The sequence below is a fragment of the Astatotilapia calliptera genome, chromosome 2 (genome assembly GCF_964374335.1).
Source record: "Astatotilapia calliptera chromosome 2, fAstCal68.1, whole genome shotgun sequence".
NCBI classification, from domain to species: Eukaryota; Metazoa; Chordata; class Actinopteri; order Cichliformes; family Cichlidae; genus Astatotilapia; species Astatotilapia calliptera.
Window position 1 is genome coordinate 11,163,031 of NC_137423.1, and position 61,454 is coordinate 11,224,484.

General features: G+C 41.3%; 3 protein-coding genes across 6 annotated transcripts; 1 reads left to right on the plus strand and 2 right to left on the minus strand.

The window, feature by feature from the left end:
• Positions 1-17,668: 17,668 nt before the first annotated feature.
• Positions 17,669-26,824, minus strand: b4galt7 (xylosylprotein beta 1,4-galactosyltransferase, polypeptide 7 (galactosyltransferase I)). Its single transcript, XM_026184674.2, has 6 exons — positions 26,289-26,824; positions 23,198-23,536; positions 20,617-20,842; positions 19,989-20,072; positions 19,512-19,616; positions 17,669-18,447 (listed from the first exon to the last, which is right to left on the minus strand). Exons 1-6 carry the CDS (start codon positions 26,339-26,341, stop codon positions 18,292-18,294), a joined length of 963 nt encoding a protein of 320 aa, XP_026040459.1. The 5' UTR covers positions 26,342-26,824; the 3' UTR covers positions 17,669-18,291.
• A 1,790-nt stretch (positions 26,825-28,614) lies between these two features.
• On the minus strand, positions 28,615-32,939 carry tmed9 (transmembrane p24 trafficking protein 9). The gene is made up of 5 exons (XM_026184687.2): positions 32,745-32,939; positions 31,882-31,982; positions 31,143-31,268; positions 30,888-31,034; positions 28,615-30,019 (listed from the first exon to the last, which is right to left on the minus strand). Exons 1-5 carry the CDS (start codon positions 32,932-32,934, stop codon positions 29,870-29,872), a joined length of 714 nt encoding a protein of 237 aa, XP_026040472.1. The 5' UTR covers positions 32,935-32,939; the 3' UTR covers positions 28,615-29,869.
• Positions 32,940-33,250: 311 nt separating this feature from the next.
• tmem216 (transmembrane protein 216) lies at positions 33,251-36,087 on the plus strand. 4 transcript variants are annotated; one of them, XM_026184724.2, is made up of 6 exons: positions 33,251-33,369; positions 34,458-34,471; positions 34,558-34,651; positions 35,267-35,359; positions 35,653-35,870; positions 35,948-36,087. In XM_026184724.2, exons 1-5 carry the CDS (start codon positions 33,360-33,362, stop codon positions 35,856-35,858), a joined length of 417 nt encoding a protein of 138 aa, XP_026040509.1. In that variant the 5' UTR covers positions 33,251-33,359; the 3' UTR covers positions 35,859-35,870; positions 35,948-36,087. The 4 variants fall into 4 exon arrangements, with proteins under 4 accessions (XP_026040509.1, XP_026040505.1, XP_080161572.1 ...); XM_026184720.2 differs by having other exon boundaries at positions 33,264-33,369; positions 35,653-35,854; XM_080305446.1 differs by lacking the exon at positions 34,458-34,471 and having other exon boundaries at positions 33,295-33,369; positions 34,579-34,651.
• Positions 36,088-61,454: the final 25,367 nt, after the last annotated feature.

The window sequence follows — 61,454 nt, forward strand, 5'->3', positions numbered from 1 at the left end:
AATATCTCCTGTAAATCTTGGCCCTCTGTTTTTTTCACTGATTAAACCACATCGGTGGTTATTTGTCTTCATAATGTAGAACAAAGCTTCTAAACAGGTGACTCTTTGACTTCTGCAGCTTTGCAGACATGTGGCTACAGCGGTGACAGCTCTCCTGTCGTTGCATGAATCTAAATGTGAGCATTTCATCAGGAGGCAACCCGCGGACTTAAGCCAGGCCTGCAATTAAAATTCTTCATCCTGCTGACGGACAGGCCTGTAAAGAGAAGTCACACCCCGCTTCATTGTGATCCAGTTTCACACACAGCCCGCTGGGTCGAGTCCAGAACAAACGAGGCGTGGGCTGTTAGTGTTTACATACCGCACAGATTCATGATTGGCAGTTGGCACAGAGCTTCCTCTGCTCACTGAGTGACACATGCACTCTGTTGTAACCGTTAATAGCAGAAAGAATGTGTTTCACAGCACTGACAAAGAGGAAACGTGAAACCTTCAGCTGTGCTCAACGTGGATTCTGACGCACAAATGCACGCCGTTTACATGTCCTCAACCTGCTGCCATCGCTGATAGATGCTAAGCGGCAATGCTTAAAGCCAACAGCAGACTGCTCTGGATTGCTAATGAACGGTGGCTACAGATGGGTAAAAAGTCCAAACCCATCTACCACGATACCGGCAAGTCAGGAAAGTGAGGTCACAGGCTCTCCAATACACGCCACAATCTTGAAACGGTTTAGAGGGTCAGCAGCACTCCTCAGAATGGAGGATGTCTTGATTGAAGGTCCAGATGAAGCAGAACGGCCCTCAAACAGAGGACAACTGGTCAGGCACGTAAAATGTCTGGTTAGTACTAGAGATGGCACGATACCACTTTTTTATGTCCGATACCGATACCGATATCATAAATTTGGATATCTGCCGATACCGATATGAATCCGATATAGTGTTTTTTAATCAACAAAACTGTTTTTTTTTTTTTATATCTTGCTGCATTTTGTATAAATTCATACTCAAGTTTAAAACAACAACTACACTAAAGCTATTCTGTTATTTCATAGTTCAGCAATACTGATCAATCTAATAAACTTAAACCTACACCATCCTCCCTATTCTGGTATTTTAAAGAGTACTTAGCGTAAATATTAAGCAACCTAACTAATAGGGTTCCAACTCCCAGCAACAACAAAAATAAATAAATAAAAAATAGGGAACCACCCCTCACGCTCCACCTCATGATGCTTAATCGACGTAATCAACCTTAATTTGACGCAGTGTGAAAAAAAATGCACAGAAATCAATTATTTTTCAAGAAATATTAAATAGATTCAACATCTTTCTTCAACAAAATTGCAGACTGCACAGATGGTACCTTCCCAAAGGAAAAAGTACTATAGCTTACTAGGGTATATATATATATATTAGTTACTATATACAGTAATGGACTTCTATTCATTTTACATCAAATTAAAACTTTGGGTGTCAGATAATTATTTATTAAAAGCTAGACATTTTAAATGAGAATAAGAAAGAAAAGTATGTCTTTGTGCCCCCTTTTCCCTGTTAATGCCCTATCGGCCCCCCTGGCTAAACTTTGCTAGATCCGCCCCTGCACAGTTACCAGCGTCAGCTACGTAGAAAAAGATCCTCGAGTAGAAAGTAATATTAAATACATTCTAACAACAGCTGATCAAGCTTAAACGTGCTGCTGTTGTTTATCCACTGGTTTCCTCTTTCTGGTGCAAAGTGGGCCAAAAACAAAAAAGAGAGACGTACTCGCACAGAAAAGCCGATCAGCTGATCATTAAGCAGTTTCATGATTGAAGTAGCTGCAAGAAGAGGCAGTCGTTTGTTAAGCTTAACGCAGGAATGCTTTACAAACATTCAGAGATGGACTTACACACTTGCTTTACTTCTCTCGGGATAACTTTGTCGGAGATGAAATGCCAGGTTGCTAGCGACGCTCCAAATGCTATCCAGACCACCGACAGGTCCCGCATGCCACAGCCGCTCTATCACGTGATGCATACTGCTCCGACGCGCTAACGTTCTGAGGTGAGTTACGGCGTGTTGCAAGTTTTGTGAGGTGCTTTCGTGATATTTAATGGATCGGATTACATTTTTTATTTTTCTCCGATATCCGATCCAGTAATTTAGGTCAGTATCGGACCGATACCGATACGTAATATCGGATCGGTCCATCTCTAGTTCGTACACCATCATTATTAGCCATGACCTCAACCAAAAGAAAAAAAGAGGACTCCTCTGGAAAAAGTGTAGCTTGTGATCGTCAGACAAAACCCTTGAAGTTCAGGGTTAGGGTGTTAGGCAGAGCGATATTTTGAAGACTCGCAGTTTCACTAACGCCATTTTGGTTTCAAAAACTCAAAGGGACAGGTGCCAATGAGCACATCATGGAAAATCCTCCTTTTTGACTCACACTGACCAAAAACGGTCAACATTTTCTACAATGGCTTCATTTTTCTGACTTCAAAGCTGCGTCCATGTTCTTTTGAGCAGCATTCATTTCAAATCAATTTTATTTACATAGCAAAAAATCACAACAGTCAACATGGTCACCTCAAGGCGCTCTATATGCTAAGGTAAATGGACTGATTCTTATACAGCACTTTTCTGCTCTCCCAGAGCACTCTATTCAACATGCCACATTTACCCATTCACACAAGCACTGTTTCTGTGCTTTTGAAGTGCTTTTCTACCAAAAGCTGGCTGGTAATTACCTTCAACTAAATGCTGATAAAACAGAAGTCATTGTCTTTGCTCCTGAGAAATTTGTTCCCCTCGTGGTTAAAAATCTAGGCCCTCTTGCTTCTTATATTAAATCATCCATTAGGAACCTTGATGTTACATTTGATCCAGCTCTGACGCTGCACACATACGTTCAGTTCAATCTTTGGTTCGCTCTTGTTTTTACCATTTAAGAAATATCGCTAAGCTGAGTCCCATTGTGTCACGTTCCAAAGTGGAAATGATTATTCATGCTTTTGCTTCATCTCGCTTAGACTATTGTAATTCCTTGTTTACTTGCTTAAGTAATGCCTCCCTGGAACGACTGCAGGGTGTTCAGAATGCTGCTGCTAGGCTTCTGACAAAGCATCACAAATACTCCCATGCCACTCCCCTGCTGATTCAGCTGCATTGGCTCCCTGTCAAGTTCAGGGTCCAATTTAAGATCATAATCATGACTTATAGGGCCCTGCACGGTGTAGCTCCAACTTACTTAAGTGATCTTCTTCTTTCCTATCACCCCAGCAGGTCCCTGAGGTCTTGTGACCAGGGGTTGCTGGTTGTCCCGCATACACGGTTAAAAACAAAAGGTGACAGAGCGTTTGTATCAGTGGCTCCCAGACTCTGGAACTCGATCCTTTTGAGTTTGAGATCTGTGGACTCAGTCATGTTTTATCTGTTTAAACTCGCTTTTGGTTGATTTTGTTTTGTTTTAGATTTTAATGTCTGTTTCTGCCTTTGTAAAGCACTTTGTGATTTCATCTTGATGGTGCTATATAAATAAAATTTTACTTTTTTACTTTATTCACACACACTCATACTCTGATGGGTGCATCGGAGAGCAACTTGGGGTTCTTGTCCAAAGATATTTGGTATGCAGACTAGGGGGAGCCAGGGATTGAACCACCAACAGTAATAATAATGATAATAACTTCTTCTCCATCATACTGGACGTGATACAACTACCAGCGTGGGGTCATGTTAACAATCCATTAAAATCTGACTTCATGATTTTTTGTCAGAAAATAACCAAAAAAGCTAATATCTGACCTTTGACCCATGACCTTGAAACATTACATATTAAAACTGTGTGTTTTATTTTATTAATCATTTTTGATTTGAGGAGAATTGGCTGAAAAGTGTTGCACAGCTCTATGCCCTTATATATATTACTCGATATGGTGTTTTTTCAGGGTCAACTTTGACCTTGGTTGCTAAGAATGAGGGTCAAGGTCAAATGGTTAAGCAAGCTAGGTACTTATGTCCCTAGTTTGAAGACAATTCATACAAAATTGTGAGTATATATAAAGTTTCTATGGATTTTCACATTAGATGTACCCGTGAGCCAATTTTTTTTTACCAAAATTAAATCAGCTCAGCTGTTATTGGTATCAACTATCAGACAAACATTTTAACATGATATCTAGAAAACTGTGTAGACTGCTGACAGACAAACAGACAATTGGCTGACGAGACAGATGATGAGCTGCCCTCGAGGAGGTTTGTGGTCCTCGAGAGCTTTGTTTTGGAAACGCTTGTAGGGAAGTTTGCAGTTTTCCACTGAATTTCTGGAAGCAGTTTTCAGGTTTTCCCAAATAAAGCATGAAGTAAATTTTGTGATTTATGGTCATTATTAGAGTCAGAAAAGAGGATTATCCAGGGTGTTTAAACGCAGACAAGCTGCCTCACTGTAACACCGTTACACCAAATACAACAAACACGATGTAAAAATCACAAACTTTGCAGTTTTTTAATGAAATTTAAGATTTTTTTTTGTGAAACTCATTGTTTTATTGTCCTTTCTGCTGTTTGATGCAACACTTTTTCACAGCTTACCTCAAGCTTCCAGTAGCACTCAATCTATCTTATACGTCACCCATCCACCCTGACAGGTTTACCTGTGCAGGTGTGTTGAGTAGTTTAGTAATCCTTGTGTCATTTACACCATTTACTGAATCACTGACTCAGATATGTTTTGCCACATTGTGTCACGTCCAAGAAACCGCATTCGTGGCAGCAGCTGCTGAACGTCGCTGTCACTCAGGTATGTTTATAGATGGCATTTGTGTCAGATGAGTTTTAATGGATGTCTTAAAGAGTAATTTATGGCTACTTGTCACGACCAGTTTACAAATGCCAAAGCTCCCTCCCTCCTTGTGAGAAAGAAAATGCCTTTTGCTGTAATCACCGATTCATCTCGCTGCTAAAATACCTGTTATTATCCCCGACAGGTATGAAGGCCTACAACCCTCCGCTCACACACGTCAGGTAATTTCCACACGTCCATCTCTCACAAGAGAAAAAAGCAAACATACCACCGTGCTGTGCTAGCTCGAAGACTGCCGTCTCAAAATTTACTACCAGTCTTCTTCTGTCTGCTTTAAATATATCATTATTTTCACATTTCCTTCCTGCGGGGGTCTGAGCCGCTCCGCTCTGAGGAAAGCGGTGCAGCCAGGAGGATCCACATGCTTATCATATGCTTCATGCATGCAGCAACAATAAAAAACAAAACACAAATAAAGCACAGACTGTACTTACTTCCCATAATAACAATGACGAATAATGACATCTGATAATTACCCTGCCTTCATGTGTTTCGGATGGTTTCCAGAGCTGGAATTCGTTCCTCTTTGTTTTTAGGTTCAGAAGCCAGAAAGTGAAAAGAATATGATGTTATCAAAACAAAATGTTTTACTGAATACAGCATAAAACTTTTATCCACAGCAAAGAAAATATTTAAAACCAGTTCATCCTTTTGCTGTGCTACAGCTGTGTTTTTTTTGGAGCGGTTTAAATGGGACGAACTAATGTTCTCATAAACTTATAATTGATGTATTAAAATTACATTAAAATTACATGGAAGCCAGTTTGCAATGTTTGCTAATGTTCGGCTTTGATAAACGGTTTGATTACATCCTCACATCATATAAGAGTTTATTCAACTTTATCCAACATCCACTTCAAAGAACGCTCATGAACAGCAGCTAACAGAGGCTAACAGCAGCATAAGCAACAGATCAACATGTCCTCTACATGTCCTCTCTATTTTCACGGACCGGCCTTTAAGGTGTGGCGGATGAATACAACAAAATAAAAGGATATGACCAAGACAAAAACGGGTATTTTGTAAATATAATAACAAACGCGAAATTCACTGTGTAATTGTGTAACTTGCGTCCTCCTGAAGTGCGCCAACAACATTAAGAGTAACATCCTCCTCTCTGCCCCTTTTAAGGCTCTCTGGTCGCTATGGTAACGCGTAAATATTTCTTTCAAAATAAGATACACAAGTATAACATGGGACCCAGGGAAACAGAGTTAACGATAAAAACCCTGAAAACCATAAATTTCATAGCCGAGCCTCAACTCTCACGGCCCGGTACCAAACAACTCATGGACCATTGTCGGCCCGTGACCCGGGGGTTGGGGACTGCTGCTCTACAACTCACTTCAGTGTCACTGTCGCTGGTCAGATTTGAGCTTCTCAGAGTCATCAACTCCTTTCACAAGGTTTTCCAGCCTCCTGCAGAGTAAATAAAGGTTTATGCTTTCGCCCGGCATAGACAGCTGAGGTAAACAGCAGATGCTGGTTGGATGTGGCGATTATGGGGTACAGCACAAGTTTAGTGTTTTGATGTCTCTTGGCTGACTAAAACTTATCTGTCCTATAACTGAAACCGTAGCTAGGATTATGCACTTGAATTGGGAGGAACAAAAAAACTAAACTCAGTTGACTGCATTCTGCAATCTACTGATATCTAGTGGTGAGAATTTACAAAGTGTAACTTTATAAGCTCGAGGATTAACTTACAAATCTTCACTTTATCTCATAATATGTCTGAGAGTGACAGCAGTAAGTCTGAGTTGGACCATGAATGTTTTTCTTTCACTTAAACGGAGTACGGGACAAAACCGAAGAGGTATTTGGCTCGGTTGAGACTAGTACGAACACCTTCAATGAGGCATCTTTAATTTATCTAAGCTGTAATCGCGGCCTTTGTTATCATTTCTGTTTGGTTTAGTGAGGTCAGTCAGCACAAAGCGCTCACCTGAAGTTTGTGGTGTGCTCCGATTTTCTGAGTGGCTGATGATGGAGAGAAGTTTAAAGTGTGGGAGGTGGGAAAGGGGAGGAGGGGTCAGTCCTTATCTGATCCAGACCACTTTAGGAAGACACCTGTGGCATCCTGGACGATATATTACCACCTAAGTAGCTTCAACCTCCCCACCCTCCCCCTCAGGTTCAGCGCTGGAGGTGGGCAGAGTCGTCAGACAGCTGCAGGCAGGAAGTGAAGACGACGGGTGGGAACGTCTTTTATTTATGGAGCGCTGAGTTTAACGAGGAGGAGTGCCAGACGGCGAAGGTGATCCGGTTCAAAGCGAGGAATGATGGGATGACAGGAAGTAAAAACAACCACTCAAATTTAATTAAGACAGCGACTAATCTCGTCCATCAGCTCGCTCGGTCTCATGGCTGAATCCATCCATCATTTATTCACAATACGGGACAGACAGTTAAATGAAAGCAACAAAATCAAGAGTACTTCAAAGACATTCACATTAGAGAAGTGTTACAATTCAATCAGGTGCAATAACATAAGAGTCACTGAGTGTTTATGACACTGATTTAGTCTGTAACTTAAGACACAAACGTGAGGTGTTGTTTCAGAGGATAAAGAAACCTGTTACGGGAATTAAAGTGAGTGTCACAGTGAAAAGCAAGTAACCCTCCTTTAAACGCTCAGGTTTAGAAGATGTCTGGAGGAGATGGCCGAGGAGAGCTGGGCCAGTTTCTGATGTGATGTTTCACAGCTTGATGTGAGGGGAGAGTGTGCAAATGAATATAACCCACAAGCTCATTGTCTCGTGCACCTCGTATACATGTGTAAACGTCTTTGATCGCCCTGTTCTGTCTGGATGTTTTTAAATGTTATGCAAAAAAATTAGAATTATTATTAATTACTTTGAAAATACTAAGGTTTTATGTATCAGTATACTGTTATTTATTGAACAAAAACCAAAGAGACGGGCAGAAACTGCACACCTTTATGGCTTCCACAGGAGTTACCGGGTGTCAAAGTTCGGACCTCAGCCGGACTCTGTGACGCTGTGACGGGATTTATCATGTTGTTCAAGTCATTTTATATTGAATCCAGTTGGTTCAGACATTAACTAACACACAAAAAGCATAACAAAAATTTTAACATCTTTAAAAAGTGTCTGAATGTGAAAACCGCAGAGATATAAAAAACAAAATAAACGTATTTATACGCTGCATATTTTCTCACTAGTGTGATGAACTGAACTGATTTTCTCACATTTGGGCTGAAACTGGGATCCTTTTGGTGTTTACGGCTCAGTTAAAGGGTTGGTCAATGTGAGCTGTGGGTCAAAGGTCATAAATTGAAATAAAAGGAAAAAAAATAACCAGTGAGAGCAGGCAGGGTTAGCTAAAAACCTTACTGTTTTTGTCCAGACGTCCACGGACAAAAAGAAACACGGCGGGCTGGCAAACAAACCACGGCGAGGAGGGAGGCCTTTAGCAGCTAATTGTGTTCACTGGGGAGCTGTTATGACCTCAGTTAAAAGCTGTAAACTCCCACAACCCTAAGGGGCTGGAAACATACGCTGTTACAGGAAGAGCCCAGGGGCAATGAGGAGGACTCACCTGGATGCACACACCTGAGCGAGAACACACACAAATGTAGAAATGAGAAGAAACAGATGAATGTCCCTTAGAAACACACACACACACCTGGAGACAAAGGGAGTGTTTCTCACTTACACACACACACACACACACACACACACACACACACACACACACACCTGAGCAGGCCCCCTCATCACGACCTGTCATCACTTGAGGTGTGGATGGAATAAACATCCTGGGCTCGTCCAGCAGGTAATGTCAGCACATCAAAGAGAAACTGTGACAGCTCTCAGATCAGCTCCAGTACACAACTGAGGCTCGAATCATCCAGATTAACTGCAGATTATCAGGATAAACTAATCCTGTTAACTCACATCCAGCTCACCTTTCTCCTCTGCCTCTGATTGGCTATCTTGAATTAAGTTATCTTGCTGTTAAAGTCATTTGCTTCATGTTTGATTGACAGACTGTTAATGAAACAGACTAATATGAGGTAGGTATGTTGGAAACCCTCCCAGCTGGGGCAGATTTATTTTTTTGTCTGTTGGCTTGGAAGCAGTTTCCCGGTTCCCGGAACAAAACGTTGGTGCGGTTTGTCTGGTCTGCTCGCTCAATAAAACAAGTATGTGAAATTTCAAAAATCTACAAGAACACACCAACCTTCTGAAGTGTAGCTTCAATCATTAGCACCAGCAGCACCGCTGCAAGTGCATGAATAAACATCTGTAATCCAGCAGCATGGATGAAGAGATTAAAGGTTTATTAATATTTCAGTGACGGCTGTGAGCGGCGGTTGGCGACACGGAGAAAGAGATGATCCGGATTCGGCCTGCAGGAGACAACAAAGGAAAATCTCTCAGATCTTTGATTCCACCGAACACTCAGACGTCTGCCGACATGTCCGCTCTGATGCCAGCTACATATCGAAGCGTCCTTTTGTAACACCGAGGCGTGCAGGCCATTTGCACGGCGGGCAGGGTGAGGGCCGAGGTCGTGCTGAGACACATCGTCCGGCAGCGTCCCCGTAAACACCCCGCTGAGCCCTCTGATCCGCCCGCTGCATTTTTCACATGAATATATGAGGTGCTACTTTATAATCGAGTCACATCTATGATTTGAAACCAGACGGTTTTTGCAGGAGAGAAGAAGAACTTCAGTGACAACAGCGGACAAATAAATTCGGTTAAAAATGACGAAGGCACTAAAACGGGGGCAGAGTGACCAGGTGGAATAAATGTTTGGGCCTGTTACCTGTGACTCCTGCTGACGTGGTTGGACGACATTCCTGTTTAAGTACATTAAGACGTTACGTTGGGCCTTGTCAGGCACTTTCATCTTGGATGGGTCAAGTCGTCTGTCGGCAGCTTAAAACAAAGCGCACGGCAGTTCCTGTCGCTCTGCGCTTCCTCACAGGTGACGAGCGACGGGGAGCGCCACATCTTCTGACACTAATGAGCAGTTTGTGATTCTTCACAGTTAAACAGATGAGAGCATGACAAAGCAAAAGTGCTTCATTAAAACTGTTGTATAGTTAAAAAAAAACATCTCCTCGGTGTGAAAAGTTATGACCTGAACCTTTATCCAAGGATTAAAACAGCTTTCTAATGTTCTCTGTAAACTGAAGAGGAGCCGGGCCAATCAGAGGTTTGTGTGAGGGGTCAGGAGAACAAAAACAGGACTCGGTGGTTCCTTTGTGCCACTTCGTGGAGGCTTGGGTCCTCTGAAGTGTCGCTGGTTGAATATGAGAGATCGTGAGATGATTAATCGAGACCGTTTGTTGAAGTTGTGCAAATTTTCAGAGATATTCTAGACGACAGGCTGGTCGGCATACAGCACACCAGCGTTACCGCAGACGTGATGAGACAGCCGTCTGAAAGCTTTATGATTTAAACATAAAGACCCTTTTCAGTCTGTAATTGTGAAAATTCCTGTAAATCAAAGCTGAGATGTAAACGGGGACTCCCTGGAACCCCCTCGAGAGACCCCGGAGGGGGTCACCAGCCTCAGATAGAGAACCGGTGTTATCCTCGCCCAGGCCGTCACTCATTGCCTGGAACCTCCTGCGGTCGTCTCCTAAACGGTAATTTACGCGCTGTTGTGGAGGACAAATTGCTGCAGGAGCTGCACCATTAGCTAAACTGCATTCACACGACGTGTTTTCACCTGCAGCGCAGCTATGCCAAAAATGTCTTAACTCAGCGCCGTGCCGCCGCCAGCCACAGACACGGGCGTTATCGGAAGGAGGCGAGCGTGGATTATAAGTTGCGCGAGCTCTCACACTGATAAACAGCTTTGTATTTAGGTTTTCACACAGGAAGTACCTTTCAGTACTTATTCGTAACGGGAACGGAGGGAAAAACCTGCAGAAAACAATTAAACGAAACTCTGATTAATCAGAAGCAAGAGAAGAAGAAACCCAGACGTGACGCACGGCGTACTCTGGGTCAGTTATGCTGAAACACGTTTATTACGTTTTTGTGGATGAAGGCAGTGAGCTTTGGCCTCGACACGAGCGTCAGAAAAAACCATGCCAACAGGGGCGTCCGCACAGGACGCTAGCAGACATTGAGGCTCCGACTGCACAAGGTACCCTGTGATGTATTTAACGCCCTCTCATATGTCAACAGTATCGTTCGCGTTCATTGGTCGTCGCTTCAATTGCTTCCAAGTTGAGAGAAGCTGAACTCGGGGCGCGCCCTGCGGTTATTTTGCCCGTCACTCGCCATCTCTTCCTTTGTGGACTCCTTATGAAGTTATTTCTTTCTCCGTGGCGTCAGCTGACGACCCAAACGTATATGAACGACTTCACGTTTTACTCAGTGTGACCCGAAAAGAGCAACTGAGACCATAAACAGCCGTCGCCCCCTGCTGGCCATTAGAAAGAATGCAGGTTTAAGGCGCTTCGTCATTGGCTTCACGTTTCAGACCCAAAAGTGATGTCCATGATTTCAAACTCAATGTTGTAAAGTAAAAAAAAAAATGCAGAAATTAATACAGATGAAACCATAATGACAAATTCTTAGTGATGATTAAACGTAATTTTAACAAATAACATTTTATTTTTTTAAGACATGAAGAGCTTCTCTAAACTGACAGAAAAATGTAAAAACGGAGCAACAGTTTGAAAAATTAATTCCAAGCAAACAAAAAGTCTAAGTCTATCGTCTGTTTGTGAACTCACCGATACATACATACTTTGGATTCAGCTGATCCTAATTGTTAGTATAGAGTGAAATAAATCAGCTTGTTATTGCCTGATTTATTATTCCCTGGAGGGTTATTAAGAAATCAGAGACGCTGAACAGTCTCTTCTTCTGTTTGAGTAAAGACCTGTGAGAGGAAATTGGATCTGTGGCACTCACAGGCAGTGGACTTCATAACAAACAGCACAGCACCTCCCAGTGGCCTGTATCTGCACCGGCACAACAGATCAGTGCTTAATAAAACCGTCCTGTTTGAGCAACAACTGAGCAAGATGTACGTAAAACATGAAAATCAATAAAAGCACAATTTGAAAAATGGGCCGTGCTATTGATTCATTAATTAGGATGCGATTTAAGGCTCAATATTTTATTCAAATTAAGTGTTAATTTATAAACGAGACAGATTATTTTAACTATATATTTAATATATTTCAAAATACATCTGAATGGCTGTTAAGTGTTAAATTATTATAATTTACATACACAGACACAGTGAGGTCCATTTAAGAAACCACAGATACTCTCAGATTAAACAAAGAAGAAATGTTTCAGGTCATCATCAGTGACCTTCCTCTGAAACAGATTTCACTGACTCAGCAGAAACTGAAAAGTCCACCTGTCAGAAATGTGGCTTCACACCTGACCTGTTATCCTTCCACTGAAGCAGATTTCACGTGAAAATAAATCAGCTGGTAGAAATCATTTTAATTCACTGTGATGGTAGGAAAATGGCTACAACACTACAACAATCACAGGGCGTTTACAGGTATGCACAGGTTAAAGCTAAATTAGCATCCTACTTAATAGCAGTTATTATGGAGGTGGCTTGCTAGCTTGCGGTTTAGGGTTAGCTGGTATTTTTCCATCACAGGTAGCTCATATAGTGTCACGTGACCTCTGACCTATGACAGAATACATCTTGGCTCTGGAAGCACTGGGGAGGAGTCTACAGCTACAAGGAAATACCTCCTTAACAATCCGGTCGTTAAGTGATGACGTGACGAATCCTACTTCCAGGCCTAAAGTAGTCTGCGTTTAATATGGCTTTTGTGTTGTTAACATGTTTAATGTTTTGTATTTTCTTCTATTTAATCTCAAAAAGCTCCTAAAACAGTCAGCGATCACTGTTGACCTCCCTCGGCTTTTATTACCGCTAATCATTTATTTAAGCTCAGTTTTTAAAACCTTAGGAAGTAACTACAGCCCAGCCCTTGCAGCAGTATACGAATGACTAACCTCGTATTGTGGATGGATTATCTCAGTTGTTCTCCTGGCTGAAGTTTGGTCCTTTTACAGCATCCTGCCATGCGATTACATTTGTTCCTGACCACCGAGAACACTCACGTTAACTTTTATCGAGTGGAAAAAAAGTTAGCTTGTTTATATTATGCTAACATAACTGTGTCGCTAGCGGTCACGAAGCACATCATTATATACCAGCTAGCCCAACTTCAGTAACCCTACAAACGTCACTGCTGTTTAGTTTTCTGTCTTCATTTATGTTGGAAGTGATAGCAGAGCTGTACGTTTTAATTTGTTTCCAAAACCCTGCAGTCAGGACATGCTATATTGTATTTAGATAGAAGCTAGCGAGCTAACTCCTTGCTAACTTCTAACTCCGTTAAATGTCATAAATTCCATTTTCATGGATGCCTGGATGTTAAACTCAATTGTTACACCTGGTAGAGCAGAACGCTGATCATTTTATTAAAGATGAAAGACTTTAGACAGTTTTTCAACTCTCAGTAATGCCATAGTGATCGTTTGATATATGGACCTGCAGCGGAGTTTAGGTCCAGACACGGCTAGTGACGTCAGACTGAACAACCGGATAATAATAAGTAGAACTGACAATGAAATTGAACTGAAAACTAAAATAAAAAATAAAAGTACTGAAAACATGGATGAAACAGAAGCGCTGCTTACAAAGCAAGAAGTTTGACATTAGGCACATTTATTTTTTAATAAGACCTTTCATAACTCAGTCAACCGACAACGCCAACTCCACAAATGCTAATATTATCAGATGTCGGGTTATTAAAAATATAAACAGAATTTCTATTTCTATGTAGATTTTGTCTCACTGTGTAACGTTTAACGTCCTCGAGCCGTCAAAACCAGCAGAAACAAACCTGAGAGGGAGACACACGGGTTCAAGTCGTCGTTTGAGTTTCTCATTCTTGTCACAGATGAGAGAATGATAAGAATAATTAAGAATAATTATTGTGTCTTAACCATTAAAAAGGTGGAAGTAAAATGATTTTTAAGCACAGACTTTCAGTCAGGTTACGTCTCTGTTATTAGCAAATCTTGCATTGTGGAGCAGTTTTCAACCACAGAAGTAAGAAGTAATAACTGACTTTATTTGGATCTCCTCATGGTATTATTGCAGGAATACAAACATCACATACGTGTGTGTGTGTGTGGTCTGGTGAAATTTCTGTCAGGTTTCCTGCAGAAGCTTCCAGCAGCAGCAGCAAAGCAGCCAATCAGAGTGTGACAGACGAGTGTGAGCGTGACCATCTGTACGTGGACTGATGCCGAAACACTCACACAGAAAACACAGACTGTGTCATGTCTTTAAACCGTGGACTAAAAAATGAGATGAGTCACGTGTTGTTGTAACTTCGTCAGAGTGTAAACTACAAACAGAAACACGCATGAAATGATTCCCAGCAACGTGAGAAGCAAAGCAGCTGGAACGCTGACAGATCCCAGATCAGTCAGCAAAGTCACGTACTCGTGTTTACTGGTTAGAACTGGGGACGTTTCTGACTCCAGGATAAAAACACGTACAGCATTCCCAAACTAGTCAACTAGAGTTAAAGTCGTAAAAACTATAAATTAAATCAATCAATAAAAATATGCGGATAATAATGATTCATATAAATATGCACCGACTGAAACTTTGTAAATCACGGTTTGCTTATTTTCCATCCGATTTCGGCATGGGTTAAAATATTAAAAACAGACATGTCCTACTTTGTCCGGTTCTGTCTAAATGTAACGGAACAAGTTCCCATGGCTTTTCAACACATCCCACAATGGCTGATGAACACGCTGGGATCCTTTCACAACTGACTCTCAAAGTAAGGTCTGCAGATTGTTGCATCCCATCGACTCATACTGCCAACAACCCTTGATGGGTGAAGATGGCTCATAAAGGTCGCTCCACTGATGCTGTTTGAATGGAACAACCAAAAAGGTTGAGGAAGTACAGGAGCTACCTATTCAGCAAAAGCTTGGGTTTCTGCGGTTGGCTGGCACTGACATGAGATGTTATGTGTGAATCACCGTTATAAACATTTAGCCAACAAAAGAGCCCAACTTTGCCCGTTCAAAGGATCCCGATGTATTATGGAAATGCAGCACACAGATTTTTCAGGAAGGACTGGATTTCTCTTGAAAGTGTCTTCCAGGAGAGCCACATCCCTCCACATCCAAAAATTAAAACTCGTAGCTGGGTTTCAGGATTGGGATATTTACCAGACGGCGACACTGTAAATAAACTAAAACTTGTCGAGGTTTCGATCCTGTTAAAAACTGTGGGCAGGAAGTTTAACTGCTGGACCGGAGTTCTTAAAAAGCCAAGTTCCTGTTGCTAAAAATAATCTCCACACCAGTGTAGCTGGACTGAAGATCACTCTGCACCTCTGTCCTGTTTCCAAGCATCAACATGCACAGACAATGCAGAAAAGCAGCACTTTTACAATGTCCTCTCCCCTTTTTTGGTGACTGTTTCTTCCCCACAATAACAGGAGTGCTGTGGGTGAAAATGGCGTGACATTATGTGAGTCTGCGGCCTCACTTTCAGCTCTGTGAGACTGTAACACTGACTGTGAAGAAGACGATGCCCTGACAGGGATAATGGATGAAGTCTGTTTTTGGAGTTTACTTTCAGATGCAAAAAATAAATTAAAGTGGACCCTTATTTCCTCTCATTGGTCTCCTGCTACAGTGGACATTCATATATAATGATGTCAGCGTATGAACACTAATCCATGTGAGACAAAGCTCAGGCTGCAGATACTCTAAACACTCAGTTTAGTAGTTTTTTCTACTGTTGGATCCGTATGATGTCATAAAAAGAGGATACACCTAATATAGTCAGCTCAGAGGCAGAAACTCCACCCACCTTATGGTCAAACTTTGAGGCAGCCAATCGGAACAAAGCTGTCTTGAAGGAGGAGCTAAAAGTCGTTGTTTCATAGAAAGAACAAACTGAGATTATTTTGAGCTGGAAATGTGGAGTTTAGACAGATTTATAAAAAGAGTATAAAGGAGAAAGAAAATAGATGGGGAATAAAATGAGGTTATTTTCCTTCATGAGCACTGTAAAACTTTGTGGTGTGTTTTAATGTCTGATTAAACTTTAAATTCATGGATCGGCTCCTCAGAGATCTGCAGCAGATTTACTAAAGAGGTGGACACGGCGAAGGCTGAATGGGAACAATGCGTTTTTGAGCGTCTCACAGGTGTTTTTGAGGATGAAAACTGAACACCAAACAAACATGGTTCAAACAGAGAAAGCAGTGCTGAGCAGCTCTGCACATGCGTGTAAAAGCTGCGTTTGTTCCAGGAGAAAAACCTCCAGATGAGCCGTTTGGTTGTTTTGCCTCTGTCTGGTCCCTCTGTGTTTTATTAGCCGTGGAGTAAACATGATTACAGCCTCTCATCCCTCAAGTTTATATTTTATTTTTTGCTAATTGCTTCATAATAGAAGCATAATGCCCTACATTCATTAACTAAGGCTGAAAATTAAGTGTCGGCGTCACATCTGCTCCCGAGCCCTCGGTGTCTATAAATACGTGTGAACCGCGGCGCCCAGCTCTCTCAGTTATTACTATACAATTTCCATTATCTGATATTACTGCTCCGATAAAGCACTATAATCACTGAGTGGGGAATTAAAAAAATTAGCACAGAGCTGCAGAGCAGGAGTGCTGCTCGGGTCTATTTGTAGCAGCGTGGAGGTGTTTTTTTCCCCATCGCAGTCACCTCCAACAAAAGGTGAAAATTGCACCCAGAGTGGGGAACAGCTCAGAGGGGGGTGAAGGTGTAGATTCACCCCATCCTCTTCTCTTTGTCTCCACTGCCGGATTTGGCTCATCCCCTACAATCCACAGCTGTACCATCTGAGCTGGTTTCTGTTTGCTAGAAATGATGGGGGGGTTTCAGGGGCCCTCAGAGGCCTCCAGGGAGCCATGAGTGGCTGATATCCAGCAGTGAAACAAAGCCGAGCTAATCAACATGTGTTAACGCTGCTGTTAGACAAGAAACGAGAAGACAAACTGTGAGTCTAAAGGCTTCTTTAGGAAGTGTTTGTGTCCATTTGCTGTTGTGTGGCTACTGTTCCAGTGCTGGAGGTCAATATGAAACATGATAAATAATAAATAATCAGTGTAAGTTATTCAAACTCTGATATACACTCAGTGTCATGTGCCTTTTTTCTGCTGCTGGCTCTTTATGATGTCATACAGAGAGATCTTTACTTTGCATTGCACACACAGAGCTCTGCAACATCACCAATCACTTCCCTCAGGTATCCGATCCATCAGATAACAATATATTTAAACCATAATGTAAGTATTGGATTTTGCAGGAACTGTTTGTTAGCTGCAGGTCAGAAATCCCTCGTAGACCTTTCCACTCCAGTGGGTTGGCTCTTATTTTCAAATCAGAGAACTGCAGCAAAAGCAGTTTTAAATCCAGTGAGCTAAACTGGAAATGATCAAAATTACAGAATAGTACTTAAGTAAATTTCCTTAATTTAACACTGCGGGCACTTCTGTGCTTGTACAGGATTTTTCCGGGAGCGTTGGTTTCTTACACCACCAAAAAGGCACCAAAGTTAATGACTCAATGTATCATTAATTCATTCATTTTTCAAAATAAAACAGTCAAAAAGAATAACACACACATCCCATTAAGATTTTTTGTTTTGTCCATTGGACACAAGTGCCGTAACCCGGAAGTGACTTTTACTGCTGAAAAAAAAAAGAAAAACAAAAGTTTACACTGTGAATATGACTGAGCGGTGGCTTAATACCAGCCAGAAGACAAATAGATGGGTTGAAACAGAAAGTTTATTTCTGAAATGTAAAATCAGCATACAGTGACCCTAACACTCCTACAAGCGTCCATTTTGACCAAAGTCTTCCCTAAAAAGAAAACAAAAAAACAAAATACATGAAGGAATGACTCAATTTCAGCAGGACAATAAAAACACTTTCACTTCACTGACTGATGAGTTTTTATTCCATCTTTACCTCCATCGTGGGTAAAAAGCTAAAAATCAGTCCTGTGACGCTCACAGGAGTAACGGACACTCATGACGCCCGGAGAAGCGTGCGGCGCTCTCTGCATGTATTTGCACGGCCCCGAGCTGAGTCTAAAAGCTAAAAAACAGGCTGCAGGTCTGCGTTCACGCCGTGCCAGCAGGTACCAGGAAGAGCAGAAAAACACGAGTCCTGAACTGGATCTGTCTCCGTCCAGACTGCTGAGGTCAGAGGTCAAATGCCGACAAACCATCTTCGCATCGTTCATTATTAATTATTGTTACTAAAACAGCAGTTTTCATGTGGAGATGTACCTCAAAGAGTAAATTAAACATTTGTTTGGATGCTCCAGCTGCAGATTTATCCGTAAAAGAGTCAGAAACAGGAACCACTGTCCTCAAACCGGCTGCCCGCTATCCCAGAAGACACCAGGGCGTCTGGTTCTGGTCGCATTCCAGTTTGGTGTTGATGACAGTGCAGGGGGCGCCGCTGATGGTCAGCTCCTGTCGGGACTCCACCTCATAACGGAGGTTAGTCAGACCCCCCTCCGGATCCACCTTAAACTGCTCCTACAGGGAGAAGGAACAAGAGGAGGAGGAGGGGGAGGAGATTGTTTTGAGTTTAAAAAAGTCCAAAACCTCAGGTTTACAACAAAATCTAAAAAATTAACTTTGTCACAAATCACATAATTGCTCAGGTACACGAGACAGCAGTTGAGGGGTGCAGCAGTGACATGAAACGATCTGTGAACATGTTGGCGTTCGACAAGGGAGCACGAAGAGAACCGAGGAGGTGGCGGGATGTAAAAAGGAAGGCAAAAGGGGGCATGAAGCCTCCTGCATCACCTTCAACCACCTCCAGCTGGCTCCAACGTCTGCTGGAGCCACCTAAATCCTTAACTAGCCAATCAGCACGCATTAGTGTAATGCTAACATTTTATGGTTTTAGATTAAAATTACACTGCTGAAACATTTTTACGACAGCGTTTTCTGTCACCCTTCTCTCTTTCAGCTCCTCATTTTTTAGTCTTAGACTCTTTTAAAGGAGCTTTGCATGATTCACAGTTCAGAATAATCCTAATCCTTCTTTATCTGATATTTCTTTCAAGCTTCTGAGTCTGAAAAGTAGGTGGGAGGAGTTTAGGCTCCTGAGACGACCGTATTAGGGATATCCCCTCTCTGTAACATCATACAGACCCAACTGTTGAAAAAAAAAAACAACAACAAAAAAAAAAAGAGTAAACTGAGTGTAAGGAGCATCTGCAGTCTGAGCTTTTGGCTCTCGGGGGTTACCGTTCACACACCTAGCTCATTATTACAGACTTCATGTTTATTATAAACCTCCACCACGATGTGTGACAGGTACTAAGAAAAAGTACAACAGGTCCAGTTAAGTTATTGACTAAAATAAAGTCAAAGAGTATTTTTGTTTTCTGGAGTTCATCGCAGGGAATCAATGACCCGCAGCTGACAAGTCATGCAGACGAGTGAAGGTAAAGAGATGCGACTTTATCACTTTATAAGCTGACGTGAAATTATTTGATGAATTTTAGTTTCTGCTGCCTCGATGAAAACAAGCTGGATTTTTAAAAATCGCCCACTCGTGCTTTTCTGCAGCAGGTGGATTCTCGTACCTGCTTCTGAGCAGCGACTCGTTTCTGGTCCCTCTTCCTCCAGGCTGGGTCGTGGACGTGCAGGAAGGTTTTATATCCTGTGGTGATGCCGCTCGGTCTGAACAGCTGCAGAGAAAAAAAAACAGCAGGAGCCCGTAACAGTACACCCTCTGGACTTTCATCACAAAGATTCACTTTGATGTATTACAAGTTGTATTCCCGAGTTCACCACAGCCATGCCCTTTAACAAGAACTTGCTTCCTCACACATCATCATCGTCAGACTACAGTAAAACCGCCTGGAAATGGCAAAATCACAACAAAAAGCACCTCTTAAATTCAAATTGGTGGAACTTCCTGTTGGATCCAACAGGAAGCCTTTTTGCAACATCTGTGAACTTCTTTTTTTAAAAACAATGATGAACGCCATGTGGCGGATATGAGGACCAGGCTGTTTGTTGTCTTTTTGTTCCGGCGGTTTTCTTTTTGGTTTTGTTACCTGTAACTCTGCTTTTCTCAACCGTCTGTAGAACTCGTCGTCCTCTCTGCCCCAACCCCAGAACCGGTTTGACATCCCGTTACACTGCAGGGAAACACGGGGGTAAAAGTTCATGTTCTGCATCAGAGCCAAAGAATTAGCTTCATTTAAAATTTGAAAGCTGCAGAGCAACAATAAAAACACCATCGATGATGTTATTTTAAACTACAGAACATAAATCTGCTGATATAACCATAGCCAAGATCACAGACAGTTAAATGACTCCACCTGGTGGACAATTTGAGTAACTGCACCCCCCACTCTGGTCTATCCATCCACTGCCGCTTATACTTTTCAGGGTCTATATTCATCCATCCATCTATGCACAAATCTTTTTAACCTCACAGGGACAAAATGTATTCCCTCCTCAGATTTCCCCCAATGCAAAGAGCAGTAAAGAGAGACGTTCAGCAGAGGTATCTCATATAGCTCAATGCTCTGACACTTATATTGGCTTTATTGTCTTAAACAATACTAAAATGCAGGTCAGTGTCTCTCCAGACACTCTTCTTAATGTGCCACAGTGACCCTCGCAGCCCTGGGAGATCCTTTGAAAATGTGTGAAAGCCGGCGTGGCGAGGCTCAGTACCATGTGGTAATGCTTCTTGGTAAGCAGCAGGATTCCTCCTACGTAGGTTTTGTAATGGTAGAGGGGGTGGAGCTCTGGCGAGGCCACGTGGAACGGCCCTTTCTCTGGGAAGCCGTAATCTAGAGCGTCGTTCAGGGGCAGCAGGTCCACATCGTGCATGGCCAGGTAGTCTGTGTCGTTACCGCTCTCCGTGTAGCCCACGTTGATCAGAGATGCCCGATTAAATCTGAAAGAACAGGTAAGAAATCCACATTATCGTAATTTCTCTGTTTGTTGCAATGGCAAGTTTTAAATTATCCTTCTATTTAAAATCTCTGCCTGAGCAGGAAAATTCTCTTTGTTTTTTGTTTTTCCTAAATGTGGCGTCCCAAATGGATCCATTTTAGGTCCTTTTATTTTCACCATCGTTAACCCTCGGCTCCAGGTCTTTCACAAAAACAACTTGAATTCTAACTTTTTATGCAGTCGATACTCCATTTTATCTACCAGCTGCTAGACCTGCAAACCTCTGATATCGGTCAGATGAACTCTGACCCTTGATGATGAAACCTTTTTTTCAACAAAATGACAACAAAACTGGAGTTAATCAGCGTTTAAACCAGCACAGCTGTCGAGGTGGACTTCTTTACATCCTTTAACCACAAACACCCACCTGGTGACATCATACATGAACATCCAGCTGCACTGCAGGCCACAGAGGTAACGCAGAGCGACAGAGCACAGGTAAATACATACAGGTAAGCTAAAGGAAGGTGAGACAACCCACTCTTGTTTCAGAGTGTGAAAAAAAATGTGCTCAGCGAAACGCTGACAATATTCGACCCGATCTGGAACAAACAGGCGACCATTCGCTTTAACAACATGCTGGATTGAAGCGGATGATCATGTGACCCACCAAGCTCCAAGCTCTCGTCCTAAAGATCTGCTACCTACTGCTGAAGGGTGTCTTCAGGACATGTGTGTAAATTATCAGTAAATGACAACAGAGTACACACACACACACACACACACACACATTAATTACTTGGCTGTTTGTTGTCATCATAGTTACTTCTGAACGTTAAAGTTTGAATGTTTTAGAAATTATTACAAATGTAAAACTAGTTTTAAGTAACTGTCTCCTCACTTCTTATTATTTAATAATCCATCTGTACATGAACAGATTAAAGTGGGATGTAAAAACTGCTTTTAGCCACTGTGCCAAGTTGAGAACTAACGTGTTAACAAAGCTGAAACCATCGTCTCCTCTGAGATTTAACTGATCACAGGAAGTGATATTTATTAAAAAGATGATAAACAGTCATTTGCATTGCAGTTTCCTGTCACTACATTCACTACATTACAAAGTAGGGCTGGGCGATATATCGAGTTTTTTAAAAATATCGATATATTTTCATACGAGATATAAGATGTGACAATATCGTTTATATCGATATAGTCTATGTTACGTTATAATTATACTTGTGGAGCCGCAGGTTTGCCTCTCTTTCGTCCACTTTTGTCTCTACGCAACGTTACTCGGCCTCGCCTCTCCTTCACTGAACACAACTCCGCCTCCCCCATAGCTTCACCTGCAGGCAATGACAAGATGAAAGCGGAAAATCTCCGTTAGCGAGTTACCGTGCGTGGGGCTGGACGGCGTCAACGTGTTAGCGAGCTAACCGCGCTAACGAGCTAACCGCGCTAACGACATGCAGCCAGGAGGGGCTGCACGGCCTAAAATCCTTTCATTTTCTCAAAAATCGACAGTGCACCTTATGTATGAATTCTGCTTACTGACCGCGAACCGATTTTATGTGGTACACAGCGCTCAGCAATCTGTCAAATGTTTTAATATAACTTTGCTAAGCTACGGAGCTGCACCGCTTGATGGATTGTCGGAGGATTACGGCTACCGAGGAGGAGCCTCGCGGAGTGATACGTACTGTGTGTGTATAAGGACCACAAATGGCACCTGTTCAGAGACGTGGTGCAGCTGTGAAATCTGTCTCTTTGTTATTATGCTCAGCGTCTATTAGTTTACATTTTGACTGCACAATTGTGAGCTTTTTGTTATGCACAAAAACAACGTTGTTTTCTTTTATTTATGGACCATGATTATTTAATAAATGCTGATAATTAATTTTTGAGTAATTTCTTCATGTACATCTACGCTGTATGTAAATAAAAGTGCCCGTGTGACATCTGGGACACAGTGTGACTAAGAACTCTCTTTTTGTTCTTAACTTATGGCTTTAAAAAAAAAATATAGAGATATATATCTTATATCGCCATCCAGCTAAAAAATATCGAGATATGAATTTTGGGTCATATCGCCCAGCCCTATTACAAAGTACAGATTATAGCAGCGTGGCTAAAACCTTCGGGTGTTGACTTTCTCTAACTGAATGTATGTTTCATCTTTCTGACTTAAACAATCACACAGATCCAGAAATATTTCTCATTTCCCACATTTTCCCATCTCTGTAAATGCAGCATTTTCTTGAAAAGTGGCCATCAAAGTGAGCAACAGCAAACCGGTTCTGATCCCTGGGCCACCTGTTTGACATATTTTCTTCTGTGGTTGGAGAGGATGCCTCACCTGTAGTGATCCACCTGGTTGATGATGAGGATCTTGTGGCGGATCTTATTCTTGTTGAGGAACGCATGAATGAAGGGAACGAACACCAGTAGCTCCTCAAAGCGCTCTCTGAAGGGAACTACGACGGCCAGTTTGTGAGGCCCCCAAGACGGGTCGTCCACCACGGACGCCTGACCGCTGGCCGGGCAGGGTGGCGCCGGCTGTTGGGGCATGCATCGTTCTCCGTGCGTCGCAGACATGTCGCCTGAACAGCTGAGCTGCAGCCAGAGCAGAGAGACGAGGACCAGCACCATGCACAGCCCGAACAGCTTGTAGACGGTGCATTTACCGGACAGGTACCTGATGCACAGAAGAAGTGGAGTGGTCAGAGATTGGCTGGGTTCAGATTAAGGCTCATTTACAGGTGCAAAGAAATGATTTCACTTTATTTAACAACATAAAATTGCAACTCTGGAAACCACTGACTCAGGCCTCGACATGAGCTGTTAAACACGTCTGAAAAGGTTTTAAAACCTGAGAATCCTACTGCCTGTGGTCAGTGAACACAACAAACCAGTACACTAATATTAGAGGGCGAACACATGAAATGACCAGCAGCATCCCAGCAGGGGCGTGGCTACCAGCGACTGTAGAAAGTCAATAATTTTAGGTGATGAAATAAAGCGACTACTGGTGGCACAAAGTAGGAGGCCAAGTGACAACCAGGCAGAGCGAAGGACACCGCTGACTGAGATGACTGTGCAGTGTCAGAGGGTTACCTAGGCAACTGTAGTCAGAAAAGTCCACAAGCAACAAACCATCACCAGGTGATGAACATTGAGCTAATCTATTATTGTTTATTTTGTCATGCACTCTTCACATTTCCTCGCGGACAATTTCTGAAGCCTCAGCGTTGGCGTTTTTCATCGCCACCATCTTGTTTTCTTGAAGTGACCATATTTGGAGGAATGGGTGGAGTCATGAAGTAGAATTCAGCCTTGTTCACTAATCTGTGTGTAGAAATGTTTTTTGACCCTGCAGCACACGCTACATTCCTGCGGGACTCGTTTAAGTAAACCGGTTTACCTCCAGGGACCTCGAGGAGGAAGCTAAGAAATTAAATCACTGAGGCAACAAAAACAAGAAGAAAAGAAAAAGAAGAAACTGAAGTGAAAGTAAATTTAAAATGTTTTCTTTGGGTTTATTTGATCCTGTTCTGTTTTTGGCCCTGATGGTTTGAATCCCACCCTCTATTACTTCCCGTCTGTGGTGATATCAGCATTTTCTTGCTGTTACATCATGTCTGTGTGCTCACATCGATATCAGCGCTCCAACAAAACACTTTATACTTCCCCTTTCATCTAAAGTTTATATCTTCTGTTGGTGAAAACGTTCCTGTCTTTGTGCTTCTTTCTTAAATATAAAAATAAAGTTACTGTTACTACTGTCACCACTTTTCACAGCTCTCTGGGCTCAGTAAAGACTACCATGCCACACCCAAATATCTCTGAATCTGTTAGTCTGAAAGAAATTGGCTTTATTTAAGGTACTGAAAATGTGTTAACACTGCAGAAAAGCACCCGATTTTCTGTTTCAGACCTGAATGCACACATGCTGCACTTTTTGTTTCGAAGAACATTTCTTTAAATCACGATTAGTCGACAAGCTGCTGAACATAAAAGCTGTGACTCAAATATTCAAAGCATGCAGAGAAATCAGTAAAACGAAGAAACAAGGAGGCAACAGCATGAGTTCCCAAACTGTGTCTCAAGCAGAAAACTCACCATGCTGCTGTGCATGTTGACACTCTAGGGTGGCAACTTTGGACATTTTTACAGTGAATCGGACAAAAACAGTTAACATGCTTCACCAATGCATGGGGAATTTCCTTAAAGATAACCTGGTGTGATGCAAAAGTCATTAATGGAGAAGAAAAGTGCAAAGACTTAAAGCTGCTGTGACAAATCTGTCGCCATAAAGGAGATGATGATGATGATGATTTGGGTTGAGTCCTGAGGGGCAGCCTCTTAAATGATTTTGTGAATACTAAAATGAACACAGAGGAAATCTCCTTATTCCTTAGTCTTAATTTTAATTCTGACCAATCTCTGATGGATGTGTTTACCCTCTAAAAGACAAAGAGTCAAAAAGTCCACCACCTCTGTCCTACGCTCTCCATACAATAATAATGAAAACTAATCCGAAAATTTGAAAACTAGAGTAACTCTGGGCTACAAATTAAGTTTAAGATGTGAGGATGACAAACTGGGGAAAGATAAAGGAAGAAAGACTCCCTGACAGAATCACTTTAAGCACCTCTGGATGTCCCTGAACCACAGTTTGGGAACCGCTGGTGGAAACAACAAGGCTGAAGTTTTACTCACTTCTCCTGCTGCCCAGGAGCTTTAGATGGATCACTTCTTCAAAGCCGAGAAAGAATATTAATGAGGTTTCTGGTGATTTCCCATCACTTCTTTTACATTTAATTTTAATACCACACAAACAAGCTAAAGACATTTTTCAAAGAAGAAATTTAAAATCAATGAATTCACATGAGTTCCTCCCTTCAGTGTAACAGTAACACCCAGAAATAAAACCCATAAAGCAGGCTGTTAAACTGAAAGAGCCACGTTTGTTTGTTTTTTTATAAAAAACAAAACCAACAACATTTTTTTTAAACAGCATGACTTTTATTGAGGCATTTCCCCCTGCATATGTCCCCATTTTTACTGGAAAGTTGGCGGTCTTTTCTCTTGTCAATTTGCCAGTTTTCCCCCGTAAATGTGCTGTATTTTCTGCTGTATATTTTTTTACGAGTAAATCTGACATTTGTTGAAAAAAATTATTTATCTTTTCTTGAATATATGCAATTTGTTTCCGTATGGGCAAGGTTTCCTTGTAAATTTGACAGTTTCTCTAGTTTTCCCTCTGAAATCTGTTCTTCTGTATAGTTACTTTTTACGGCTTAGATTATTTCAGTGATTTTAACCTCTGTGATATATTTGAACCTTCAGTGAGTCTGATATTCGGCTGTAGCAAACTTACTGAAACTAAATCAAAGCATGAAAATAAGAAAGAGAAAGGAAAAACAAACTTCATGCTCTCCTCTCACCTCCTGTCCTCTTTGAAGTAGAGCACGGGTTTCCTCCTGGATGAATACATCATGTTGCCGGACTCGCTGTAAAGTCGGACCAGCTTCTCTCCTCTCCTTCTTGTTGTTATAAATTATAGCTTGGTTATTTCAGGCTTTTCTCCTCCATCTTTCCTCATTTGTAAGTGTTGACGGAAACCAGACTGTGCTCCATGCCGGCCCTCGGCTCTGTGCCCCGGTCTGCTGCCGCCGTACAGCTGCTTAACATCTGCTCAGATTTAAATCCTCCTCCGGTCTGTTAGCTTCCGCAGCTAACTGTACACGTAGCATCAGCGGTTCGCTCACATCGCCGCTCCGGGTCCAAACTCAGCTCCTCCCGGCTATAACCTGGGCTTTATCGACGGTCACCGAGCCTATGCGAGTGTTTGCTAAATTTTTATTTCTGTTAAAACAAAAATGTAACACGACAGGCTCCGATTGGAAGCATATTTCAGCGTTTTTACCCGCTGAAAGAACACCAAGCTGACTGTACTGTGGTCCAACCTCTATACGAGTCCGATGGGGAACAGCGGCGAGTATAAGCAAAGGTTCCTATGGTTTTTGTCTCATTAAAGGAGCAGCACATCCGCAGGGAGACCTGCTGTGAGTTTAGTGACTGAACAAAAACATATCCCTGTTTTACTGCCACCTGTGCCACAGATTATTAATATTGCTGTTGTTAACACAGAATATGACACGCTGTTTTGCTGTAAAGTAACAACAGATGTTCTTCAGATGTTTCAATCCTGTTGGACAAACCTGCACAGATGTTAACCTGTTATTTTTATGAGAGCAGTTCTCATTCAGTACCAAAGATTTCAGTTTAACCGCACATCTATAACATAAATGATCCTTTACCCTACTTAGTGCTCTGTTAGTTTTAAGAACACCTGAATCCTGAAAAAGTAAGTAACAGGTCACCTGCAGTCCCACCAGGAGATGATCCGTGGATGAGGCCGACATCCGTTGCATATGCAAACATCTGGATGCACCACCTCTTTGTGTGGGGCAATGTTGGAGGTGGACCAGCATGTCGATCTGACATTGATGACATCAGAGCAGCTCACCTGCTCCTTCCTCTTGGTGTCACTGTAGCACCTGGACACTGAGGACACGCCTCCACCTTCACCTCTGTTGACAAAACAGCGGCTAACTTGTTTTTGTTCCTATTGAGAATGAGATGCATCATCACTGGTGACGAAGTGCCACGTACAGTGAGGAGCCGCTTTCTTCTCCATCTCTTCGGTGGACTTCAGAGGAGCCTTGTTTACTCGCCTGTCTGTGTCCGTGTACCTGTAGCTCTTATATGTGCTGATGGGGGGGACACTGCAGTTGAGTGTCACTCTGGTACAGCAGCAAGTCAAGAATGAAGCCATCCTCAGAAACCCCAATTTGTCAGGTCTGTTCTGGATGTGCTGCCTCAGCTGTTTGCAGACAACCAAAACCTCATCAGCCCAAACCTCTGATGAAGAGGCTCATCTTCAACTTCTTGATTTATTAAATCAATTTTAACAGTAATACAGCAAAGAATGCAAATAAATATAGATTAAAATTCACAAAAATCACATATTCTGGTTATAGCTTAAAATGTCTTTAACAGTTTCCCCCTGCATAAGTCTAATCTCTGGACCGGACTGTATAACATCAGCAAGATCCTGTGTACGGTTTAATTCTACTGTTGGGTTAGGTGTTAAAAAAAAAAAAGGAAGAAAAAGAAACTCAGTGTAAAGCATCAGATGTCTAAAAACAGACATTATTCTTGTTGTTGTTTTCATTTCAACAACTTTTCAGTAACATAACGAAGAAAGAAAAACTTATAAAGACCTTCAGGAAGCCCGGAGATGTGCTGAAAAACAAAGCTTGGCTCTTTGGATGGAAAACAAAGAAATGCGGGGCGGCTCAAAACTTGTGCACAGTACTGAAACACACTGATCCTTTTTCTGTTTTCATTTAAGCTGTTTGAGATGTTTAATACCGTATTTTGTTAATAGCAGCAGCTTTGATCTTATTTTATTTCCACCATCGTTTTTAATTCCAATCAGAATCTCAAATTTATTCTCAAGTACAAACACATCAAATCAGAATTTAAGCAGAAAATTTGCTTCAACACAAAAGTTTTTATTCTCCACCAACAAAGAAATCCCTGATCACTTTAATTAAAGCAGTAGATTTTATATTAAATACTTGAAAATGTTTGGATTAAACGTCCCAAATATACAATAACACTTCCGAGTTTTACACCTTAGACGGTGATTCTTGAAGGTTTATAACAGCAGTTTAAATTTGACTTCATCAACCACACAAACACTTTGATTTGTTTTAATTTTATTATATTTTGCAGTCACAATACTCAGGTTTCTTTTAAAATATCTTTGCCCTTAAAAGAAAACAATTACTGTGTATAAAAACTCTTTTGTGACTTTATGAGCTGTGTTTTGGCGGGAATATTACAAGAATGTCATTTAACCACGCCATCCTTCAAACCAACTGAACTTTATTCTGAGTGCAATCACAGAGTTTCACATGGACGCTAAATAATAAAAAGCCCCTCTCCCGACCCCAAAATATTTCACCATCTGATTTAAAGCCCGCCTACAGGAACATTTCTAAAAAATGAAAACACGACCATCCATCCTTTATTGTTAAAAAGAAACTAAATCTCATCTGAAAACAGAAAAAATTTGAACTGAGATCAGCGACCATCACCCTGAACGGTCGACCAAAGATATCACATTTCCTTGAAAATCGTCTTAAGCCTCGAACGAGCCCCTGAACTGAAGTAGCTCCAGGAGTCTTTCAGTAAATCAGTTCTGCGACTGATTACAGTGAGCAAAGCCTGCTTCAGATGTTCTCAAAAGCAGCAGACTCGAAACACAGAGGACAGCTGCAGCGACGCCGACCAGCACAAAAAACGCGTACAAACATCCAGAACCTGAAAGTAATGTGATGAAGTGAAACATCGAAACAACTCTGTGTTTCAGTAAAATAAAATAAGACCGTTTCAGATCTTTAATAACGTGAGCGGCAGCGTTAAAATCACGCCCCACTTTTAGTCAGCGTTGCAAAAAAGAGAAACCTTTCCCGTCCCTGGTAACGAGTATGCAAACGCCGAGATCACACGTCGTCTCAGTAACCATCAGATCTGTGGATTAATGAATGAATCTGGATGATCATTTCTGAGCTCAGATCACACGTATACGTGACTATCATGTCCCGCAGACTTGCATCGCTATAGGCCAGTAACACATGCTGCGAGCGAGGGGGAGAAAATCTAAAACTGCTCTGCCGCCGGGCGCTGTAATAAATATGGAGGAGAGGGTGGGTCACACATTCCCTGATTGGTCAGGTTAAACGCTCGTCACGATCACGGCTGGTGACGAAAACAGTAACAACAAAAATCTTAAACATGTTTTTCAAGCCAAATCCTGCAGCTGGGTCTTTTCTGCCGCCCGCCATTAAGTACTGCATCCATCAGTAGACACCACACACACACTCACACACGCACGCACACACACACACACACACACACACACACGCATGCACGCACACCCTCTGACTCCAGATTACACCAGCTTCTTGGCCTCGAAGAAGCTCTTCAGGTGTCTCATCTGCCAGATACCGATGGCCACCAGGATCAGGGTCTGGACGATGGACCACCAGAGGACCCGCTGGTTGGTGCTCTCGCTGGTCTGACGGAAACGCTCCTCACGATACTGAGGGAAAAACAGACGGCAGGGGGCGCCCGTTAAACCTTAACCTTTGTTAAACCTTTGTTTTTGTTTCTAATGTCTCTGTAAAGCACTTTGAATCACCTTGTTGTTGAATTGTGCTATACAAATAAATTTGCCTTGCCTTAACGCTGTCATTTTTGACAGCTATGACAATACACAGTGTCTGAACATTTACAGTTGCAAAAAAAATAATAATAACTAAACGTTTAAACATAAACCTTATATTTGAACTAGGGCTGCCAAAAACGATTATTTTGATAGTCGACTAGTCACCGATTATTTTTGCGATTAGTCGACTAATCAGATCATGCATCCACTGGACGTAAAACGTACAACTTATTGCACCAGCACGCATCTGCTCTTATATAACTATCATTAACTTCCAGCTTTAAGTGTTTAAGGTATGTGCTAACTAAAAATAAAGACAAGATGATTTAATCTCAGCCAAACCGATTTACTCAGGAACAAATAAAATACTGAAAGCCCTAATTTGAATTAAATAAATGTAGACTCCACTGACAGAAACAGAAAATGGGTTCCTGCTTTTCAACTTTGGTGACTTTTTGTGCTTTAAGTCATAATAAATTTAATGACCAGCTGAGGCAGGAATACATCAGGAGGTAAAACATCTGTTTTAATGAATGGAGTCTGGTGGAGAGTACAGGCTTCATGTTGTCAGGAAACTGGTGCTGACAGCCGGCAAAGTGGTAAAAATGTTCTGTTAAACTGATTTTTTTGGGGCGTGTACATAAAATCAAAGAGCCTGAGAGACGAGCAGCTCTGATTCATGTTCAGGGTCTTCATGCGTTTCTGACAAAAACAAAAAAGCGCCAAGGCGTTTCTGACTGACCCGCTGGTAGTTCTGCTCCTTCTGGATCTGGTCCACCTGCTCCACCAGCTGTCGGACTCTCAGCTGCAGCTCCGTCAGTTTGTCCTTGGCAGCGATCTCAGCGTAGTTGTTGGCGTGTTCGCCCACCTGGATGTCCAGGTGAACGCGCTGCAACACATCACAAAAATCACAAACCGCGGTTATGAACATCACGGATCAGAACAGAAAGGAATAAACTGCTGAAGCTCTCGTTTGTATGTCTGAGCGTCTCCTCACCAGCATGCCGCCGGCAAACAGCGAGAACTTGGAGGAGTTGGAGTGAAGGCAGATCTGATGTTCTCCAGGTGTGTGCGACGTGAAGGTAAAGCGTCCTTCTGAGCCGTACTGTCGAGACAGAATCACCTGCAGGGAAAAAACAAAACATCTTCCACATCAAGCAGAAGTCTCAGCATTTGTACTGTAACTCCTGAGAGCTGAAAGCTGCAGACTGCTCTGAAAACTCAGTTTATTACACTTTTTTCCTTCTCCTGCATCGCTGTAATCTCGCAAAGCAAGGAAGCCCCACCCACCTGTTGCTCAAAGCTTTGGCAGCCAATCAGAACAAGTTGGCTTAAAGGCAGAGGAGCTAATACATGTTGATTCAGAGTATGAGCTGAAGGAGGAACATTTTAAACTGAACTACTGTGAATCCTGCCGAGCTCCTCGAGCACAGTCCAGGCGTAAAAATACTGCACATATCAAAATATATAAGCTACTCTGAGCTGATCCCCACAGAGGATGGATCCACACGTTTGATTTATTTTGTTCCAGGTACCCTTGCTGACGAAATCCCCCCATTTATCCGGGCTTGGGACTGACACGGAGCTTGTGACTTCCTGAGTCTGGGTTTTTGTCTCCTCCTGGTCTTCATCTGAGGACCTTTCACATATGAGGCATATGTGGCTGTACAGTTGAGCGTTAACCACGACAGCATGACGCCACATAGACTCTTTAAGTACATGAACTTTATGCTCACCTTGTCATCAGGATCTTTGACTTCCACAAACATGCCAAGACCCTGAGTGGCCGGCAGGTACTCCTCCCTTTGCTTATCATACAGCTGAGTCCGATAGTTACCTGCACAGACACACGGCTTGATTAGTGAGCAGTTTGAATGAATATGGTTTGGACCTGAAACCAACATCAGTTTATCAACTTCCAGTTGAATATGTCGACTTTTTTCTTTATGTTTTAAACTTTATGTTTCAGTAAATGCAACAGCAACAGAATTTTCTTTGTTTTCTTTAGAAAACTCCTTCACTATCACAATCTGAAGTTAACTCTCAGTTCACTGCTTTACTTTATCTGCAGATGCATTAGTAAAGGAGGTGCACCTGAAATGATTCCGAATTAACCTTTAACCTGATGAAAATTGTGCAGATTAAGATGCTGAAAGAAAAGCTTTTTTGAACGGACAGATTTCCTGCCGGCTGATGGTGTGTACCATGTGGTAGTTTCTCTCATTCAAACAGAGGAGGGCTGATTAACTTTGAGATAAACTTGCCTTTAATATAACCTGGATTAAATTATAGAGGAGGATTCAACGGACCAAAGGATCCACTTTAAACTTAGTGTTGATGGATTATTATTTCAACAGCTTTCTTTAATGGAAAAATACCTTTATGAAAACTTTAATCACACTTTAAAGTTTCGATTTTTTCCCCTTCCTATAAAAATAAATCATGCTATCGTGAACTATTATTTAGAATATTTATTTTAATTAAGTTTAATTTCTTTCCAAAAAGTACACACACATTTGAAGACACGACACACTAAACTTTAGCTGCTCGGCTAACTAGCTGCTAGCATTATCCTACAGATCCCCCACCCCCCTCTCACCGATAATCATGGTCTCGTCCGGAATCTCCTCGATGAAGCATTTCTTCTCGGTCTCTCCGATGTGAAAGTACAGCGCGGAGACGAAGCTGCACAAAACGTTCAGGAGTAAAACTGAAAACAGACACGGCTGCATCCTGATCCGGAGCGACGCCATCTTCCTGCCGGGACACACGGAACTCAAACTGAGCATGCGCCTGTCACAGCAGTGCCACGTAAACCCTTGCGGCACTCTGGCCAATCGGCTAACCGCAGGAGGGTACTGGGTGTCGTAGTTCTAAACGCTCTGGGCTTCTAAAATGAATGATAAATAATGTTATCATGATTAATCTTTTATTTTTAGGTTTTGTACTTAAAAAAATAATCAAAATGTGCCTTTACGAAACATTGTTTAATTAAATAATATATATTTATTGATTTAATTTAGCAAAGGAAAACAAATATTTCATTTCATGAGTAAAACTGGGTTGTTATACCTGTTATTATTATTTTGCATTACTGTTAGACCAAAATAATCTTGTGGTCTTTTACTGTGAAAGACCAAAGCGGGAAAAAGCCTTTTTCACACATGCGTAGAACAAATCAAACGGTATCCACGGCAACAGGGCCGAAGCGGACATGGCGCCCGGTGAGTGTGAGGTTTTTGTTGTTGATAAATCGGTGATGGTGCAGGGTTAAAGTGTGAAATATTTCATAGGTTAAAGTCAGTGGAGAATTTACAGGAGAGTGTACTGGTCGAATAAAACGGCATATGGTTATTTATTTTTGAGCAGGCTGAGCGTGATCAGCGCAGCGAACACGTCAGGTTTCTGTCAGTTCATCAAACCTCAGCAGAGTCAGAGACGCTAACGTTACTAATAAAGAACCGCAGCACATGTTTTTACACAGAAATAGCAGCTGTGGTTCCTTATTTAGTCTCTTCAGTTCAGTTAGCCACATGGAAAACACTGAAAAAAGGATACTAAAGCCTAAAAAACAACACAAAATAACACATTAAACGGGAAGTTTAAAAATGTCAGTTTTAGTCTGACTTTTGAAAGACTCCACAGATCTCAGACACTCAGAGCCTGACAACATGACCACCTGAAGCTACTGGCAGTGCATGGATGTTAAAATTCACAGATGTACGTAGGTTCCGGTCCCTGCAAAGCTCTAAAAGTCAAAACCATACTCTTAAAGTGATATGATATGATATGATATACCTTTATTAGTCCCACAAGGGGAAGTGCACTCTGAAGCAGCTGAATCAGCAGTGACTCAGTCTGAACCCTCACAGTGGCACTGTGAATGACCTGCAGACGTTCTCGCGGAGCTTTGTTAAGACAAGAGAACAAAGAAATTTGAAAATTGCAATAATTCGGAAGTGATGACATAGATGCATGAACGACAATCCTCAGTTCAGACATCCTGGACCTCAAAGCTGCTTTATAAAGAATAGAATAATACAAGAATATAAATAAATTACTAAATGCAGTAAAAGTAATCACAGACATTAGAAATGTCAAAGATATGACAAAAGAGACAGAAGAAAGAAAGCACACCTGCAAATCTGTGTGTACAACAAAATCACTTAAATAAATATTTAAATATTTTATATCATTAATAATATTATCAAGATCACCAATACAATCAGCAGGTTAATCAATAATCTGATCTGTCCTGTTTGTGGTCTGTAACTCACTCCTCTGCTTCTTGTTTCCACTTTTTTTCCTGCAGAGAGCCAACCAATCGTATCCTTCACCTGACTCTAACGGAGAGCTGCAGGTCATGTGACTTTGTGTCTGCTGTTGTTTCTCCTTGACCTCCTCTTCATTAGCTCTCGTCCGCTCCTCTGCAGGTGCTGTTCTACCTGAACAGCTGGTACTTTGCTGCCTTCTACCTGGCCGAGGTCCTCATGTTCATCTATAAAGGTGTGTGAGAGCATCCTCCTCTACCTCCTCTTTCTCCTGCAGCGCAGAACTCAGAGACAGAGTTTGAGATGGTGGTGGTGCCGTTCACACAGACGATTACATAAGACAGAGAATTAGGTTTTTTGACCGACCGCTGTGAGCTCGAGCTGAACTGGGACTGAGTTTGAGGTGCACTTGATTTACCGTCGAAGCTTCCAAGCTCAGAAAGTGCACAGTTGTAGCCCGGCGTGTAATAAACCACGAAATCTGGGTCCTTCAGGAGGTCTGCTGATGTACGCCTAACCCACAAAAGTCTGAACTCAGTCCAAAGTGCTTTTATTTTTTAAGATCGAGACACATTTAACTTAAGATTTTATTTTTACATTAAAAAAAGCTTAATATCCTGCTTTTGTTCAGCTGCAGCCTGAAACTCACTTTGTTAAGAAGTCATACGTGGGTCCACTGTAGCTGTGGAACTTTATCTAAACAGGTTAATTCCAATTAACAGCCTCCACAGTTTAAACCGGAGGAGAGGATTATGATGGTGATGAAGATGATGGTGTTTGTTAGATGGAGAGGCTGATGATGATGGGGTCATATTGATGTTGATGGCGTTCTGATGTCTGCTCTCTGCAGGAGTTTTGTTGCCGTACCCGTCAGATAACCTGGTTCTGGACGTCGTGTTGCTGCTGCTTTTCCTCGCTCTTGAGATTCTGCGGATCTTTTATGGTGAGCAAAGTCACGTCTCATTTTGAATAAATCTTTATTCATAACAGGAACGGTCTTTCATGTCCTTTAAGAAGTCAGATAAGATGATTTTTATCTGTCTTGAGTTCATGCTCTGCTGCTCCTACCATCTCCTGCTTAATTCAATTCAATTTTATTTATATAGCGCCAAATCACAACAACAGTCGCCTCAGACATTTATGTGTCTGACAACAAAGTGCTTCACAAGAACATGTCGTACACACACACACAACATGCACGTCACAAACTGAGTGTCAAACTGCGTCTCCATCCAGGCTGGAAGGGAAACCTGTGCGAGCGCTCTCTGGCTTCCTGTGTGTCGCTCTTTGTCCTGCTTCCCTGCACCGCGCTCGCCGTGTACTACCTTCTGCTGCAGACCTTCATCCTGCGCCTCGAGTTCCTGCTCAACGCCGTGCTGCTCTGCTTCTACGGCCTCGAGTTCCTGCTCGGGCTCATCTCCATATCTGCCTTCTCCAGGTGACGGCGTCCTCGTGTGAGCTTTTTGGGTCGGTACAAATCTTAGTCGTTTCTTTAAATACTAAAGTTCATACTTTACGTCTTCTTCCGCAGGGCCAAAGTGTACTGAGGAGCAAACGCCACAGGATGAGTCAGCAGAGGTTTCTGTAAATATCTGCCATGTTTGATCAAGTTTTTTACCTTCATGAAACTGTTTCTGTAAATAAACTTTCTGATTTCTACGTCACAATTAATTCATCTCCAGTGTTTCCTTTTAAAAGTTTTTCAATCAGAATGAAGTTTAAACTGAAGGTCGGCTCCTTATATCTTTTATATACAGACTATAAACTATTAGCCTTTACAACAAAGGTGTAGTTAGCCAGCTGGTGTCTTCATCACGCTCCACCGACACACCGATCCTCTGGTCCTTGTGATCCCTCTGGATCTCCCGCACCACCTCCGCAGCTCCCGGTGGCCGCGTGGATGTCCGCATGAACTGTCTGCAACAGGAAGTCGAAGCATTGCTCAGCTTCTTACTGAGATGCTCATGAATGTGTTAAGTAAAACACGCCATCTGGGCGGTCTTTAAAGTAGGGCTGGGTATCGTCACTGATTTCTAGAATTGATTTGATCCACGACTCGATTCGATTTGAATCGGGGAAATTTTGCCTCAGACAGTCCGAAATATTATAATTCAGATCATGCATCAGTACATTTCCATATTTTTGTATCTATAAAAAGAAAGCTGACACTTGTGAGACTTTATCAAAGGTGTGAACGTCACAGCAGATTCCTTTGTGTCAAAGTAGCTGAAGATAAAACACAGAAAAACATGAAGGAGATTTTCCTGGCCTGGGTTTTTATAACTCAACATATGAACATTACCTGATGCTGCTGAGAGCAAAGTTACAGAGGTTTTATTAGAGACACAGCTAAGCGTTTTGCAATTGCGCATAATTTTAAAAAGTTAAAATTTGTTCAGTAGTTTATTGAACGGCATCGCCGAAACATCAGTATCAGCGAGCTGTCGGCTTTCAGCCCCGACCGTGTCCGTGCCATCGGGTAAGAAAGGCGACATCTCACTGATTCTGATGCGTCGGCGGGTCCGCGCTTTGTGTTTACATCTTTGTGAAGAATCTGTGTTACTGCTCTCATTTACTGTTTTAGTTGTTTGGTGGTTTAAATTTTGTGAGGTTTAACCTGAGATTCTGGCATTTCGGGCAAAATAAATTAATATTAAAAAATCGATTCATGATTTTAATGAATCAATATCACGTTATCCAAGTTAGAATCGATTTTAATCGATAAATCGATAATCAAAACCCACCCCACCTTTAAAGCTTTTTAGCATTTTATACTCTTCAAGTCTTTTGATATATTTTACACAGTTAAAACAGAAGCTGACCAATGATGCTTTAAAGATGGGAACATTTCATTCCAGTTTCAGAAGACAAGAAAAGCTGACAGGTGTGTTTTGTTGTGTTAACTTATTGTTGTGGAGGAACCACAGTAAATTTGTGGTCATTAAAATGATAAACACCAGAATGATACATGACACACCGCTCTCACCTACATAAGCTCCATTTACAGGTTAAAAGTCCTGGTGCGCTCTTTAGAGCAGTGCAATAATAAAAGGTGGGAAAAAACAAAGGCATCTTATCAGTATGTTCAAGTTGTTAATATATTGTTTGTCTATGAATTAAAACACATCTCTAATCCAAGTTTAAGAAGTTTAAATGCAGTAAAAATATTAAAATGAGCAAAGAAGAATTCAAAAAGTTGAAAACAGATGAACTGAACTCTCGCACAGGTCTGCTGAGGTCAGCCACGCATCAGCTACCTCACAGAAGTCGAGGTGTCAGTGAATGAAGTGATCAACTAAGGAAGAGCTGTCACAGATCGATCGAATAGAGATCAGACCGAGGAGGAGCAGGTGATGCAGCACGGAGGCGATGTGTTACTGGGATTAAAGCCTGAGATTAGCTGCACTGACATATCAGCGCTTGTTATCATGATGAGTTCAAAGAAAGAAAAACGGCTCCAAAGGCGGGAATTCAAAGCGAGGCAGCTGGAAAATAAATGACCTCTACTTCATTTCTACTTTGCAGGAATTTTGTTAATGTTTTTCACACATTTTATGTATTTTCATAAATTTTTTATGCACATGCACTCCGCACGTAATTATTAAAAATAACTTTTCATACAACATTAATCATCAGTTAATCAGTTTGGGTTTTTTTGTTTTTGCCTCAAAACTATGAAATTATGTTTTTTAAATTATTCAGATATTTATTTATTTATTTTGGTAAATTGTATTAATTTAAAAATGTTTTGGGATTATTTAACAGTATTTTACAGACCTTTGATTATTATTTGCAGACATTCTATTTATTTTCATTCTTTTTACACATTATTAATATGTGAAATTTTTCATTCTAATTTATATTACCATTATGACATATGGTATTCAGAGTTCAAGCATTTATTATTAATAATTTAGAGGTATCTCTTTTTTAAATGGACATTTGTTTCCCTTTCTGACATTATTTTTGTCTTTATTCATTTTTTCCTATAAAATTCTTTCTGTTTATCATTTTTAATTAATTCTATATAATGTATTAATATTTTTTTTCTCTGTGTGATGCGGTGCAGTAATAAAGCCTTCAGAGGGCGGCAGGGCTCTCCTCTATGAAACACCTCCACCCTCTCTCTACCAGGACAGCGTGCAGAAGACGTCAAAGCAGGGCAAACCCACACCGGAGCATCCTGCCTGCTGCCTTCTTCAAAGATGCTACTGAGGCTGCGCAGAGCTGGAGCATTCTAGTTGTAGTTTTTTTCAGCCATAACGCGATAAACAGCATCTTTTTAAACGAATTACATACTTTGTTTTATTTTATTTTTTTAAACTTTACTGTTATTTCAGTGAAGAAGAAACTTAAAGAAAGAACATTATAGACTGTATATAAAAGATGGGAGTATCCCTCATGACATCACCCATGTTGGTTTTTATTTTATAGTAAAGTCCAGCTTGTCCTTAAAGGAAAGAAAGAGAGTTGTTTGGACATTTATGTCCATACTTGATTATGGCAATGTGATTTATGCAGGGCTGCACATAAGTGGTCCGCAGGTGCGTATTTGCTGTCAAAAATAATAATTTTGTCTGCTAGAGTGGGATTTTGACGGCATATTTTGCATCACATCTCTGTGCGTTCATCATTTGTTTGAAGCCAGCTCACCTCCTGCAACCATTTTTCCAAGAATATGCGCTTCTTTTGCGGTTCAGACTCCTTCTGACATTTCTTTGGAGGTGGAGGAACAGCAAAGCAATTGCTTAAAGGAGCTTGCTTCTTCAACATCTTTAAGAGTTCTAAACAAATGTCTGTCCTCCTCCAGAAAATCTTATGTATGCAAACACGCGTTGCAACTTCATATCTGGCGCGCGTCTTTTATTTTGACAGTGAATGCACACCTGTGGACCACTTATGTGCACCCCTGTTTATATGCATGCATCATGTGAATGATTACATGTGCAGGATCCTGTCTGTCATGGAGCACTGAGATCCATTATAAATTCTAAAGCTCTTACTCACCACTGTACGTTGTCTGCTCTGTCATGTCGTAGACTCCACCACTGGTATTTTCTTTATCTGTAAGGCTATTCTAGGTTTGCTCCCATCTTATTTACAGACATACAATAATCAAAAAAGTCTGGGGAGTCATTGTCATTGGTCCCAAGAGTTATTCCTTAAATCTGTCTCAAAGGTTCACACTGAATTTGGAAAAAGATCATTCGAATCTGCTGCTCCATCCTCCTGGAATCAGCTGCAGAATAAACTAAAACTGAAGGAACTGATGCCAATGAATTGAAGGCAATTTTAAACCACTTGAATGGAGTCGATTCAGGCACCAAAATGTTTTGCCTTCCTTTTGTTTCTGACATTAGACAAATACCTTTGATATATATTCTTTATTAATGCTGACATTTAAGTCTTGGTTCATTTTTTACTCTTTCACTGCACTTACGGTTTATGGATTTGTATGTTTATGTGCCATTAATGTATAAAACCTATGATCGTACTGCTGTCCTTCTTGACCAGGACACTCTTGTGAGATTTTTTATCTTGAGAGTTTATTTTTTCCTGGTTAAATACAGTGGGGCAAAAAAGTATTTAGTCAGCCACCGATTGTGCAAGTTCCCCCACTTAAAATGATGACAGAGGTCAGTAATTTGCACCAGAGGTACACTTCAACTGTGAGAGACAGATTGTGAAAAAAAAAATCCATGAATTCACATGGTAGGATTTGTAAAGAATTTATTCGTAAATCAGGGTGGAAAATAAGTATTTGGTCACCTCAAACAAGGAAAATCTCTGGCTCTCACAGACCTGTAACGTCTTCTGTAAGAAGCTTTTCTGTCCCCACTCGTTACCTGTATGAATGGCACCTGTTTGAACTCATCATCTGTATAAAAGACACCTGTCCACAGCCTCAAACAGTCAGACTCCAAACGCCGCCATGGCCAAGACCAAAGAGCTTTCGAAGGACACCAGGAAAAGTATTGTAGACCTGCACCAGACTGGGAAGAGTGAATCTACAATAGGCAAGCAGCTTGGTGTGAAAAAATCAACTGTGGGAGCAATCATCAGAAAATGGAAGACATACAAGACCACTGATAATCTCCCTCGATCTGGGGCTCCACGCAAGATCTCATCCCGTGGGGTCAAAATGATCATGAGAACGGTGAGCAAAGATCCCAGAACCACACGGGGGGACCTGGTGAATGACCTGCAGAGAGCTGGGACCAAAGTAACAAAGGTCACCATCAGTAACACACTACAACGGCAGGGAATCAAATCCCGCAGTGCCAGACGTGTTGCGCTGCTGAAGCCAGTGCATGTCCAGGCCCGTCTGAAGTTTGCCAGAGAGCACATGGATGATACAGCAGAGGATTGGGAGAATGTCATGTGGTCAGATGCAGAGGAGGAGCCAGACATTTGAAACACCCGGGGCTTAGCCCTAAAGGGTAGTATGCATGTGGGATTTTTTTTTTTTTTTGAGGGGGGTGTAGAAATGACTGAAAGATTAATAGGCTCTGTTTTGAGTTTTGTTCAAAAAAGAATGACTTCATATAGGGAAATATATATATCACACATGCAGGACACCTTAAACTAGTTTTTTAATTGAGCAGCAAGACAGAACGAAGTCGGGGCTGTATCAAGACACGAGGACTAAACCCCAATTCAACCAGACCCAGAACTGATCCAGAATTAAAACAGGACTACAACAGTTCAAAAGCAGGATTACTGAGGACTTAACCAAGACATAACCACAATCAGAACTAGATGATAGTAGCACTAAAAATCATCATAGACCTGCACTACACTTATTTATTTAATTCTACCAAAGTACAATATTTAGATTGAGAAAAGTTTATATAATTATTTAGCCTTGTTGTGCAAACAAGCCTGCAGAACTTAATAAATATAGAATTTGAAAAATAGCAAACCTAAAAAGAAACACTAGGTATGAGATACATGAGTACCTATGATACGGTGATACTTTTGGTAAACAACCATTTGACTAACATGTGTGTCTCACCTGCTCTTGTTCCATCTCTGTTCCTCTCTCTCCCTCTTTGTGCTGACAATCATCAAATATACAGTTGAAACCAGATATTTACAAACTCTTCAGATCAAAACACAAACACTTTTTTAATTGTAACATCAAATCAGACTAAATGTTTATTTTTTTTAGATTGATAAATATAAAAACATATTTGTTAACTTTAAGAGTAAAGAGAGAAACTGTGTTTTTTAATTGCAAATGGCACCAAATTGTATTCAAACTGAGCCACACTTATGGAGCTCCACGATTCTTTTCCTGGTGTTTTGGTTGACATCTCTTGATTTTCCCATGTCAAAGAAACAGGCTCTGTGTTTTGCCTTATATGCATCCACAGCTGTGCCACCAATTTACTCACATGGACTCTACTAACCTATCAGAAGCTTCTTCAGCTCAGAATGGAATCGTCTGGAGTTTTCTTATTAATTAACAAACTTAGTGTATATGTACTCCTAAATTTAATGAAAGTGATAAAAAACAGAAAGCTCTGTCTCTCTTTATTCTGACATTTAACTAATTCAAAATATATTTCAATATTTATCTAAAACAAAAGTTTACTCTAAATTGATGTTGTACAGTAAAAATGTTTTATGTTTTCTCCCTAAAGTGTATGTAAATATCTGGTTACAAATGTGAATATCCTGCTGTGTACTGAAATCCCTCTTGTTTTGCATAGAAATATACTGAACAACATACAAAGCATAATATATAAAATAACATTTACCTGAGTTTTTTCTTTGAAAGAAGCCTCTAATGTCCATTCTTATATTTCAGTACATAACTGAAACCGAATTAGTCGGGGAGGGTAAGAACTGAAAATATGAAATAAACACACGTAAGCTAAGACTCTCTAAAAAATAGCATTTGTTCGGCTTTTCATTTCGCCATTTGTTGATTCACTTGAAGAGCAAGTAACGTAATATTGGTCAAGTGATCAGTTTCATATCAATCTTTCGTGATGCACCGTCATATTTACATTATTTGTACGGTACGAATGATTTGCTTTGGTACCTGCTCAAACTTAAGCTCTCCTTAGTATGGCTGGCTCCGTCTCTCCAACAGTGCACTCACGGGCAGCAGCTCCCCTCGCTCAGTCGCTTAGTGCCTGAGCTTGGATCATACCAATATCAGGGGGGGATTCACGCACAGTCGTAAATTCCCACAGTGTGCACTATGTGCTTCGAATATTGTGTGTACTTTTTGTTTTATACAGTTGTCAGCCAGGCATCTAACTATGAAAAAATTACACTCCAAAATACCCCGGGCTTCTGACAAAACAACCCGGGCTTAAGCCCCGTAAGCCACCCCCACGCTCCGCCCCTGGTCAGATGAAACCAAAGTAGAACTTTTTGGTATAAACTCAACTCGTCGTGTTTGGAGGAAGAAGAATACTGAGTTGCATCCCAAGAACACCATACCTACTGTGAAGCATGGGGGTGGAAACATCATGCTATGGGGCTGTTTTTCTGCCAAGGGGACAGGACGACTGATCCGTGTTAAGGACAGAATGAATGGGGCCATGTATCGTGAGATTTTGAGCCAAAACCTCCTTCCATCAGTGAGAACTTTGAAGATGAAACGAGGCTGGGTCTTCCAACATGACAATGATCCAAAACACACCGCCCGGGCAACAAAGGAGTGGCTCCGTAAGAAGCATTTGAAAGTCCTGGAGTGGCCTAGCCAGTCTCCAGACCTCAACCCCATAGAAAATCTGTGGCGGGAGTTGAAAGTCCGTGTTGCTCGGCGACAGCCCCAAAACATCACTGCTCTCGAGAAGATCTGCATGGAGGAATGGGCCAAAATACCAGCTACTGTGTGTGCAAACCTGGTAAAGACCTATAGTAAACGTTTGACCTCTGTTATTGCCAACAAAGGTATTGAGTTGTATTTTTGTTATTGACCAAATACTTATTTTCCACCCTAATTTACGAATAAATTCTTTACAAATCCTACCATGTGGATTCATGGATTTTTTTTTTTTTTCACATTCTGTCTCTCACAGTTGAAGTGTACCTCTGGTGCAAATTACTGACCTCTGTCATCATTTTAAGTGGGGGAACTTGCACAATCGGTGGCTGACTAAATACTTTTTTGCCCCACTGTAAATGTTAATAAAAATAATAACTGGTCAGATGATGTCATTAAAAATGCTCCAAAAGACTCCAACAGCACAAAAACGGCCCCAGGACTCCAGTTAGCTGAGGTTGCCTCATATGTACGCTGATATCCTTCGCTCTCATCACGTCACCTGTAAGCTGTCAGTTTATCTCCTGACTCACCCACGTTTCACTTTCCATCCTGTATGTACAACACTGCAGGAGAATATTTCAGGTTTTGCGTCCCATTTAAACCTCCTTGCTGTGTTATGCTTTTATTTCATTTTTCCCAATTAGCAACATTTCTCACAATAACTGAAAATCTCTGTCGTTAAGCTGTGTCTTATTAAGATTTTGTCACGTTTTGCTTCCTGAGTGAGACCTGAAACCTTTTAATGAAAGCTAACAGACGCTTTTAGGTTTGCTTGAGCTGCAGGTTAACAGTAAATGTAAAAAGGTGAATCTCACAACGTCCGTTTGGTGGAAAGTTTCCCTGCAGGCTGACGGCTGCTTAGATGAAGCTGCAGTTATGAAGACGAGGTCGGTGCTCAACAAAGTGGCACAATTTAATTTGTGTGGCAAAACTGCACGGCTGCGATAGACTCGGTAATGAAACCTCTCAGCTTTAAGTTCTGTCTGCTTTATATTCACAAAGAGAAACGAGCGAGGCAGCCATCGTGGAGACATGCAAATACACTGATCTCTCTAATACGAGCGGCGCCCAATTGGATGGCGACTTTGACAAGCAGAACAAATGCCCTGCGAGCGCAAACATGTGCAGGTCAGGAGGAGCGGCGCTGATGGCCGAGGCAGAATTCAACTTTCTTTATCCTCTTTTCAACGCTGGCAGTCACATTCTGCCTGTTCGCTTACTGTTAAATTAGTCATCTGAGATTAGAGACGGCTTAAGGAAGAAAACTTTTCTCTCAAAAGTTGATAAAGCTCTGCGACTTCATGTATACGCAACATATGCAAAAACAAAATGTGGAAGTTTGTCTGTGCTGGAAAAGTCTCTGTGAACTTTTAACATATTAACAGCGATGCATTTTAACAGAGATGGGTAACAGGGAAGCTCTTATTTTGAAATTCATCTGTACAAAGACTCTTTTCTCTGGTCTTTTTTCTGGATTTGGACCAACCTGTCTATAATCTGTTATTCAGGTAGATGAATGGATAATTTCAGAATATTTTTACTGATGTGTCTGTACACATTAATAGAAACTTGTAGTTTCTAGTTAACTGTCTAAAGCCACAAATGCGTCTTACATTTATACGTTTATGATGTTAAGTGATAGTGAAAGAAGAGTTTACTAAGCTTCACGCTTAGCTTTCTTTGGTTGTTTTTCCTGTAATTACTACTAAAAATAAATGTAACCCTGAAAATATTTACCTTTTCCAGAAAAGTCACTTTTGCTTTTCTACAGATATAGGGTTAGGATTAGTGCCGTCAGTGTTCATCTTGTTAAAATGACGTTAACGCCATAGCCGCATTAATGGGGCAAAAATTTGACTGAAAATTCACATGCAAGCTTTTTTTTTCCAAGGCTGTGGTATTTGCCCGCAAACAATACCTTTCAGCTAGCTAAAACAGAATATTATGCTATCACCGAGCAACATGGCTAATGCCTTTCACACAGCTTTGTCTCCACTCCAAAGAGCCACAGAAGTAAAAGCTAATAATAATTGAAACAATCTTTGAAAAAATGACTTACCAAGCATGGCAAGCAACTCAAATATGTAGAGCAAAATGTTCTGAAACGGCTTCACTTCAGCTTTGATTGGAGCCTATGGTGCTGGGGGCGGAGTCTGTGAATTTACTCTATCCGGTTGTTCAGTCTGACGTCACTAGCCGTGTCTGGGTCTAAACTCCGCTGCAGGTCCATATATCAAACGATCACTGTGGCATTACTGAGAGTTGAAAAACTGTCTAAAGTCTTTCATCTTTAATAAAATGATCAGTGTTCTGCTCTACCAGGTGTAACAATTGAGTTTAACATCCAGGCATCCATGAAAACGGAATTTATGACATTTAACGGAGTTAGAAGTTAGCAGGGAGTTAGCTGACTGTTTTAGGAGCTTTTTGAGATCAAATAGAAGAAAATACATAGCATTAAACTGAACAACCGGATTCGGTTGTTCAGTGATGACGTGACGAATCCTACTTCCGGGCCTAAAGTAGTCTGCGTTTAATATGGCTTTTGTGTTGTTAACATGTTTAATGTTATGTATTTTCTTCTATTTGATCTCAAAAAGCTCCTAAAACAGTCAGTGATCACTGTTGACCTCCCTCGGCTTTTATTACCGCTAATCATTTATTTAAGCTCAGTTTTTAAAACCTTAGGATGTAACTACAGCTCAGCCCATGCAGCAGTATATGAATGACTAACCTCGTATTGTGGATGGATTATCTCAGTTGTTCTCCTGGCTGAAGTTTGGTCCTTTTACAGCATCCTGCCATGCGATTACATTTGTTCCGGACCACCGAGAACACTCATGTTAACTTTTATCGAGTGGAAAAAAAGTTAGCTTGTTTATATTATGCTAACATAGCTGTGTCGCTAGCGGTCACATAGCACATCATTATATACCAGCTAGCCCGACTTCAGTAACCCTACAAACGTCACTGCTTTTTAGTTTTCTGTCTTCATTTATGCTGGAAGTGATAACAGAGCTGTACGTTTTAATTTGTTTTCAAATCCCCGCAGTCAGGACATGCTATATTGTATTTAGATAGAAGCTAGCAAGCTAACTTCTAACTCCGTTAAATGTCATAAATTCCGTTGTCATGGATGCCTGGATGTTAAACTCAATTGTTACATCTGGTAGAGCAGAACGCTGATCATTTTATTAAAGATGAATGACTTTAGACAGTTTTTCAACTCTCAGTAATGCCATAGTGATCGTTTGATATGTGGACCTGCAGCAGAGTTTAGGTCCAGACACGGCTAGTGACGTCAGACTTTATGACCGGATAGGGCATAGGTGTCAAACTCTGGCCCGCGGGCCAAATTTGGCCCGCAGCCTAATTACATTTGGCCCGCGAAGCCATACCAAATTACTATTAGAGCTGGCCTACTGGTATTATACAGCTAATATATATATTGTTTAGTATTAAGCTTTGCTTGTTCCATATTCAGTTTTTCAGCAAAACTTGTTTGAGTCCATAAGAAAAGATTCATTCTTATATCTGGAAGAAGATTTTTTTTTTCAATAAATATTAATGTTAGCCCGCGACTTTGTTCCAGTTTTGAATTTTGGCCCACTGTGTATTTGAGTTTGACACCCCTGCTATAGGGTTTTGAAGCGTGATGCCACGGGGGTGGGCGTGGAAAGGATTTTGGCCCGATCCGCCATTTTGGGGGTCTAAAAGAGCGCAAGCGAAAAAGGAGCGAAGGCACACACAACAGCCATGGTTCGTTCTTGCTGTGTGGTCTGCTGCAATGTTCGATCGCACGACCAGCAAGAGAATAAGGTTGAAAATGGTTTATCTTTTCATTCTTTCCCAACCTGGAAGCAACATGAGGCAGCTCGTGTATCGGATGTTACCAAACGAAGGCGTCTAGCCTGGATAGCAGCTGTGAGACAAGCTGATATCCAGTTCTCTTCCATCTCCAAATATCTGTTGGTGCTCCAGACAGTTTAATTCCGGTAAGTTCTAAATATGTTCATATCACTCTTTATAGCCTATTAGTTTTATTTTCGATGCACTCTGAGCTCATAGCAAATTAGAACAAACATCCTACTGAGTGATTTTGCAGAACTATGTGTGTCATAGCCCCTGTAGGAGTTCAGAGTTAAGAGGTCAAGAGTTAATGTTTCCATTGTAACACCTCCAGATTTGACATAGAAACACTCATTTTTAACACTCGATTTTAACTACTATCATTTTACACCTCAGAGTTACATTAAAAGAATGTGACTCTACTTAGAGTAAAATTAACTCTAAGTAGAGTTTTTGATTCATGAATCAATGACTCAAAGCACCCCCAAAGATTTCTTACTTTTTTTTGGACAATATTTGCTGCTTTTGTGAAACACTACTAAAAATATAAAAAGTATACAGTACTTGGTTGAGACGTAACATTTCAACAACAAAAGTATAGATACCCCTCCCCTCCCAAAATGGTTTGTTCCAGCTCGCCTCTCCTCTACTCTGGCTCTAGTGCTCTTGCTGCCAGAGTGATGGTGGCTGAGACACAGCGGAGCGGAGGTGTTAGTGCCTGGTTTAAAACAGGATATATTAGCTGCATTTAACCTTCACTTACTCTTTATGTTAGGTAAGAGTCAGAACATGATTCTTTTTAGCTGAAAAACATTACACCAGGTAACCTGCAGTGTTGAAAACGTGTTTTCCGATTATGTTTGCTGCCCTACAATCCATCCTGCTCTGTAGTAACATCAGCGACATTTGACCGTCCTGTTGCTCCCATTGAAATGTATATAGCTTATTTAAAATCTAAAACTTAAAATTGCCCGTAGCTTACTGTTGTTACCACTGTCCTGTTTGTAATGAATACTAACTAGCTAACTGATTGAATGCTCATTAACCTTATAACTCCTGCTGTCTGTGTGTGTGTACAGAGAGACAGCCAGGTTCATAACGGATATAAGGTAGTTTTTTCAAAAAAAGGAGCCACATTCAGGTAAAAGTGTAAAATCAAAGGATCCGTCAATCAAGAATAATGTTGGATCAGTGTTTCAATGTTTATATCTTTTATTAGATGTTCATGTGGTTTGGTTATTTGCCTTTTGGTTGAAAGAGTGTCATGGTCCCCGTGCCTGCCCAGCCGGCCTCACAAGGCTACACTTGTGTTTTTTTTTTTCTCTTTCTCCCCCTATCTCTCTGCCTGGGCGGAGCTCACAGCTGGCTCCCGCCCTTGGCTCTCACAGCTGTTGGCGATCAGCTGATTATCCGTCTTCTATTTGAGGCTGGGTCACAGATCCAGCTCCCGTGGTCTTACACCTTTATGCCTTCGTGATTTGTGAGTGATATCTCCCTTTCCCTGTTCCAGCTTATCTTCCCGGACCTGTGACCTCCCCGCGGTACGAACGTGTGTGAGGACGTGAGCGAGCGTGAGAGAGAGAGAGCCTTCCCCTAATCCCCTGGAACCCTGAATTTCCCGTCACTGTATATATTATTGCACAGGTGTGTAAATAAATTGTGTTTTCAGACATCAACCTACTCTGCGCTTGAGTCCCTGCTTTCAGCCCGTGACAAAGAGGACTTTTTGTTAGTGATCTTAATAGTACGTTTTTCATATTAATGTAATTTTTCATCTAATTGAATACAATCTATTTGTGTATGATTGTCAGTCCAAAGAGGGAGAGAGGAAATAGGGGAATGTGAGGAGAAAGTACAAGGTCAGGAAGACAGGAAGACGGGCAAAACAGAAACTGTTAAACTGACAAAGAGAAAAAACCTGATTTTAATCACACAATCTGGAAGTTGTGTTCTCCCTATATTAAAGCTGCTATACAGAATCTGCAAAACAAACTGGGTTGAAACATTTTTGACCCTCTAACAACATTTCAACATAACATTATAATTGATTGGGGAGATTAAAATTAATGATATATTTTTATGTGGTTCAGCCACAACTCTACTAAAACCTCAACCAGTAATAGATAGGCCAACTTTTGGACCGTCCAGTTGTCTGTATGACTGCTGCAGTACGTACATCACATTTGCACACTATCAGAAAGTGCCAAACAGCCCTGGTGGAGTGAGGAGCTGTAAAGAGAAGCAGATGCTCTGTTTATATTCTAAAAATGTTTTAAGCTTGTTTCAAAGATTCTGTACTGCAGCTTTAAATGTTTTCCAAAAGCACACACACACTTATCAGTGTTTCTCAAACTTTTTACAGTGTGTACCACCTGATAAAATGTCAAGCTCTCCCAAGTACCACAATGAAAGCATGAAACTCATCAATCTTACAACACAAAATTAGTATTATTAAATTAGTAAAATTAGTATCTGCAGTAAAGATTTTTTCATGCATTGTATACGTTCTACCACAGGCAAAGTTGCCTCCATTTTTATATTTTTTTAATTAATATTTTGTAATAATTTATTTGTAATAATTTATTCGGTTTTGGGAGTATTGTTTTATGTATCTGTATTATATTATACATACTCGTTAAAAGTGAATCTCTGTCCAAAAAATGCACTCAGTTTACTTTTTACTCGCTATGAGCATCATTCATTATTCTCCCCCAGTAATTAAGGTTAGGATATGTATTTTTTCTATTCCAATCCATTCTTCTTTTGCAGCATTTAAATAAACTTTATCAGATTTGATGGTTTTGTTACAGACTTTTCAAAAAAGTGTTTTTCTTTCACATATGTGGGGATTAAATTGTGTTAAAAAAACAGTGATGTCATGTTTTGTGACGAGGACCAGGCACAGAGAGACTTGATGAATTTAAGAATCTTAGGATTTAATAAAGAAATTTGCAGACTTGCACAGAGATGGTAAAATTATGATGACTGATAACGGAGACGAAGACAACAGAGGACGAGGACAGGGAGGTACAGGGGTTTAAATGCACCAAGGAGACAGTCATAGAGAACTCGGGACAACTGGAGACATTTAAGGATGCAGGGACTGACAGAGAAGAAGTCTCATCTTGACGAGTAAAGTTTATTTTGCCTGGCTGGGCAGCTCTCTGGGTGCTCAGCACCCCCAAAGCTCTGATCCTAGAATCACCCCTGGTTTGAACCAAGACTTACACATTTAAGTACAATAATGGCAACATTTAACAATTTGACTCCAACATTTTCCACTACCCCTGATCACCTCCTGTGTGCTTTTAATCTGTTTTCATTCGTTCCTTATCAGGTCGTCTGTTGTTTCACACCATGTTTCCAGGTCTCATGTATTCATGTCCAGGTTTGTTCATGTTCATGTTAGGGTTCTTCATGTTGTATTTTTTCACCCAGTTTAGGTTAAAGTTTAGTTTTGCATCAGTTTGCCTTGCCCCTTTCTTTGTACCCTTCTATCAGCCTTATTGAACGGCTGGAGTGATGATGTCATCATCACTCCACAAGCCAATGAGATTATCACATGACATTTTTGAATGGGGATATTTCTTTTTAACTGTTTTCAATTTAACGTAATATTTAAGTGCTTCTTAGTTTTAGACTAGTTGGTTAGTCTATTTCAATGTTTTAAACCATATCCCAGGGTTTTTACTTCACCATTTATGGAGTTTTAACTAGGGCTGGGTATCGTCACTGATTTCTAGAATCGATTCAATTCCGATTCACAAGGTCCCGAATCGATTCGATCCACGATTCGATTTAATTCGATTTGATTTGAATCTGGGAAATTTTGACAGTCAGAAATATTATAATTCAGATCAGTACATTTACATATTTTTGTATCTATTAAAAGGAAGCTGACACACGCAAGACTTTATCAAAGGTGTGAGCATCACAGCAGAGGCCTTTGTGTCAAAGTAGCTGAAGATAAAACACAGAAAAACATGAAGGTGATTTTCCTGGCCTGGGATTTTATAAAAATATTCTGCAGTACATCAAAAACGAAAGAAAACCATTAATCAACACATGAACATTACCTCTGAAGTTACAGCGGTTTTATTAGAGACACGGCTAAGCGTTTTGCATTTTGCTTAATTTTAAAAAGTTTAAATTTGTTCAATATTGAACGGCAGAAATTAGGTTTACTTTTCGGAAGTAAGTAAAAGGGAAAAAAAAACGTCGGCCGACAGCGCTGTAAACAACGGTAGACTTGTGCGTAACAAGCAAGCGAATAATGCAGAAAAGAGAGAGAGAGCTGTGCATGAAGTGTGATTTTTATCCTGAAAAGTCAGCAAAAGTCAGAGGGAATTCATGACGATGTTTATGTGAAGCGTAGTTTGGATCTTCTTTTGCTGCTGGTTCGGTCAATGAAGAGAGATAAAACTAACAGCCATATGATCAGCGCAAAAAGGGCGTAAACACACAGCGCGGACCCGCGGATCAGAATCAGCAAGCTGTCGGCTTTCAGCCCCGACCGTCAGCTGAGAAAGGCGACATCTCACTGATTCTGATCCGCGGGTCCGCACTGTGTGTTTACGTCTTTGTGCAGAAGCCATGTACCTGCTCTCATTTACTGTCTTAGCTGTTTGGTGGTTGTTGAAATTTTGTGATCTTTCACCTGAGATTCTGGCATTTCGGGCAAAAGAAATTAATATTAAAAAATCGATTCAGGATTTTAATGAATCGATTTTACGTTATCCAAGCCAGAATCGATTTTAATCGATAAATCGATTATAAAAACCCACCCCTAGTTTTAACAAGAAAATGAAAAAGACAGAGCTTAATTCTGTAAAGATTAGATGAAAAATACTCAAAGGATAAATTCAATTGGTTTATTATTTTGTTACATAAGTTGAAAAAAGTAAAACAAGTAACTACAGAAGCAACATAAAAGAAAAGTTAAACAATCAAATAAGTAAATGAAGCGGGGGGGGGAGAGAGAGAAGGAGACAAAACCCCAACAATCCCCTCTGAGCAACCACTAGGCGACAGTGGGGAGGAAAAACTGCCTTTTAACAGGCAGAAGCCTCCAGCAGAACCAGGCTCAAGAGGGGACAGATGCTGGGACTGGTTGGGGGGTGAGGGTGAAAAAAAGAAGAAAGATTAAGAAGGTAGGGAATATGTGTTAAGAGAGAAAGGGAGAGGGGGGACAGGAGAGGTGAAAATTAAGATGGATCACAGGTGGAGGAGGACGAGGCTAAATCATCTGAATAACCAGCAGAAGCCTCTTTTCTTCGTTTCCAGGTATTTTTCCATGGGCGCTTTTTTCTCCAGGATAAGGGTTCTCAACTGATCGTTTGTTTCTGCATTTTGCTTCTCGAGTTGCTTGCATCTTTGCTCCATTTCTTTTAATTCTGCTTTTGTTTTTTTCTAGGCTTTTCTTTCGGATCTTTGTATGTTGCCTCCTCCATTCGATTTGCCTTGCACATGTCTGTATTTCTCTCTTGTTTTTTGTTGTGCATCTCTTCTATCAGGTCAATTTTTCTCTTGAATTCTTGATGCATACGCAGCAGGTTTTCACATTTTTTCTCTTGTTGTTGCTTTTGTGCCTCCATTTCAGTTATTTGGCTCTTCAAGTCACTGACCCTCAACAACATCTCATTCATGAGCTCTGAGTGTTTTTTCCTTATTCCATCGATCGTACACTGCATCTCTGAACATTGTTTTTTCCAGTATTTCCTTTTCTCTTTCCAGTTCAGGTGTTTTGTCCTTCATTTCATTACAAAATTCTTGCAGTTCTAGATTCCTTCTCTCAAAGTCCAGGAGAATACGTTTTTCTTCTTCCTGTTGCTTTTTTTTCTTCAAGAAGCTCTTTATTTTTGCACTGTTTCATCAAACCTGACTTTCAGATCTATGTACATTTCCCTCATGGCTTTGAGTTTGTGCTGCATTTGTATTTTCTTTTCTCTTTCCAGTTCAGATGTTTTGTCCTTCATTTTATTACAAAATTCTTGCAGTTCTAGATTCCTTCTCTCAAAGTCCTGGAGAATACATTTTTCTTCTTCCTGTTGCTTTTTTTCTTCAAGAAGCTCTTTATTTTGCACTCTGTTTCATTAAACCTGACTATCAGATCTTCGTAAGTTTCCTTCATGCTTTTCAGTTTGTGCTCCATTTGTATTTCCTGTTCAGTCTTCTGTTGGCGGATTTTTTCAATTGTTTTCTCAGCTTCATTGAGCTTTCCTTGAAGCACCTGATTCTTTTGCTCCTTGTTTTGGAGATCCCATTGTATCTCCTCAATAGTAGCTTTCTTTCCTTGAAGCTGGGCAGATGTTTCTTTTAATTCAGCACTCTGTGTTCCCGATGAAAGAAAACAGGAAAAAAGCTTCTTTCGTCCTTGACGAAACTTCATTCCCCAGCCCTCATTGATAATTTTTATATCAGGCTGGCGTTGCTGTTTTCCTTCCAGGTCTTTATTTCGTGCTTCCAATTGTCTGCACTTCTCCTCTAGTTGAAGCTTCTCTTCTTCAATTTGTTTAACTTTGTAATGTAGGTCGAAGTTTTCCTTCTGACTTTCCTGTAATGCCCTTTGGACTGATAAGACACCATCCATGGTCATTTCTCCTGGAGAGATTAGCTGGCCAGACCCAGAGCGTTCTCACTCCCGAGGCGTAACATGTCGACGTTTTGTCACGTCCCGCGGCGTTCCTGAGGAACGCGAAAGGAGACCTTCGGCGTTCTTATGGTACGCGGCGGGTTATGGCTGGAATCCAGTGCAATGACGCTCCCGCGGTAATAGACGTTCCAGCCCTGTATTCCAGCCCTAAACCTAACCTTATCCCTAGCCCTGACCATAATCTTTTATGTTGCTTATTCCTGACCTTAACCAGGACTTTAATGATGTTAAATAGCGTGTTTCTAAGCGATTTGAAGAAAAAGAGCGAACATGTGTAGGTTCAGTCCAGACGGTTCTCATATTTCCTCTTTTTCCGAGGTCGTCATTTAGGAACGTGGTGGGTAGCCGAAAACGTAATATGGTGACGATTTGTCACCTAGCGTAAAATGTTACGCTTTGGGAGTGAGAACGGGTTGCCAGACCACGAAGGAGAGGCAGCATTATCTTTTTTTCTTTGTCGGCGTTTTCGTGGACGCATGTTGGAGCCTGTGCACAGTGACTCTGAAAAGGCTTGGAAATATTTCCAAATGTATCTCTGGTCGAACGTTTGAAGGCTGCGAACAAACTGCTTTAAAATTGCTGCTTCTGATCCCTATTTAAGGACTTCAGAACTTCAAAAGATCAAAGGTATTAAATAGGGATGGGCTATATCATACCGTTCACGGTAATACGGGTGTAATGTTGGGCAACGATAGGAAAAAGTATGACGGTGGCCAATTGGGTTCTTCTTCAAGCATCTCTCATGTGCGGTGAATTAGAGATCCAAGAAGACTGTTTCAGTAGCTTAACGACACGGTGGCACAGTGGTTAGCACTGTTGCCGCACAGCAAGAAGGTCCCGAGTTCAATTCCATCATCAGGCCGGGGTCTTTCTGTGTGGAGTTTGCATGTTCTCCCCGTGTTTGCGTGGGTTCCCTCCGGGTACTCCGGCTTCCTCCCACCGTCCAAAGACATGCAGATTTTTCTGACAATCGACAGTGCCCCTTATAATCCCGTGTGCCTTATGTATGAATTCTGTTTGTGTTTACTGACCTCGAAATGATTTTATGTGGTACACGGCGCTCGAAAATCTGTCAAATGTTTCAGTACGACTTTGCTAAGATACGAAGCCGCACCGCTTGATGGATTGTAGTAGCATTATGGCTATATTAGGCAGGCGCCTCGCGGAGTGATACGTACTGTGCTTCAACATAATATTACTGTATTGTGTGTGTATAATCTCTTTTTAAGTTTTGTGGATATTATACATGGTTATGCTGAGGATATGTCGGCTAATTTCCACTGGAAATGCCTTTTGGTTAAACTGTCAGCAAGGAATTTGCATTTGCACTGTTAATTTTTTACATAACTTTAATGCACATAAAAAAGCTGCTTGTTTAAGTGAAAATACATTGATGGGGGTTTTTTTTGCACTAATAAAGTTGAGGAGTTGTAAAGTATTTTGTCTAGTGTCAATTATATCGTCAGTTATATCGTTATCGCAAATTTTCAAATGTATATCGTGATAAATATTTTTGGTCATATCGCCCTGCTCTAGTATTAAAGATGTCCTTGTGACATCATCACTCAGTAAGCCAATAAGATCAATTAGATTGTCACATGACAGAATGGGGATGTTTTTTTTTAGTTTTTTTTTTAGTTTTAAGTAGAGAGTCATCAGTACTCAGCTGACAGGGCTGGTTGCTATCCGATTGTTCAGTCTGACGTCACTGGCCGTGTCTGGGTCTAAACTCCGCTGCAGGTCCATATATCAAACGATCACTATGGCATTACTGAGAGTTGAAAAGCTGTCTAAAGTCTTTCATCTTTAATAAAATGATCAGCGTTCTGCTCTACCAGGTGTAACAATTGAGTTTAACATCCAGGCATCCATGAAAATGGAATTTATGACATTTAACGGAGTTAGAAGTTAGCAGGAAGTTAGCTCGCTAGCTTCTATCTAAATACAATATAGCATGTCCTGACTGCGGGGTTTTGGAAACAAATTAAAACGTACAGCTCTGCTATCACTTCCAGCATAAATGAAGACAGAAAACTAAACAGCAGTGACGTTTGTAGGGTTACTGAAGTCGGGCTAGCTGGTATATAATGATGTGCTACGTGACCACTAGCGACACAGCTATGTTAGCATAATATGAACAAGCTAACTTTTTTCCACTCGATAAAAGTTAACGTGAGTGTTCTCGGTGGTCAGGAACAAATGTAATCGCATGGCAGGATGCTGTAAAAGGACCAAACTTCAGCCAGGAGAACAACTGAGATAATCCAGGTTAGTCATTCATATACTGCTGCATGGGCTGGGCTGTAGTTACATCCCAAGGTTTTAAAAACTGAGCTTAAATAAATGATTAGCGGTAATAAAAGCAGAGGGAGGTCAACAGTGATCACTGACTGTTTTAGGAGCTTTTTGAGATCAAATAGAAGAAAATACATAACATTAAACATGTTAACAACACAAAAGCCATATTAAACGCAGACTACTTTAGATCCGGAAGTAGGATTTGTCGCGTCATCACTGAACAACCGGATAGTAACTCCTGTGAGTGGCAGGAGGGGATGGGACACACACAGAGAAAGGCAAACAGGAATTAGACTCTGAAACAAATGCTTCCCAAGAGAAAACTGTAGGTCCGATCACAAAAATTCTTTCACCATGAGTGGCAGAAACTTCCAGACTACAACATATTAAGTTTTCATGCCTGTAGAGTGTATTATACTGATGTGGTGACAGTGTAAAGACACCTTGCGATGTTAAATTTGAGCTGAAAATTGAGAGCAGTTTTAGAATGGTTATCTATGGGGGACAGAGAGGAGGAGGCTGTACTTTGATGGCATTTGTGAGAAAACCGTGAATCTGATCTCAATGAGGAAGCCTCTGGATGAAAGAAGACAACGATAGCTACGTTTTGATGTATAAATTATAGATTTAGGGCAAACGGTTTGGGTGGGACAGGAAGGGAAAGACAAATTTTTCTAATTATTCTCCACAATCTGGTTTTATGGCAGTTGACAGTGGCGCGAACATTCTGTGAAAAATCTCAATTTTCCTAAAACTTAAACTGTTCTTGTGAAACAACCATAAAATATATCGCAACATGGATTCGGTCAATAAAAGTCCAAAGTCTTGTGACCAGTATAAAGTTTAAATGATATTTCTGCGACAAAGTATGGCCGAGCGGTAGGCATTCAAAGTGGCCTGAGTTGGCGCCTTTTTTCGGGCCTTTCCCATCGAAATGAATGGGGAAAAATGGGGTCTTTTTTGGGGAATTTTGGGTAAGCCGAGCGACGAATCCCTACCAAAAGTCATAGCACACCATTCCCGATTGAGCTGCACGAAATGGTGTAACATATGTGAGGGTTGTCGGAAAGCTTCGGTTCATAATTTCAGGTGGAAGAAAAATAATAACTGGAAAAATCTGCATTACCTGCGAAAATGCTGTGTGAATGCTGTAACACACTGAAGCTGTCTGCTGAAAACAGCTGAAAATAGCTAAAGAAGCTGAAGAAATCAAAGTCTGTATTTGAAAAGGTGTTGAAATTTTAATAACTTTGCAGAACCATATCAAGTTAACAAAAATTTAATAACTTAGCAGAAATGCAACTAGAAAAATTTGCATTTCCTGCGAAAATGCTGTGTGGATGCTCTAAAGCGGAAGCTGTCTGCTAAAACTAGCCGAAAAAGCTGAAAAGTTGCAGAAATTGTACAAACTTTGCAGAAGCAAAGGAACTTTGCTAAAATGTAATAACTTAGCAGAACTGCAATATCTTAGAGGAAACACAATACTTGGCAGAAATACAATAGCATAGCAGAACTTAGCAGAAATATTGTAACTTACCAGAAACATGATAACTTCTCAAAAATACAAGAATTATTAAGGTTTACAAATTCACGCCAGTTAGGTGTGTTTGATTTAACCCAGTAGTCGAATAAGTGGGCGTTGGTCAAGACAAAGTTGTCAAATAGCACAAAGCCTGTGCCTTGCTTTATGAAGGAACCAGTTATGAGACAAACTGACTCGCTCAGTTCAAGCAGCAACATAACACTGCGAATTTCAGTAAAAGACTGTCGGCTCTTTCCAAAGGTCTCCTTCCTGTATTTCAGTGCTTCCTGAAAAGAATTTTTAGGGAATCTACTCTCCATCCATCGTTTCAGACGCGGATACTGCTGACAAAGTAGATCGTAAACCTCCTTACGGTCAATACTGCTGCCCGTTTCTTTGATTGCCATTTTTAGACTGAATCCATTCTGCTGTGCTACATCTAAGACTGATGTCATTCCACCGCTGCGCTTTGCATTATTTGATGCTGTCATGTACTGAGATATGGCTATGTCTTAATGGGATGACTTTTGAACCGGATTGTGGTTGTCCGAAGGAGGCCCCGTTAAGTGGCTAGTTGTCAGATCAACAGTATTCAATAAAGCAAGATAAAGACCATGCTTTATGTCCTGATTTAATTCAGAGTGCTCAGCCTAATTTAGTAATAAGGTGGGCACACAACAATGGCGACGAGGATGACATGGACCTGGATTTGTTTTTGTGAGAAGTAGACCCAGCGGCGGCACGGTGTTAGCGAAAACTTGTGGGCTAACATGGAAAAGTCGGGTATTCAACCGTTCGCCTGCTACACTGATCCAGCTACGCTTGGACCGAGACACGGTGGTTAACATCCTTCGAGTTGTTTGCTGATGGGAAAGGTCTTATTTTGACGGATAATGCTACAGACGCGATCAGACAGCGGAAACGCGCTCTTCTACTGCACTTGGCCGGACAGGACGTGCAGGACGTCTTCTCCACTCTACCACAGATGGGAGAGGCGAAGGATTACACCGCTGCGGTGACTGCTCTCAACACTTATTTTGTTCCTCAAGTGAATGCAGCATACGCACGCCAAACTTTTCCACAAATTGTCCCAAACACCAGGTGAGACTGTGCAACAATTTTGTACACGTTTAAGGCGAGCTGCAAAAGACTGTGACTTTCAAGGTGACAATGATAACCAGATACGGGACGCTATCCTGAGTAAATGCACTTCTGAATACGTACGGAGAAAGCTGCTTGAGGAGGGTCCAGGCTTAACCCTAACTCGCACGTTGGAGGTGGCTTCACATTGTGAACACGTGGAGGAGCAGATGGTGGTGATAAGCGTCGCCGGACACGGGGTCTCCCCGTGTCACCTATTGTAGCCAACCTTTACATGGAGGAAGTGGAATGGGAGGCTCTTGGCTCTTTCAAAGTAAGAGTACCGAGCCACTGGTACAGATTTGTAGACGACACCTGGGTCAAAATCAAGACACAAGAAGTGGAATCCTTCACTGCGCACATTAACTCTGTGGATAAAAACATCAAGTTCACCAGGGAAAACACAAAGGATAACTGTTTGCCTTTCCTGGACTGCGCTGTGCACATTGAAGAGAATGGCAACCTCAACATCGAAGTTTACCGGAAGCCCACACACACGGACCAGTACCTCCTGTTCGACTCCCATCACCCTCTGGAACACAAACTTGGAGTAATCAGGACCCTACACCACCGGGCAGAACATGTTCCCTCTAAGCCTGAAGGAAAAAAGAAGGAACACACACATGTAAAGGAAGCACTCAAAACGTGCGGCTATCCTAAATGGGCGTTCTTAAAGTCAGCAAAGAGGCACAGAAAAGAAGATCAGACACCAGTGAGGGAGGATAAGAAAGACAGACGCAACAACATTGTCATCCCCTATGTAGCCGGTGTATCAGAAAAACTCAGGAGAGTTTTCTCCAAGCACGACATCCCAGTGTATTTCAGACCCAGCAACACGCTCAGACAAAAACTGGTTCACCCGAAAGACAAAACGCCAAAACACAAACTTAACAATGTGGTGTATGCTGTACAGTGCAGCGAGGAATGCCCAGACCTCTACATTGGAGAGACCAAACAGCCACTTCACAAGCGCATGGCACAACACAGAAGAGCCACCTCCACAGGACAAGACTCAGCAGTCCATCTGCATCTTAAGGATAAAGGACACTCTTTCGAGGATGCCAATGTTCACATTTTGGACAGAGAGGACAGATGGTTTGAAAGAGGAGTGAAAGAAGCCATCTATGTCCACTGTGAGCGACCATCTTTGAACAGAGGCGGTGGTTTACGACACCAACTCTCTGCCATCTATAATCCAGTTTTGAGATCCCTTCCCAGACGCCTTAACGCCCACTCACATCCTGGGCCATCTGATCCCAGGAATTCGCATGATAAGGTGGGGCCAGGTTTCACAATGAACTCACCCGAAACTCTGGCTGATTGGGACCCACACCCAGTTTCACACCTTGGCTCAGGCGATTAGAGGATCATCAGGCGGTCCTTTTGCCCCTCTGTGGAGGGATACTCCCACTAGGTTTATATCTGGGACTCTCCACCATTTGACCTTAGAACTGAAGAAGCTTCTCGGATGAGAGGTGAAACGTCTTCAAGTAACTTAAAGAAGTCCAGACGCTTTTCTTTGCAAGCTCCTTTGACTACGATGACCTGGATGACTGAGAACCTTCACAGACTCAGAGCTCAAGCACTTTCCCTAGCTCATGAAGGACATTTAGGAATTGTTGGAACCAAACAGCATCTCAGAACAAAAGTTTGGTGACCAGGGATGGACAAAGCTGCAGAAAATTTTTATAAAGCTTGTCACGGATGTCAAATAGTAGCCAGACCAGATCCACCTGAACCACTGAGAAACACACTTTTACCGGATGGACCATGGCGAGATGTGGCGGTAGACTTACTGGGACCACTACCTTCGAATTACTCAATACTTGTACTGATAGATTACTACAGTCGGTACTATGAGTATGATGTAATGTTATCTACAACTGCTGAAAAAGTCATTGACTCTATTGACTGTATATTTAGCAGACATGGGCTACCAGTTACCATCAAATCTGATAACGGCCCACAGTTCAAATCTGAGCTGTTCAGAGAATATTGTGAAACTAATGGAATCAAACATATAAGAACTACACCAAAATGGGCTCAAGCAAATGGAGAAGCGGAACGTCAAAATGCATCATTGATGAAAAGAATCAGGCTTGCACAAGCCGAAGGACTTGACTGGAAGCGAGAGCTAAGAAAATATGTAACAGTGTATCGCAGCATTGAGCATCCAACCATGGGCAAAAGTCCAGCAGAACTCCTGTTCAACCGCAAAATGAGAGGAAAGTTACCGAACATCAGTGAGGCAAAAACAATGGAGTTGGATGTGCGTGACAGAGACGCTGAACAGAAAGGAAAATCAAAGATTTCTGCTGATGAACGAAGGGGAGCTGAGTATTCGAAAGTTGACACGGGAGACACAGTGCTGGTTCAACAAGACAAAGTAGACAAGTTTACAACACCATTCAACGCAACACCACACAAAGTTGCAAGCAGAACTGGAAACCAAGTCATTATTGAATCACCAACAGGAGCTCGCTATCACCGGAATACAACACGTGAAGAAATACGAGACAAATGAGACCAGAGAAGGACACTACGAACAAAATACAATACCTGAAAGGGAGGAAGGTGAAACACCCACAAAGACTGACACCTTCACTCCAATATCACAAGAGGGCTCCTAGAGGCCAGAGAGATCAAGTAGATCACAGAGGGCTAAAAAGATACCTGAGAGGTTTCGTGATTTTGTGGTGAAATAAACTATAATATGTTAAGGTGAAGAGGTAACTGGCAAGTTTCAAGTTCAAATGTGTATGTCGACATGTATATATTGAAAAGAAAAA

What these genes read in the sequence shown, in the direction of transcription:
- tmem216 (XM_026184712.2), top strand. Translation starts at nt 33,310, where the DNA reads ATGCGTAGAACAAATCAAACGGTATCCACGGCAACAGGGCCGAAGCGG. An exon ending in CCTCATGTTCATCTATAAAG is followed by an intron (nt 34,652 to 35,266) that starts GTGTGTGAGAGC and finishes TGCTCTCTGCAG; the next exon opens with GAGTTTTGTTGCCGTACCCG. An exon ending in GATTCTGCGGATCTTTTATG is followed by an intron (nt 35,360 to 35,652) that starts GTGAGCAAAGTC and finishes GTCTCCATCCAG; the next exon opens with GCTGGAAGGGAAACCTGTGC.
- tmed9 (XM_026184687.2), bottom strand. Translation starts at nt 32,934, where the DNA reads ATGCTCAGTTTGAGTTCCGTGTGTCCCGGCAGGAAGATGGCGTCGCTC. An exon ending in TCAAAGATCCTGATGACAAG is followed by an intron (nt 31,269 to 31,881) that starts GTGAGCATAAAG and finishes TTTTCCCTGCAG; the next exon opens with GTGATTCTGTCTCGACAGTA. An exon ending in TGTTTGCCGGCGGCATGCTG is followed by an intron (nt 31,035 to 31,142) that starts GTGAGGAGACGC and finishes GATGTGTTGCAG; the next exon opens with CGCGTTCACCTGGACATCCA.
- b4galt7 (XM_026184674.2), bottom strand. Translation starts at nt 26,341, where the DNA reads ATGATGTATTCATCCAGGAGGAAACCCGTGCTCTACTTCAAAGAGGAC. An exon ending in TACTTCAAAGAGGACAGGAG is followed by an intron (nt 23,537 to 26,288) that starts GTGAGAGGAGAG and finishes TCTGTGCATCAG; the next exon opens with GTACCTGTCCGGTAAATGCA. An exon ending in TGAGAAAAGCAGAGTTACAG is followed by an intron (nt 19,617 to 19,988) that starts GTAACAAAACCA and finishes TTTTCTCTGCAG; the next exon opens with CTGTTCAGACCGAGCGGCAT.